The sequence below is a fragment of the Sceloporus undulatus genome, unplaced genomic scaffold (genome assembly GCF_019175285.1).
Source record: "Sceloporus undulatus isolate JIND9_A2432 ecotype Alabama unplaced genomic scaffold, SceUnd_v1.1 scaffold_12, whole genome shotgun sequence".
NCBI lineage: Eukaryota > Metazoa > Chordata > Lepidosauria > Squamata > Phrynosomatidae > Sceloporus > Sceloporus undulatus.
This window is the reverse complement of record NW_024802934.1, coordinates 4,355,308-4,427,396: the sequence shown is the minus strand read 5'-3', so window position 1 is coordinate 4,427,396 and position 72,089 is coordinate 4,355,308. Positions and strand designations below refer to the sequence as shown.

At 38.8% G+C, this 72,089-nt stretch overlaps 2 protein-coding genes across 3 annotated transcripts in view; both read right to left on the bottom strand.

The window, feature by feature from the left end:
• The window catches only part of LOC121917201 (Holliday junction recognition protein), a 33,922-nt gene extending 17,642 nt beyond the window's left edge, over positions 1-16,280 (bottom strand). The window contains exons 1-10 of one of the 2 annotated variants that reach the window (XM_042442946.1): positions 15,985-16,280; positions 14,211-14,384; positions 11,520-11,586; positions 8,915-8,970; positions 7,186-7,213; positions 5,963-6,018; positions 3,545-3,587; positions 2,601-2,662; positions 1,682-1,792; positions 218-290 (exon numbers count right to left, since the gene is read on the bottom strand). In XM_042442946.1, the coding sequence (XP_042298880.1) occupies positions 218-290; positions 1,682-1,792; positions 2,601-2,662; positions 3,545-3,587; positions 5,963-6,018; positions 7,186-7,213; positions 8,915-8,970; positions 11,520-11,562 (472 nt within the window). In that variant the 5' untranslated portion in view covers positions 11,563-11,586; positions 14,211-14,384; positions 15,985-16,280. The remainder of the gene's footprint in view (positions 1-217; positions 291-1,681; positions 1,793-2,600; positions 2,663-3,544; positions 3,588-5,962; positions 6,019-7,185; positions 7,214-8,914; positions 8,971-11,519; positions 11,587-14,210; positions 14,385-15,984) is intronic. The other variant, XM_042442945.1, reaches the window with a different exon arrangement.
• Positions 16,281-24,916: 8,636 nt separating this feature from the next.
• LOC121917200 (guanylyl cyclase-activating protein 3-like) lies at positions 24,917-54,125 on the bottom strand. The gene is made up of 4 exons (XM_042442943.1): positions 53,928-54,125; positions 29,557-29,706; positions 26,717-26,804; positions 24,917-25,695 (listed from the first exon to the last, which is right to left on the bottom strand). Exons 1-4 carry the CDS (start codon positions 54,123-54,125, stop codon positions 25,565-25,567), a joined length of 567 nt encoding a protein of 188 aa, XP_042298877.1. The 3' UTR covers positions 24,917-25,564.
• Positions 54,126-72,089: the final 17,964 nt, after the last annotated feature.

The following is a 72,089-nucleotide window of genomic DNA, read 5'->3' as shown; positions in this document are numbered from 1 at the left end:
TTGTCATTCTTTGGTTAATCCCAGCTAGAACAGACCCGCTGAATCAGTTCTGAAAGAGTGAGTCAACATGTAAGTAAATCCAGCTGATTCAATGGTTCTATTCTAGTCATGACTAACAATATGATTCAGGCCTTTTTGTGTAACCTGTAGAACTATTCACTTTCCCTTTAAGAATGTGTTTTTCACCAAAACATTTACACTTTGTTATTATGCTCACCACTTAAGGAATCATTGCCCAGCTCTTGCAAAGGAAGCCACTGGTGATCATCCCTTGCTTTTGTTCTTGCAACCTAAGTCCAAATCCCCAAAACAGGCAGTTAGTATACAGAGATTTCCAAAATGCTATTTTGTTTTATTTGTGACATGTACCTTATTAATTACCACCAGCTGTTTGTTAACATAGGACAAATCTCAAAAATCTTAGTTCTTAATATTAGGCTGCAGCTACACTACAAAATTAATGCAATTTGGCACCACTTTAATTGCCATGATTTAATGTTATGGAATTATAGGATATGTAATTCTTTGAGATATTTATCTGTATATACTCGACTATAAGTCAACCTCATGTATAAGTCGAGGGCAAGTTTTGGGGCCAAAATTATGGATTTTGCTATGACCCGTGGATAAGTTGAGGGTAAAATTTAGGGGCATATAGCAAAGGATCTAAAGGATGAAGCAAAACAAAACAATGTCAAAGAACTTCTAAAATTCCATCAGACATAACTTTTTGTGCTTATTCTTAAGAATGGATGGATGAGAGAATAGAGGGGATCGGTGCTTCCCATATTATACTCTTGCTTTACACTAGGAGACGTTTCCTTCTTTTAAATAAGAGTTAAGATACAGTTCTTATATTGACCCATAGATAAGTCGAGTCAGTTTTTTGGGTTCAATTTTTTGACCAAAATGTCTAGACTTATACATGAGTATATACAGTATCTTTCTCTGTCAGAGACCTCTGGTGCCATAACAAACTGCAAATCTCAGGATTCCATAGGACGGGGCCATGACAGCTAAAGTGATGTCCAATTGCAATTAATTTTACAATGTGGCAGCAGCTTTAGTCTCTTAAGACTAAAATACAGTAGTCCCTCGGGTTACGAAATTAATTCGTTCCGCGGCTCCGTTCGTAACCCGAGTAATTTCGCAACCCGAAAAGGCTTTTTTTAGCGCTGGAAAGCCGCTAGCCGCGCTTTGCGGTTTGAATTTCGCGCCGAAAAAAAAATTCGTAACCTGAAAAAAACATCGTATCCCGGAACAGTTTTTTCCAATGTAACTTTTTCGTATCCCGTAAATTTCGTAACGCGATCAATTCGTATCCCGGGGTACCACTGTACCATAGTTAATTTCCATTCAAATTGATGTGTCTAAACCATGCATATGATTAAGATTGAACTGAATTTCACTTCAAGTAAACTGAAGTTACTTCACTTTAGTAACTGTTTACTGCTTAGCAATTTCTCTACGTATACCTGTTATATGTAAAGCTTTTCCATCCATTTCAAAACATGATATGCGTGTGCACTTGAAATGTGCATGTGGATATCATATCTATTCAGTAGGAATAAATGGGAAACCCATACAGTATATGCTGCAGTTATGCAGACAAAGTAATACCAACTATATTGCAGCTATATGTGGAAAGAAATTGTAATATGATTGCCTGAACAGCTGTTACCGTAAGCACTTTTGGAATAGAGCTGGAACCATCCTCCAACAGCAGGTCCACTTCAACTCTGCATTTATTCTTTACAGGTGTTGCGGAAGAGTATATGGGAGGAACATTCTCCTAAATTATAAAATAAATAACATTCAGCTATTTAGAGTAAACAAAGGGTTTGATACGTACTCTGTAGTGAACTCTCATTTAGGTACAGGTTAAACCTAGATTTCTAAGAAAAGTCAGAAACTACTGTAAAGACAGAAAAAGTTCCTATTCAAATTACTTGTGTAATGGTTAGAAAGGAACTGAACAGGAACTATGACAGACACACAATGCATTCAGAAGGAGGTGAGGTTCCTAACAAATGGTTCAAATTTCAAGATTCTGGGGGGGCGAGGGGAATCTGTGCTAATGAAACACTCATAGATGTAATGCAAGACCAGAAAGAACTTACATTTCATATACTACCCGTAGGAGATTTTCACATGTGCCTTATCTCGTCTCTTCCCTGATGAGACGCACACACTTCTGTCAATCTTTCCATATTCTACAGTGGCAGGGTGCATGCAGCCCTTACGCAACCCATGCTTATCCCGTGGCTTTTCAAGGCCGGGATTTTACTGAGTAAACAAAGACTCTAGAGATTATAAAATATTAAAAAACATGTACAGAAAGCTTTTGTCATCAGTCCTTGAAGTTAAAGGAATTTCTATTGCCAAATAATTCAGAATTTCTCCAGATGGTCTTACTTCCTGTCAGTTTTCAAAGAACAGCATAAAAAGGGAGGAAAGGAGGTAAAGGAATCAAGCAGCACCAATTAATTCTCAGTCCATTTCTTTTCTTAAATCATATTTTTCCTGAAGCACAAATACCTTGAATTTTTAAATACATTTAGCAAAACATTCATTCACTTTGATATATGCTGAAATGTTACCTTTATATGTATATTATCCAAGTGTCTTTTAATGGATGCCAGCTCAGCTTTGCCTTTGTGATCTGCAATTCAAGATAACAATTCAAGATTTAGGATAACTAATACCTGTAGGTTATGGTGATTTTAAGGGTTTTTTTCCAAACTGTTTAGGAAAATTCTATATTTACAGGAGAATTAACTCCCTACAAGAACTTGAGGTAAATGCCCTTTATGTAATATTAGACAGCTCTATCCAGGTATTCAAAAAACAAAAACAAACAGTTAAAATCAATACAAGATCATTGTAGTGCTATATCTTTGTCTCTTTCATCACTGCTCCCTACATTTGAACAGTGACAACCTGAAAACAACATTATCATCTATGAATGGTGTATCTCTATTAGATTAGTAGTCCTACTTTTTTCCTGGCTTTCCAGAAAAATGGAGAGCCTCCATTTAAAACACAAGCTCTCCTTTTCAGACTGTCACTCTCCATCTAGAAAGAGCAATGACTGAGAACACAGGCCTTACATGTTTGTTTGTTTATCTCCAGGATTTATATCCCACCATTCTCCCACAATGGGATTTATAAAAACCCACTCCTTTTCAGAGGCTGATTTGAAACAGCTGTGTTGGGCCGGATAGGCATGTGGTTGCTGCCACTCCAGGGCAGCCCCAATCTGCCTTTTTAGGCAGTTTGTTTCGCCCCTTAGTTAAGTATACTTAACTACATAGGCAATGTAGAATACTAACGGTAGATATTTCACTCACAGATAAAACTTACTAAATGGTTATCTGAACAAGCAAGCACAGTTTTCAAAAGAATAATGAGAAATTATATTTTCTAATTAAGATTCTGTTTCTTAGTAGCCTACAAATAGCCTGTGAAAGCACAAGGATTATGAAAAAGTATTTATAAAGACAAATTTTTACAGCTACAAATTTTTCTTTTAAGTTTGCCATACCTGTATCAATTTGACTCTCTCCACACAGGTCTGTTTCAAATGGCTGTAAAGAATCCCCACAAAACAAATGCTATTAGATTAAATTTAGACTATAATACAGCTATGGTATGAAGGAAAAAAGGCTTTCAAATTTTTATTCTGAATATCTAAACAGTTATTTTATAGTAGCAAAGTAAATAAATTTCACTATTCATCAAAAAGCATACACGTGCTCCAACCATAATGTAGGGTTGGCATTTATTTTTCATTTCATTGACCAGCTTTTATCAATTTCCCTGATCAGCACTTAAATATATGCTTAAAAATTCAAAGGTTACATTGTATTAAATAAAAATTTTATTAAATGCTTTAAAACTTCACAAGTATGGAAATGCAATTTTTGACAAGACAGGAGTTTCTTTAGATACTGTTAACTGAACAAACTCATTGGCTTTGAAATAGCAGATATACGTATATTTCAATGCAAGTAATTTCTAAACAATGGGGACATCATCTTAAAAATATATACTAAAATACATGAAAAATTAAACAAAAAGAATTTTTTGCTGCACATTCCTTTAAAAATAGCTTGACTGAAGCCACATTAAGACATTTTCAAAAGTTTTGAACCTGCAGGGAAAAATTAAGTTAGAAACTAGAATACTCTTATTTTAAAATGTTTAAATAAAGACATACAACAATCATTCCTAGCTCTCTTTTTGTTTCAAATCCCCATGCAGCTGTAAACTTTCTAGGTTAGTGCTTCTCAAGTCTTCTAATGTGATGGACTAATATGTTAGGGAACAATACCCTGTTTGTGCCAAATTATTACTATGTTCACATAGTCTCCTGAAAACTAGCTCCAGACAGGCAGCTGATGGCTCACAGACTAGGACCTGTCCATGGGGCAGTGCACTGTGTATTGTCCTAGGAAGGATGTGAGGCCATTCACAATCTTTTATATACCACAAAAGCTGTGGAGATGACACTAGGAGAAGGGGAGGAATACACTCATGTAATATAGAAAACAAATTTAATTAATTAAAATAATTAAAAGCAACTGTTTAAGAGTTTTCTTATCTTTTTAGTTGCATTTTATTCTTTTATTGAAGTTGACTTGTTTTAATACTGCAAATTATATTTTAATACTCCCTTTATCTATGTTTAATTGTATTCCCAATTCTGTGGGAAAGCGGGATATAAATGCATATAACAACATAACCAAAATAATGGGGGCATAGGCTTGGCTCTTTGTCCATAATCATTATGTGCACATATATACATCATAAATATATCTCGTCTTCGCAAAGGGCTTTCTCCTTCTTGGCCCCGCAGACCTGGAACTCCCTTCCTGACGAGCTCCACTCCGTCGCCTCTCTTGATCTTTTTAGGAAGAAACTAAAGACCTTTCTCTTCCGACAAGCTTTCCCCCATATGTCCTGATGTTATGTGGTTCTCCCCCCTGATATACAACTGTTTATCCAGCTAGTTTTTGTGTGTGTGTTTTAAGAGGTTGTATGTTTTATAGTTTTTTAAATTGCATTGGGATGTTTTTAACATGTTGTTGGTGATACTGTACTTGTTAGTTAAATGTTATATTGTATCACTTTTGTTGTACACCGCTGTGATCGAATTTGGAACAGCGGTATATAAATAAAATTTTATTATTATATTATTATTATAAAAATCGGGGTGGGGTGGGTTATATATAAAGTTGACAGATTTATCAATTTATATTCAGGACCACGATAAGCAGCAGCAACAACAATAAAATCAGCATCAGTTCTCCAAGGAGCTTCTATGTGGTATGATGGTTGTTGTTGTTGTTGTTATTATTATTATTTCCAAGGGGAGAAGTTTTTGCCTCCCATGTCCTTTCCTTGTGTAAACTAGAAATTGGTGGAACAATTAGATTTACAAGGTAAGCAAGCAAACACTGACAACAAAAATGCCAGAAGGAAAAATCTTTCGCACATAACCGCAGTCACAATTTTAGGTTTGCTCTTGAACACAAGCAAACTCCAAGAGCAATGATATAATACACAGACTACACAAACAAGAACCATATGCTGCACTCTTAACAAGAATTTTTAATCGGGCATTGCCCTTTTGAAGAAAATGACTTCTAAGAGTGTGCTCTACTGTTTTAAAAGTACTTTAAAAAACTGTTTTTAAACATTTTAACTGTATATTTTAAATAACATTTAATATTGTTAAAAGTTTAATTCTATCTTAATGTTGATTTTTATATTTTTAATTATATTATACTTTTTCTTAAATGTGTAAGCTTCCTTGAGTTCCAGTTTTGGGAATATGTGGATGATAAACAACAATACGACCTCTTCTGGCTCAGATACCCATTTAGTCTGTTGCATGGAACTCAGGCTCTACAGAGGAAGAGTACAATTTCCTAGTGTGAAACCATTTAAAGACACATACCTCATAAGTTGCATGCTCCTCATTTTCAAAGTCAGAGGCCCGCTGCTTCTGTATTTCTTAATTAGACGAAAAAAGGAGAATTCTTGATTACAGTACATTTTGCAAGTGAAAAGAAATGTTCCTTCAAGGCCAGTTTACACATGCAAACTAGACTTTTATATTCTCCATTATGCTAAATTGGATGAACTGGACTATACATCAACCCAAACCTTTTTCGGTGGATGAATGAAAGGGGAGATTGTCTATGTAATTCTAGAAATGGTAGCTGGTGCCATCCATTACATTATTTATTAAATAAGCTTTAACTCTGGAAGAAAGAAATCAAGACTGTACATGAATGATAGAGACATTAGGCCTTTCAGATGCAGTTCAAGTTTAACTCCCATTGGCATTCATTAGTTAGTCTGGCTAGGGTTGAAGGTAACTGTCATTCAACATCTTGAGGAATAATTCAAAGGTATAACTGTGTTAGTATGTAGAATCAGTGTGTAGAGAGATTTTGTAGCACCTTTCAGACTAATGGAAATAAAGAAGTTGGCAGCATCAGCTTTCATAGACTTCAGCACCTGAGGAAGTAGACTGACGTCTACAAAAGCTTATGCTGCCAATTTCTTTCTTTCAGTTAATCTCAAAGGTGCTACAAGATCTCTCTACATCTTGAGGAACAAATATTATGCACCTCTTACAACAACACATATAGCGCAAGTGTAAATTCAATCAATTTTAATGGCAGGTTTTAAGTAAATGCGTAATTACAGCAACCTCCATGTTAAGACTACAAATCAAGCAGTTGCTTTCAGGTCCCCGTGTACTTCATGCATAAAACTCCATTCTGTCACCAATCAGGTGTCATTAATCTAATCTTAAACAGAGGCCAGCCAGTTTTTCTGATGAAATGCATCATGTCCAGATATAGCTTTTTCACAATTAATGTCTGTACTACACAAGTATATTCTGATGAGCAATTCATACAACTCATTAAAAGTAGTTACATGAGAAGTTAGGAATCAAACTCATGCTTCATTGATTTTTAGCTAGACCATAAAAATGATTGTAGAATATCCCCAAATCAATCTTTTCCTCTACTCAATAAAAATAGTTAAAAGTATAACTTTTGTTCAGTTTGGAAACAGACACTGAAGAAGAAAATGATGGTGATTAATTATACTCCTCTTTCCCCCAAACCAGGACTCAAGCTAGCTACATTCCAAAACTTTTCTTACCTATGTTTTCTTGACGTTGTACAGTGATCTGCAAATTGAAAGGGAGGTTTCAGTTAATTATTTGCGCTACAAAAAGTCCAAAAAGTATATCTCATTTTTCAAAGGCACCGATGGCATTCTTTGCTTGGAAAATCTTCATATTCATAGACAATAACATCTTGAATATTAACTAATATTACATAGGGTACATTTGCTAGTTTTAGACACACAGTGGCCTTGTCAAAGTTTTAACTTGGGACCATTAGCCGGGGATAACTTAGCCGCAGTAGACCATGCACTACCTGACTGGATGACTGCAATGCACTCTATGTAGCACTGCCCTTGAAGAAGACTGGGAAACTGCAGTTAATGCAAAATGCAGCAGCTAGAAAGATCACTGGAATTCCATTCAGATACCATATAGCACCAATTCTGGTTGCCAATACATTTCCATTCTGTATTCAAGGTGCTGGCAATAACATTTAAAGCTCTAAACAGCCTGGGACCTCAATACTTGAGGGGGTACCTCTCTCTATAGATGCTTGCCTGAGAACTGAGATCTATTGGAGAGGCTCCCTCCATGTCAGCACATTGTTAGAGGACACAGGAGAGGGCTCTTTCTGTGGTGGAACTCTAGTCGTGGAATTCCCTTCCCCGGAGGTCTGGTTGACCCCAATGTTGGAATCATTTCAACACCAAGTTAAAACTTGGCTTTTTATTAGTCTTCTGGCCAAAATGATTTTACCCAGACTGCATAATATGTTTAATGATTATATTATTCAAGACTGTTTTAACCTGTTTTAAACTATCAGTTTTTAATTGAGAAACTATTACGTATATTTTTAATCTTTTAAACTTTTGCAATGATGCAAGCTCCAGGAAAAGAGATTCCACCTCAACATTAGGAGGAACTTCCTGACAGTAAGGGCTGTTCAACCGTGGAACACACTCCCTCAGAGTGTAGTGGAGTCTCCTTCCTTAGAGGTCTTTAAACAGAGGCTAGATGACCATCTGTCGGGGATGCTTTGACTGGGATTTCCTGCATGGCAGGGGGTTGGACTGGATGGCCCTTGTGGTCTCTTCCAACTCTATGATTCTATGTTTTAAATTTATTTTAATTGTAAGTTGCCCTGAGATCTTCAGATAAAAGGTGGGAAGTAGATCACCAGGTTGGCAGTTTGAGGCCCAAGTGCCATGTAATGGAGTGAGCTCCAATCACTAGTCCCAGCTTCTGCCAACCTAGCACTTCGAAAGCATGTAAAAGTGCAAGTAGATAAATAAGTACCACTTTAGTGAGAAGGTAACAGCATTATGTGCAGTCATGCTGGCCACATGATCACAGAGTTGTCTTTGACAATGCTGGCTCTTTGGCTTAGTAATGGAAATGAGCACTGCCTCCTACAGTTGGATATAACTTGACAATTTTGTCAAAGGGGAAAATTTTACTTTTTACTTTATTACATGTTATTAACATATTTCCATTATGAATACATTGGGCAAAGTACTGAAAACAAAAACCCACAATTTTCATCTTAAAGATAACAGAAAACCCTAATTTTGCTCTGGAGGCATGCTGCAGTTTTCAGGGATCATAAAAGCTGGAAGGATACCAAGGGCCATCTGGGCCAAGATGTATCATTCCAGACACATTTCTTGATTTTTCAACCTGAGCACACCATAGAACACAATGTTACCTAGAAACTGGAAGCATGAGAATATACTTATTGCCAGTTACACATTTTTTAAATACCTGGTAAGAGCGATCTATAATTTCAGAGCTTGACTCTTCTCCCCAAATTTTTTGTCCTAGAAATGATACAAAAATCATTACAATATTGCCACATGCATAAAATTTTGTTAAACATATATGGTGTTATGATGAATATGAGTGACAAGAGAAAGTAGTGTTAAATAAGTGATACCATTCAAGTTCTGCTCACTACTGAAAATGTCTATTTTTTCTTATTTAGTTTTACCCTATGTTCTCTTTCTTTTTCACTGAAGTGTATGATACAATACTAGAAACCAACTTTTATCATCATAAATGTGGTATAAAACAGACAGGCCCAAATATCGACAGGTGGAGTGCTTGGGTGCAACATGCCTGTTTGCTTCCCCCTCAGGGACGTCAGACAACCCAATACAGGAAACCCTTACTTATAATAACTGTAAGAAATTGGAACTGATTAAAAGCTGAACCCTTGTAGAGGGAATTATGGTGACTTGCTTGGGAGTGCCTGAATGCACACATGTGCATGCTGCTTGCAAAATTTCTCAGTCAGCTTAGTGCCCCTTTCCCCCTCAGCTTGCTTTGCAAGCAGTGTCATCATTCCCAAGCAAGCCTTCATAGGCAAGAACTGATGAAAAACCAGACCTCTGGTTTGGAAAGTAATTTGCAAGTGTCAAAAGCACAAGTTGTCAGATAACAGGGAGTAGAAAGGCAGTGGCTTCCTGTACCAGGAAATTATTGAAATGTAATGTTATAATTTTTCATCTAGGAGAATATAGCAAACACTGACTTATATAAGACAAAATATACACTTAACAACATAATTCACTCATATCACTGAAAAAAAACTGATCCTATCTCTGTAAGGTCATTAAGATTTTCCTTTCTTGGGTGATTCCATACTGTGGCAGAACTTAGGCTTTCATATGGAGGCAGATGGTTGACGAGATAAAGAAAAAACAGAGATACAAAAAACAAAACAGCATTTGGAAAGTATATTTTGCAGTTTATGAGACTGTGAAATGCCTCTATTAAATACAGCATGTATTGTCCCTCCTTTTTCCTATAGAAAAAAAGAAGGAAAAATCGCAAGCTGACTCTTCTACCTGTAGACTGGGCAAAACCAAAAGCTTCCTCTTTACTAGATTACTAAATCTGGGTTTAGGTTCACTTCTTCTGCACCACAGAATCATGAATACTTTTTTAGAACAAGCTTGAGTCTTGTGCCCAGCATTCTGCCTCACCTCCTCCTCCTCCTTGATTTTCAGTTGCTCCACAATTGAAAATATATGTAATAAATTTCCTATCATATCTGAACCAGGGAAATGTGGTTTAATCTCAAACCAGAAACCAGGATCATATCAGATACTGGTTTCATCTCTATTTGGATACACAAAGACCAGGTGGTTGGGTTTTTTTTTGTTTTTGTTTTTTTGACTAATAGGTCTATTAAAAAATAACATTAATAAATTTAAACTCAGACTCCTCATAGTTGGAAAGGATTGTACAAGATCATGAGCTCGGTCTCTAATTGTCAGGATTGTGACTGCTTTATTATTTAGGATCTCCAATGATATTATAAATAATAGAGGTGAAAATGGGCATCCCTGTCTAACTCCTTTTCCCTATTTATTAACAGAAAGGCCTCTTGGTTTTGATATATTACTTTGATCCAATTTGTTAAATTTGACTCAATATCCAATCTTTGTAAAACCGAAATTATGAGATTCCAATTTAAGTTGTCAAATGCTTTCTCTGTATCTATAAAGTATAGAGCCAATTTCCTATCAATATTTTTGCCATGGAGTTCTAATAAATTTATTAATATTCTTATGTTGTCTTTTATAGACCTATTAGGCAAAAAAAAAACACTTGGTCTTTGTGTATCCAAATTTTTAGCCAATTTTTAATTCGATTTGCTAAGATAGATGCGAAGATTTTATAATCGCAATTTAATAGAGAAATAGGTCTGTAGTTTTGGGGATCTGCTTTCCATTAGTTCTTTATCACCATCGTTATCATCACCAAGGGGAGGGGAAGCCCCCAGTGAGCCCTTGGTTTCAGGACTCCCCCTGGATACCAAAATCATCCCTTAATATAAAATCAAGGTTGAAATGGTTGAAATCAGTGGTTGAATTGTTGAAAATATTATGGCAACTGTATATTACCCATTTAATTTACGTTTATTTAAAAAGCACATCATAATAAGATAATTAGCATAACTCCACAAAGAGTGGTATCCTTTCCATTCTGCTTTGCATTTGACTTCTTTTCCATTCTTTGCCTCAAGCTTGTACATGAAAACATGTTGCTATAGAAATGTTTTTTATATAAGAGAATGAAGAATTTTTGCTGTTCTTTTATTTCCAGCTGCTCAGCTGTAACATTACACAATGGGTTGGAAAACAAGGATCTTCAAGGCTACACATATTGTTATACTGGAATGAGACCTTTGCAATGCAATAATATTCAGTATATGAGTTAACAAAACTTAATGGATTTTTGCCTGGGTAAATTCCATTCACACATTGTCTGCACATATTTCAGAATATTATTGTATTGTATAAATTTAAAATCAAATTAAAATTAAAATATACTTAGTAACTTTTAGTAAAAATGTGCTTACCATCAGGTGTACTATAAGTCAAAGATTTGATAGAGACAATCATATCATCGTTGAAGGGGAAATTGTACTAGGTTTAGAAAACAAAGACATGCCATTGTTACAGGTCAGCTTGCTGCTAAAAATTCAGATATATGGAAACGTTTTCAGAGGAAGAGTAAAGTGTGCATTATACTGAGATCATAACTTCAACAAGCTGCTAGTCCAGATGGATTTAACCAGAATAAGGACATGCCCAATTTATAAGTTACAATAGTCCTGTCTGATGTGATGTTGATCTGAATTACATAGGGCCAACAATACATGGACACGGGTTCTTTGACTGCACCTGCTAAAATCTGTGTGTCTGAATCCAATCAAAGCAGCAATATTGTGGACCAGAGTTTTTAAACCTCTGTGCTGTTTTGTCAAATCTATTTCCATTTCCCAAAAGTACAGTGTGCAGTCACCTCTCAGTTAAAAATGTCTACTCAGCTTTGGATCAAGCATCTAGAAATTCTTATGTTTCTTAACACTGCAATGTGACTTTACTTCTATTATCCTTCCTCCAGGTTTTGCTTTTTAAGTTAAGAAGCATCCCATCTATAATAACCAATGTAATAATGTTTTCCATGTAGAATCACAGGCCATTGAGTCCAACCCTCTGCTCAATGCAGGAACCTCAGCTACAGCATCCCCATCAGGTAGCTGTCCAGACTCTTTTGAAGACTTCCAGAGAGATTCTGCCATTCATTAATGGGTTCCACTGCCGAACCACTCTTGCCATCGAGAAGATCCATTTAATGTTCAGTCGAAATCCATATTCCCGTAACCTAAAACAATTAGACCTGGTCCTACCTTCTGTGGCCGCATAGAACAAACCTGTATCATCCTCCCTGTGACAGCCTTTTAGATATTTAAAGAATGCAATCATGACATTTCACAGCCTTCTCTTCAGGAGGCAGGATATGCCCACTAATTCCCTCAAGCCTTTCTTCATGTTTCACTTGATTCAGCCTCTAAAGCAGTGGTTCCCAAACATTTGTCCTCCAGATGTTTTGGACTTCAGCTCCCTGAATTCCTGACTGATGGCCAAATTGGCTGGGGCTCCTGGGAATTGAAGTCCAAAACACTTGGAGGACCAGAGATTGGGAATCACTGCTAAAGATTCATATAACTAATTCATACCATAGTATTGTCAGAATCCATACGCAACGTTCTATCATGTTGGCATGATGACATTCAGGGATGAAGATATGAGGGCATGGTGATATGGTGATTTAACACTGCATAGTATGTTGGCTATTGAGAAGGGGATATCAATTATGTTAAATCCAAGCCTAGGAAACAAGGAAAGGAGTTGTTGTTGGGATGATCTTCTTCCTGAAGGGAGATCAAATGATATCATAAGAGGAAAAGGAGAGAAACATGCTCGTTGATTAGGATCAAAGAGGTGTGGTTGGGATTGGAAAAGGGGGCTAGAGGATGGGAATGTATTTGTGATAGTACAAGGGGGAACGTTTCAATTCTGACACTGAACCCAGAACGGGGAACTTTCTGTCTTGATAACCAGAATAAATCTCTTGTTTCTACTACACTACGATGCAGTCTTGGTTATTGGGAACTGGGTCCTCCAATGCTGACAATTATGATCACATCAAATTAAAAGGACATTTCTTCCTACACCTCATTTCAACCTATGTTGATTCTGAAGACCCAGACAGATTATACCTGCCAGGGTTAAACCTTGATAAAATAAACTCTGATCACCATAGAATTTCAAGTACTAAACACATATACCTGCAGTTGCAGGACTGTTTGTTGTAAAGCGCAATGTAGACAACTTACTGTATATACTCATGTATAAGTCGACCTCATGTATACGGTAGTACAGTATTAGATCTACAACAGACATTGTAGGTATCTTACAATAAAGTATCTCTTGTTGATACTGGACTATAATTCTCACAGACAACATCTTACTCTGTATCTAATCATGATAATCAGCAACTATTTTCTTTGACAGTCAATCCCCAGTTTAAACTCTGAGATTTGCCAATGCCAGATCAACTTCCAAGACCAATCCAAGTCCATGTGCCACAAGAAAAAAAGGTCCCCATATTCCTGAAGTATGTCAACTATTCATTTTTGCATGACAGTCCATAAAGTTTTTTCTTTTTAGGATTGGGAATGGGGTTGGGGTAGGGGATTAATTAGAAATATGGGTTTTAATTTTATATTGTATCTTACTGTTATGCTTGTTTGTTGTAACCCTCCTCAATCCGCAGGGAGAGGTGGGCTATAAATAAAATGTATTATGATTATTACTATTAACGTTAGTATAACTTTGTTTTATTGGGTGTTATAATAATAAGACTACTGCTGGCTAATAAGAAATCCAAAACTCATATGACAGATAAACTCTTCTATTTAGCAAGGTTCCTAGCATATTTATCAAACTATAGAAGGCTAAGCTCAGAAGGAGCAATGAAGATAGAAGGAAGGAACATCACCAATCTAGGATATGTAGGCAGCACAATATGAATAGCGGAAAGCATCAACAACTTGGAACAGTTATTAAAAAGGTCATGGAAGAAAGCGTAAAGGTAGTCCTGCAGCTAAACATAAAGAAAACAAACAATAACTACAACGGAGGACCTACAAAAATGTGAATTAGACAATCAGTAAACTGAAATCGTCAAAGCCTTCTCATACCTGGGGTCAAACATCTCCCAGAATGGAGTCTGCAGTCAAGAGATAAGAAGAATAAGGAAGGGAAGGGCAGCCACAAAAGAGCTAGAGAAGATCCCAAAGAGTAAAGCATGAAAGTTAGAATCGTCCAAGCCGTGTTATTCCCAGTCACTATGCATCTCGGGTGTGAGAGATGGGCTATGAAAAAAGCAGAAAGAAACTCATTTGCGATGAGGTGCTGAGGATACACAACATGGGTCCTTAAACAGATCAAGCCAGGACTCTCCCTGGAAGCCAAGGTGACAAAACTGAAGCTATTGTACTTTGGCCACATCATGAGAAGACATGAATCACTGGGGGGGACCCAATAATACTGGGAAAGGCCGAGGGAGAAAGAGAGGAAGACTGGACACCAGATTACTAGAGAGATGACTAGGACATGGATTAGCAGAACCTAAGCAGAGTAGTGGAGGACAGTGGGGATATACATATGGAGATATCCCATTCACAGGGTCCCCATGAGTCAAGGTAGAGTCCAGGTCAGCTAACAACAACAGAAATTGAGCCAATAAAAAGATGCTATATAATAAAGCGTTTCTTAAGGAGCTTTCCCCTCACTCGTTTGCACTCATGGCGCTATGTCAACTATGTACTTCTGTAAGGCGGTGGTCCCTAAACTGTGTGCCCTTTAAGAGATTTTGGACTTAGCCATGTTGGGCAATAGTCTGGGATTCTGGGAGCTGAAGTCCAAAATAGTTTGGAGACCACCGCTTTCCATAATAAGATTAGCATCACTTAGATGTCAGGGTGAGTGTAACTAGCCACAGAAAGGATCTTGAAAATGCAGACTCAGTTAGGTCAAGTCTTCTTGGCTAGTGTTTCGTAGTCTAAGAAATATGTTAGGGATCTTGCTAAATCCTCTGACTGTATAGGTTTTGGGTTTCTTACTAGCATTACTCTTAGTGTTGTTATCATCATCATCATCATCATCATCATCATCATCATGGCTCAGAAAAGGAGTCACCACAGCAGGGTGGTTTTATGGAGCAGGTGGGTTTTTAGACTCTTTTTAACATGAGTGTATTTTACTCAATTTTATATTATATTTTATATTGTCATGTGATTTTATATGTAAACATTTTAGCTGTTTGAATTGTATAATCATTTTATCTGTATGCCGCCTTGGGTCCCTCTGGTTCTGTGGCTCCATTCTATGAATGAAATAAATAAAGAGTCAGAAAGCTTTTGTTGTTGTTGTGTTTTCAAGTCCTTTAACTGCCCTGGCTGGATGCTATGGGATTCTGGGAACTATAGTTTGTTGTGGCACCAGAGCTCCCTGACAGAGAAGGCTAAATGCCTCATGAAACTCCAGATCCCAGAACTCCCAAAACACACACTCCACAAATAACAACCCAGTTTGAGACCGCTTTAACCGCCTTGGCTGAGTGCTATGGAATCCTGGGAACTGTAGTTTTGTGAGACAGTGAGCTTCCTCTGCCGGAGAAACCTCTGGTGCCACAATAAACTACAGTTCCCAGGATGCCGTAGCACGCAGCCAAGGCAGTTAAAGCGGTCTCAACCTGGATTGCTATTTCCGCAGTGTGTGTTTTGTCACTATATCTGCCATGGCTCAGTGCTAAGGAATTCTGGGAACTGTAGTTTGATGTGTCACAAGACTACAGTTCCCAGGATTCCCTAGCACCGAGCCAGGGCAGTGAAAGTGGGATATTGTTTCTGCAGTGGCTGTTCTGGCACTGCAGCTGCCCTGGCTCCGTGGCAGGGAATTCTGGGAACTCACCTTCTCCATAATGCCGTTCATGGCGGAGGCGAACCGCTCTCGGCTCCGCTTCATCCTCCGCTCCATGGCGCCGCCGCTTCCTCCGGGGTTCACGGCCTCATTGGGCTTCGGCTCCCCCTATTTCTTGAGCCCACTTGGTTCGCTCCGCGCGCCCCCACCGGAGTGACGTCATTGGTCTCTTCCGTCATTCAAAGCAATGGCTGAGTGCTGGAGAGGGGAAAACACACCCAGAGCAAGGAGCCGTCGTTGCCTTTGTTGTATCCTCCTCCCGCGATTCAAATCCGGCGCTCCTCCAATCGCGTCGTAGCGTGTCTCCCTTTTCACAATCTGATAGGTCGCCGCTCACGTCGTTTTTACGCAGAGCGTCCAATCAGCGGGAAGGAAAGGCAGGACCTTTCCCTTCCATTGGGTTCCCGCCTTCGTGTAAAAGCCTCCCTCGCCTGAGACGAGGCCGTGATAGTCTTTTTTGACCGTCATGGCTGAAGGCCCGCGGAATTGTGGGATTTGTAGTTTTGTGGGATATTGAGTCAGAGAGAGTTCTGTTGCACCCTCCCACCTCACCAAACTACAAATCCCAGCACTCACCCACGGAAGTTAAAAAGTGGTGTCAAACTGCAAGCAGCCTTAATATTTTATATTATGTATAAAATAATATTAATATTAGTAATAACAATATTAATATTAAAATATTAAATTAACAATATAATGAATAATAATAATAATAATAATAATAATAATAATAATAAGTAATATTAATATTACAGTGATTTTCTTGGCAGGTTTTTGTTGAGGTTTGCCTTCCGCTGAGCCAGACCAGGGTTCGAATCCTGCTTGGACGAGTCACACTCTCTCAGCCTCAGAGGACGGCAATGGCAAAAACTCCCCCTTTTTACACAACATTAGATCGGTGTCCTTCTATCTCCTAATAAACATCTTGTTTTAAAATTAGTGTCAGAATCAGAAATGACAAATTAAAAATTCAGATGAAGCTGTATGGCCATCAAACCAAGTTTTTTAAAATTTATCTACTCATTCTTGTATGCCTCCAAGTCCTTTTTGACTTATAGTGACCTTAAGGCAAACTTATCACGGGGGTTTATCACATGAAGAAGATTGGGAGTTTGTCCCGCGAATATCCCATAAGAATCGCACAATTACACCTAACGGTTTCACACAACATCTCACAAAACCCACCATTAAAGTGGTCACAAAGAAGCATTAACACATCTTTTTACCTCCGGGATTTCAGAGACAATGCGTTTCCAATATCAAATATAGCAAATATTCCGACAAACCAAATATTGCTTTCTTTGAACAATTGTGTGCAATAATCATTCGCGCAATTACTTGCCATTTCCGCTTCATTTGCAGGACGCTTTAAATGCGCTTTAATCTTTAATGTCAAAATCAGCCCCAGTGTGATAAACTCCATAGGCTTTTCATGGCAAATTTATTCAAAGAGGCTTTGCCTTTGCCCCCCTCTGAGGCTGAGAGAGTGTGACCTGCCCACCAAGGTTGCCATTTCCACTTCATTTCCAGGATGCTTTAAATTCACTTTAATGTCTCCTTAATGTCAAAATCAGCCCCAGAGTCCAATGAGTCCAATAATAATAATGGGTTTATACTCGAGCGGGGAATCGAACCCCGATCTCTATAAGTCCAATGCTCAAACCACTACTGAAGTGGTTTACATTATTCAAGTAAAATGCAAGTGGGAAACAATAAGTTATATCATGCCATGGACAGTGATGGCGTTCTATAAATAAAGGATAATAATAATAACAATAATAGTGCCAAATTAGATACAGCCCTTAAGGAAGGATTCCTCCTTCAAAATGTACCACGCAGCTTAGACACTAATAATAAGAAAATAATAACAACAACTAGCATTTATTGAGTTAGGTCCAAAACACACTGGAGAAATAATTCCAGTTTGACTCCAAAACTGGAGTTTTGTCAGACATTTAGCCTTCTCTGTCAGAGAGCTCTGGTGCCACAATAAACTACAATTCCCAGGATTCCCTAGCACTGAGCCAGGGCACTTTAAGCGGTCTCAAACTGGATGATGTCTGCAGTGTGTTTTGGACCTATAATCATAGACCATTAGCATAGGTATCGACAATAAGAACACATTTCCCTTTCCCCTTGACTTCTTACTTCTTCCTGTTTGCTTTAGTCTTTCTTGAGACCTTACATGGATAAAGCCACCAAAAAGTTGTATGTGTGTATGTGCCTTCAATTCACTTGTTAACATATGGTGACCCCCATGAATTTCATAGGGTTTTCTTAGGGAAGGAGGTGGATTTGCCAGTTCCTTCCTCTGAAATATATCTGACAAAACTTGGTATTCCCTTTTTTAAACACACAAATTTTATTAAACATATTTAAACACACACATATTTCATAAAATAATTACACTCATAATTGAATGATATCTTTCTGACAGAATTTACAGGGCTTTTTCCTAGCTTTGCATCTCTTGGGAGGGGTGGCAATCTGACCTTTCAGATTTGCTTAGCTTCCAATATCAGACTGGATCGGGTGCCTTTAGGGTATTTTTCCATGGTGACTATGGAAGAAGGGTACAGTACTATGGAAATAAAGTGTAGTAAAAAGAGGGGGATGTGGCAGGGGGAGGGTATGATGCCAGGCAGTCAGTGTAGTTCCACAGTTTCTCAATGGTCAACACAGAGGAAGAATTGAGCATGAAATTCCTTGTACCTATAATGCCAAGGTAATTTTTTAAAAACAAGGCTATCTTTATTGTTGAAAGCATACAGTACTAGAAAAATATCTGGCATCTTCCAGAGGTTTTTCAGAACCTCATTTGTTCTTAAATTCTTTCCAGTGTCTTTATGCAAGCAATTGTCATATGAAAATGTGGTTTCTGGTTCATTCTTTGCCTTACAAAAACAGGAGAATCTGTTCAACAAACAAGGCCAGACACTTAGGATTGGATTTTTGCTGATTGTCAAGAGACACGTGATCTGGGTTTCTTCCACCAAATGAGTTGCCATTTCAACCACATAATTTTGGGTGAGTGGTGTGTATAGATGGGAACATTTCCACTCTTTTTTGTTCCAACTTTTTTCATCTTTTTGTCATTCCCCCCACCCCCCACCCCCCAAAAATTACCAAGTCAAAAACAGAATAGCTCCAATATGACATTTGATTGGTAGCACTAGGAATAAGAGAATTCAAACAAAAATCCACCAAACAGTGATACCATTATTGGCCAAACAAAATGCACAATATATGAGTTGCAAGCTTTTGAAGCTTCACTGGCTTCTTCATCAGGCAAGGTGTTACAAACCAAACAGGAGAATAAAATGAAGATGTTAGTCATAGGCCTGCATTGTGCTGTTTCTCTTCTTAGTTTAGATGCTATGGGGGGCACATCTCTTGTAGGCTGGCACCTCCTCCTTCTGGCCATCTGGAAACTGGGAGATTTTCAAAGTCCAGTAAATTTAACATCCATTTGCATCACAACAAAGATTCTTCCTTTGGAATCCAATATGTGTCCATCCTTGTGAGGCCACAGGCCTCTTTATAGGCAAAGAGCAATGGATTTCTCAGTAAGTTAGCATGCTTTTGCATCAGGAATAACAGAAACAGCAGAATGTAGGCCTATGAGTAACCTCTTCAATTTTTTCCTCCTGTTTGGTTTGTAACACCTTGCCTGATGAAGAAGCCGGTGAAGCTTCAAAAGTATGCAACATGTATATTGTGCGTTTTGGTTGGCCAATAACGGTATCACTGTTTGGTGGATTTTTGTTTGAATTTGCTAAATGGCCAACACAGCTACCCTTGGATGTATTCTGGAAAAAGAAAAGACAATGACATTCCATTAATTGGAAAGGCTGGCTGAAATACAGAAATTCAACCTACGTTTTGCTAATTTGATTTTCTATGCAATGCTGAAGTTCCTCTTCTTTTCCTCTTTTGCACTAGCAATTTGTAATGATACAATATGTGACTGTCAAATTAACATGCAAGTTCTTAAGTAATAACCTCAATGATTAGACCATCCTTAGAGAATAATACATTTATTATTCACTGAGTTATGCTTATAACAACAATAAAATGATGGGACTGTTTTATACAAGGATGAAGGAGCGTTCAGCAGGGGACAAGGCCATCCTTCTTGCCTGTGCTAGTTGCCTTTCAGCTGTTTCAAAAAAAATATTGACATCAAAATATGAAAACATCAAAATGTATTTTTAGAACAATGCTGAAAAGATACAGTATCCATTTGACAAAGGTGATTAATAATACCTTGCATTTTCCAGTCTAATACTGTAGCAGCCAGACTGTAGCTATTGTAAGATGTGGAGTTTTGGCCCGGAGTGTATTCATTTTGTTGTTGCGTGTTGTTTTTACAAATAAGCATAGCAAGGTCACAATTTGGTTCAGGAACCAAGGATGGTAGGGGCAAGGATCTTCAAATTCTTGCCATCCCTGCATATAGTTTTGATCTAGCACGTGTCCTCTGCTTGCCATTTGTTTTGCCAAACAAAGCTTCCATTTAAATCCTATACTTCTCTACTCATAAGTAAACACAGTATACAAAACAACCCCCTGTGGAGGTGAGTGGGACTTACTCCTGGGATTGCAGCTTCACCCTGGTACTTACCTGGTCTAGAAATTGTGTGAGAGAGATATAAAGTGCTCCACTAATTTTTTTTCACTAACCTTTACTTTGCATCAGTACTGATCCAAAGCACATCTGCCTGCTCTGAAAATGCCAGAGAACCTCCGCAGATGTGGCATTATCATACTGAAAAGTGTACTCACTCCTCAAAGAGGGATATATTCTATAAAAATAAATATAAAAATGTCATACACTGAACATCAGTGGTCTCTTGTGGGTTTGTCCCTTGGAAATCTCCTGGCATCTTCTCTGTCATTTATTTATTTTTTTGGCACTAAGTGCAATCCTTTTTTCCACCTGAGGTTTTTAGGATGATAAGTTTTAATTGATGTATTTATCTGGCATCAAAGTCTATTGTTTTATCCTGTAGTACTGCATATGTCTTTACTGATGCTATATCATTTTCAAACACTTTGTAATCTGCTTATAAAAGCTGCATATGTGAAAAGTCGTGTATACAAACTTAAAATAAATAAATACGTTTTTATCAGTTGACCATATCTCTTTCTCCTCCCTTCCTTTAGTTTTAAGGTCTTCTTCCTCTGTCTGATTTATGAAAGTTCAAAAATAATATAATTTCATTTCACTCAAATTACGTATCTAGATCACTAACAGAACTGTTGCTAGTCTGCATATTTTCTTTTAAGTGTACACTAACCATAAAAACTGAACCATAAAAACTTTGAAAATCCCAAAACCTTTCTCACAAGGGATACAATTTAGCAGCTTCTTCTGCTATAAAATCACCATTCATTTGAATGGAATAGGCATTGTGGCTAGAGAAAACTCCCATTTATTTAATCCCTTTGGTAACCTTCTTTTTCTACAATGGGTATACAGTATTCCGTTGTAAAAATCCAGACCCTAATAATGTATATGTATTGAATAAGCAGAACAATGTAAAAGTCCCTATCCAGTATTCCATTTTGGTGAGCTAACTTGGAAAAGATTAGTAAGCTACAACAAGGCAAAAAGGGTTGAGGAGTGGAAAGATGTAATGTTGGACCTACTTTTTTACTATCAAGTGATACACCATATACAATGACTGCCTGCTAACTGGATCCAAATGCAAGTTATTACAGATGATATGGTATACTTCATGTGCAGCTAAACACAGAGACCAAGTGAATCTGAAGGAACAGCAACAGAGGTTAATAATGTGGTCTTTTCCCTTTTATTTCTCAGTTTTAATAATCTATCAGAAGACTGGTTTGCATAAACTCCAGCTAATTGCAATAGAATTTCAGCACTTTTAAACAAGGACATAAAATGTGGTGTCAGTTGGAGATTCTACATCCAGACCTTTGAGCCTCTGCAAAATTTATCCAATTAATAAGTTTTTATCTGGGCTTGCCAAAACATAAAACAAGGTCTCTTTTTTATTTTATTATGCTGTTCTCATTGTCCTATTCTTCAGTGTGACTTTTAATCAATGTTTAGTCTTGAGGTATGTCTCTGTTTATTTCCCCACATATTATTATCAAATCTATCATCACCTGATCATCAAATCTGTGAAAGTTAAGAGGTGACTTGGGAATCCCTAACGTCAAAGAGTATTATAAGGTTTGTTGTTGGTTTTTTTGTTTTGTTTTTGTATGGTTAAAGGAATAGATATTGCTTAGAGATATGAGACTCTTGGAACCTGAAATCCATGATTTAAGATTTGAACATGGCTATTTTTCATATGATAAAATCAATGTTTATGCTGAATTCAAAAACCATTGAATTAGAAAGATTATTCTAGAGGTTTGCTATAAGTATAAATGGAGACTTTTTCCTAAGATAGGAAGCCTTTTTAAAAGAAAGAATGATTAAAGAAAGATTAAAATTGGAGATGGTTGCTTTATGATGATCTTTTATAACCTGAACAAAACAGCTGGAAGTTTAAATCGAGAGATGATTCTTAAGACAAAGATCTTAATTAATTTGCCTAAATGCAACTTGAGGATAGATTTAACCAAGACAAGAGAAATGCAGCCATAGAATTTAGAGAAAATGAGTTTTATTTAGAGTTGTATAAAGACAATTACCTTGTAATTAAAAAAGTGTATAAACAGCTTTTGAAATTCGAGACAGAGGGGGAGCCTATAAAAGAGTACATGATAAGGTGGGTTCAAAGTTTTGGGTATAATGTCCATATGGTTGTATGGGGAAAATGTGGTCCAAATATTAAAATTTATTCTGTGTAGTGATTTAAAAGAAAATCTATGTACAGTACTGTAAGATAATGTGCAGATGGTATCTAACCTAAAAAAAAAAACCCTGTTGAAAATATATCAGAATTGTTCAAACTGATGTTGGGAATGTCAAGATAACAAGGGCTCCTTTTTTCATATGTGGTAGACACGTAACAAGGCAAATAGCTCGCTGGTCTAATATTTATATCTTAATCCTGAACATGTTAAATGTAGATTTTGTAATGTCACCAGAAATATTTTTGTTAGGTGTTATGGAGAAGTAACTGAAAGTAAATATAGGTGCTTTCCAGACCGGCGCTTTGTGCCGGTCTGGATATGTGCTAGGGTTGCCACCGCACGCCCCACAACCCTAGCACATCGCAGTGCCATGATAATGGCGGCACCCTGTATACACAGGTGTCGCCATTATGATGTCACGGCCGTGCTGCAGCCAGAAAGCGCAGCATGGGCATGACATCCCTATGACACTGCAGGGCACTTAGGGTGCCTTTTCAGCAGTGCCGGGAGGAGTTCTGAAACGGAGCTCCTTCTTGGGGAGCGCCTCATTCCCACAGCCACCAAACGGCTGCGGGAACAAAGCTGAGGGAAAGGGGGCGAGCGGCCCCTTTCTGTCCTGGCAGCGGCTCCCCAGAGTGTCCTGGGGCATGAAGCCCCAAGGACACCCCTTTTCGGGACCAGGGAGAAGCAGCAATTTGCTGCTTCTCCTGGTCCCGAAAAGCGCTGGACTGCCGCTGTGGCTGCCCTGTGGCTGCCTCTGGGCTGCTGCTGTGGCTGCCCTGGCCTCAATACGTGGTGCAAAGGGGCGGCTGCAGGCCTCCCCAAATGGGTGGTCTGTATCCTGCCATAGATTACTTCTTCAATATGACAACAGCAGCAAGAATATTGTTTGCTCAATCATAGAAATGGACTGAAACACTGATGATGGAAAAATGGATTGTTAAAGTGGCTGGGTTAGCCCAAATGTTCAAATTAATGTGGGTTTGAAAGGATACGTCAATTGGGCCCCATAAAGACAGGCCAAAATAAAGCTGCTTCAGGTTACTTTGAAGTTATGTTGTTTAAATGATGCATGCATACTAAAAGTCTGGAAGCTGCACCAAAGCTGCACTCCAGTCTTTAGGAGTGGATTGTGGCATACCTCCAAAGTGACCTGAAGCAGCTTTATTTTGGCCTGTCTGTATGGGGCCTGTAAGACTTTGAAATATTAGAAACAGTTTCTGGACTTTTTGAGCAATAAGAAATCTAAAGATGTAATAATTTGTGGTTTTAGTAATTGCAGTGGGATTGTTCAGTTAGATCTGTAATGGTGGATTTCCCCCCCCCCCCCTCCTTTTCATTACAGGGGCAGAGCTCTATTGTGTATTAGTTTTATGTCTCTCTCCAACTTTTTCTTCCCCCTTTTCCGTCTTGTTATTTTCTGAATGTACATTTACTTTGCTTGTAAATTAGAAAGTTTGTGTTAAAATTAATTTTTAAAAAAACGGTAAAGGGAGGCTGATTTCCTATAGATATTTAAGGGGAAAGATGTTTGCTTATGCATTGTGCATTAGCTCCATCCAATGGCATCTAGCCCAATCTAGCAAACACCTTCAGTTTTCATAGCAAATGTTTACCACTTCCAGAGGTATTATTTAAGACTGATGCAATCCAGCAAGACAAAAATGTTTATGGAAAAATTACCTGCCTTCCAGAACTGTCAAATCTTGGATCCTGGGATGTTGTAATCAAAGCAAACTTTATGTATTCAGTCCCACTGCAAAGTATGATCAAGTGATTAGGAATTTATAAGCAATATATATATATATATATATATATATATATATATATATATATATATGTTATAAACACTAGGGGAATGGAGGCTGTGCAAACTAGGCTCCTTTTGAATCAAATAAGCATAATTTTCTTTTAAAGTACAGTAACAGAATTAATCTTTGATCACTAAAGTCCTGATGTTTTTACATGCTTCCTCTGCAGTTTTAATTATTTTCTCCACCTATGATGTCACAGCATGACAAATGTAAAGCTTTTTCTAAAAAGGTTAAACCTTTCTTTAAAAAACAAACAAAAAACCCTGTATCATAAACGTTTAAAAGAAAAAAGAAAAAAATGTAAATGAGTTGAAACATCAAAGCCTTAAGTCACATTAATTTACAGATGTAATAATAATTATACCAAAGTGATAAACAGCTTTCCCAACTGGATTTTTATCTTTGGACCCATAAGCTGATTGAGGTGTTTCCCAGATAATCCATTCCTTTTTTAAAGCGCTGATTAGTTCAAATGTTAAGTTAATGCAAACCATCCCTCATCCTTAATTGATCTAGAAGGAAGCCAATCTTATCTACTGGTTTATCAGCACATTGTAAATTGCAAGTTAAACAAGCAGCACTTAAAAGAAACAATTTGTCAGTTCTATCTTCCGGAGAAGTCCACTTTTTCCAAACCAGAAGGTTTCCCCCCATTACAGGTGCTGATAGACAGTGCTTTATTTGTATTAAACTAAATAGTTTTTGTGTTGTAAGTAGACAAAGTTTTGTGTTCTTGCAGTGGCTGCCACATCCACTTGGAGGTAGGGGAAAACAGATGATGGACATGTCTGAATTGATAATTCCACCTGGAACTTCTTACGTGTTGAACAGTAGATAGGAAATGTAACATTTTGTGTTAATACTGAATAGGTTTCTTGCATTGTTCTTTTACTGCAAGTCCTCTTTGCAGTACGAAAGTATCAGATGCTGTGTCTTCTCCCACTTTGTATAACTTTCAGTACATTGGAAAGGTCAAAGCTCTTTGAAATCATTTCCAGGAGTTGTTCATCACTTTCAACTCCATTAATGAACTCATCTAAAGACAGTTCCCCTAAAATGAAAGCATAAAGATTTAGGAATTAATACAAGTGATTACAAGTCCTGTGCTTCTCAACCTTTGGTTCTCTATATGTTTTGGACTTCAGCTCCCAGAATTCCTAAGCATTGGTCATATTGGCTGGGACCTCTGGGAGCTGAGGTCCCAAACATCTAGAGGATGAAAGACTGACATCATGGTTAGAGACAGCAATGTTCCAAAATATCATGCCTTTGAGAAATTCAGAACTGGATGGGAGATACAACATTATATTATTGTAACAATTATAAAGCATCCATTGTGCTTGGGAAAATCACTGCCTTACTACATTTGACTGTTTCAAGGTAAAATGTTTCATGGAATTCCATCCTTTAAATTTTGCATGGCCTATAAGATGAAATCACTTTCCACATGAAAAGGAGCATGTCATGAGGCACCATGGGTCATATCCTGTGTCCTGTGCATGGCCAGAATCCTGGTGGTGACATACATTAGTATAAATTGTGGTTACATATAGAGTGGCTTTTGGACAATGCAGAATGGACATACTGTACTTAGCTAGTGGTGGGTCTGCAGTTCTATAAACTGGAACTGTCATAGATGTGGAATAATGCACCAGTGCATCAATATGCATTCTATACTCTTTCAGTGCATTTCACTTTGCACTGTCAGATGACAGCTATGCACATTCAGCATTTCTCATATGGTGTGCTATGGTGGTACTCAGTATAATAAGTGGGTAACACTAATAGAGTGTAACTCTGCCAGTGGCTATTTACACCACACTGAGATGATGTTGGACGTTGATCCCTTGCATTCAATTGGTTAACGAAAGACTTCTATATGGATTCATAGAGCTCCTTCATGTGAAAGGGAGTCCATGACTGTTACCAAATCTAAAACTCCTTTCACTTAGGGAAGATCTATATAGAACTGGTGATATGGAGATATATTTGAAGTATTTCTGAATCTTGTGCTGTGTGCACAGAGATTTTGGACCCAAAGGGGGAAGCCTCACCCCTGCATACAATCTTACCATCATTGTTTACATCTATCTTCTGGAATACCATGTTTGAGAATTCTTCAGGTGTCAATTCTTGGTTGCCATTGAGGGCTTGAATAGCCTGAAGACATAACAGAGCAAACATGTCAACATGTCTTCATATTACAAATATAAATGACAGTGGTTCTGCCACTCAGCATTTGCAGCATATGAGTGGGGTAACAGATATGATTTCCAGTAAAATCTCCAGCAATGAAATCTGGAAATTAAATACATACAACAGAGCCTAAGGGATTAGGATCTAATTTGCATATCATTGAAGGCCCTATCAGCCCATGCAATTTATTCTGAAACACAACTACATTTTTATCATACCCTAGAGAATTAGGTCTTTCAGGATTTGCACTATGATCAGTGCTATTTAATTTCAGGATTAACCTGTACCGCTGTACGTACACGGTGACAAAGCTTACACAACTTTTCTCATCACAAATAAAATTATATTTGAGTTAATCCTTCTAATGAAGTGAGCATCATAATAAATTAAGCACCAGCACCCTAAAAGTACCTTTGAGCAACTTGCTCTGCTTATGTGGGAGAGAAGTAGAAGGGAGCAATTTAAATAAAGAATATACATTCTCACTAATACAGGTTTTACAGATGTACTACAGATGATGTTATGCATCATGTAAAACATAATCAAATGAGCCATTCAAAAAATAAATGAGCACATCAGAAAGAAGACTACATTTAAGAAATCACACCATCCCATACACTATTATATGCTTTTTCAGAAAGTTTGTAAAGGCTATTGTAAAGGGAATGTTAGATGTTATAATAAGACCTGGAGTGTAGCGTTTATTTAATTATATAAAACATCATATTCCCATTTTCTAATATTTACATGCCATACGGTGTGGCTAACAGAAATGAAATACAATAAAACTATAAAACATACAGTAGTAAAGACAGAGGTGGTGGTTGTAGTGTGTTTTCAAGTCATCTCTGACTTACAGAGACCTTAAGGCAACCATTTCAAAGGGTTTACTTAGCAAGATTTGTTTAGAGGAGTTTTGCTAGCGCCTTCCTCTGAAGCCAGCAGTCAAACCTTTGCACCACTCAGGCTCTCTAGACAAACAGCTAGATAACATAGGCCTACAAACTGAGGATCATAAAATCTTTTTAAAAAATGCATGCTAGTTTTATAAAAATTTGGCAGTCCAGATCCAAAAATAACCTCAGATTTGTTCCATCACATACAGCTTTTTCACAGTTTGTTCTGACGTTTCTGTCTTGTAATATGTGACTGAATGAAATGGTCTTGCAAATGGTAAGAAAGGGGTTAAAGTCTTCGATAAGAGACTTTTAAATCACTTCAATTTGCTGATATAAAGTGCAAAAATCTGCTCCAAAGTAGTAAAAGGAATTGCACTGGGAACATTAGTGTCCACACTTAATCAAAGCTGAGTTGACGACCTAATATTGAATTTATGAAAGAACTGTGTATGTTACAATTTTTTGTTTTTTTAAAAAAATTCAGCACTGAAAAATACATTAAAAACAACTATATTACTGAAAAAAAATTTTTTTTTCATAGCAGGCCTGTGTAATGTAATACAACATCACATAAAATCCAAGAACCAAATGCTTTCCCTAAACAGGAAACTCTTTGCCCTATGGTGAAAGGTGATGTAAGAGTATAAGGTGTAAATGAAACATAAAAGAATTTTGTGTTTAGATTTGGGTCCCAACTCTGATATAGCTCATTATGTATGTATATGCAAATACAGCTATTCAAAAGTCAAAAAGAATCTGAAATCCCAAACACTTCTGGTCCCTAGCATTTCAGATAAGGGAGACTTAACCTGTACTATAGGCCCAATATAGACAGTGCAGAAGTTCCGTCCTAGCAGGGCCAAAACTAGGACTGGGGAGCATGCAGCAACTGCATGCTCCCCAGCCCTAGTTCATATGGACGGTGCCATTTTGGAGGTGCACATCCATACGCGCGGCACACTCATGTTAACAAGCATGCACTGTGTCCAAATGGACTGGCATACGCCTGACATCACCGAGACGTTGCAGGGCGCTTGGGGCGCCCTTTCAACGTCATGGAAAGGAAACTCCCAAACAGAGCTACTTTTGCACGTGCGCATTGCTGGCGCAGCCTCTACATGGCTGCGCCAGCCATGTAAAAGAGAAAAGGGCCGGGCGTCCCCTTTCTCCTCTTTCTCCATGAAGCCCCATGGACACCTCTTTAAAGGCCTGGCCTGGAAAAGTGTCAGATTGGGCCATCTGGGCTGCTGGTGAGGCTGCCCTGGCCCCAATCCACCATGGAAAGAGGGGCTGCGGACCGCCCCTTTTCTGTGGTCTGTACTGGGCCATAGTCACCCTTCACCATTTGTGGGAGTTAGGAATGCAGGGCCCTGTGAAAGTGAAAAATCCACAAATATCTTCCCAGGTGGGGAGGTGGGGTGGCTGGGCCTGGCTGTGTGCAAATTCCCTTGCTCACTCAATCACTCACTTGTGTGGGAAGGGTATGGGACAGGGTGGGCAGTGGAGAAAAGGGAGATTCAACATATCCCTTTTCCTTTGCCTACCTATACAAGTGAGTGAAGGAATGCACACATGCTTCATCATTGTGCATCCCATCTCCACCCATCTACATGAGTGAGCAAGCAAGGGAACATGTACACGGCCAGGCTCAGCCACCCCACCAATTTGATTTTCTTCCAGTGACACCAGTGTTATCAAAGCCCATGTTAAATGTGGCATAGGGCAGTAGCAGAGGCAGTGGCAAATACAGTAATCTGAATAATCAAATCCATAAATGCTTAACCTGCTAATGTGGTGGGCCCACTATTTTTGCTTACCGAAAATATGCTTACGAGTTCTTTTTTGTCAATAGTTCCATTTCCATCAGCATCATATAGCTTAAAATACCATTTCAATTTCTGGTCAATTTTGCCTCGTAAGACCAGATTTATTGCAGCTATAAATTCCAAGAAGTCAATAAATCCATCCTGAAAAAGAAAGGAAAGGTATTTTGTAACCTGTATAGTCTTTTATTTATTCAGGCAATAACATTAATAAGTGCACCATTATCTGTAAAAAAGAGTACAGTTATTTAGAAAGCATGATTCAAAAGTCTGTATTTTGGTGGCCCTTTGTAAGGACAACCAAAACGGAACAACATTTACTGTTCAAGTTTTTGAAATACAGTGGGTCCTTGTTATCCTCTGGTGTTTGGTTCCAGGATCCCCCTGGATAATAAAATCTTTGGATGACCAAGTCCCATTAAATATAATGGCATAGCAAAATGATGCACCTTATATAAAATGGGAAATCAAGGTTTGCTATTTGGAATTTATACTTTTTTGAATATTCCCAAGCCGTGAATGCTTGAATCTGTGGATAAAAAATCTGTGGATAAGGAAGGCTTAGAAAACATGACATTTCATGTGGAGAAATACTGGATCAATAGCAACTTGTGCTGCTGTCAAAGAAAAAAAATCTACATGTGTATGTGAAAGAGAGAGAGAAAGAGAGAGGGAGAGGGGGGAGGGAGAAGAAGAAAATGTATGCCATGACTATGGATGTGTAAGAAATTTCTTTAACATACTTCCAATAGTTTACCTAGATGACATGGTACTGAATTTTATTAGTTCCAGCTAGATAGACTCATTGAATCAATGGCTGAATGGTGAATCAACACATACTGTAGTTGTCTAAACTCAAGGTGCTTGTGGCATTTAAAATCCTAAATGTCTTGGGATCTTAATACTATGGGAGGACACAGGAGAAAGTTTTATATGCTGTGGCGCACTGGTTGTAGAATACTGTTCACTTAGAAGCCCAATTGGTAACAGTGATGGCTTCATTCTGGCACCACGTTGAAACTTTTTTTTTTTTTTTAGTAAAAAAACCTTTGGGATCTAATTATTTTATTCATTTTATTCACTTACTCTTTCAGTGTGTACATTTTATATTGCCATCTTGTTTAATATGTTTTTAAAGGGGTTATCTATTACTGCATTAATTACTTGTAAATTACTTTAAATTGCTTGAATGGATTTCATTGTAGGTCAAACTGAGACATTCAGGTACAGGGCAGTTATAACTTTGGTAATAAATAAAATAAATAAAAATAGGTAAATCCAATTGATTCAATGGGCTTACTCCAGTTCAGACTACCCAAAGGTTTCAGGCCATGGTTTACCAGTTCTATTGACATGTTATATTTTGACAAAAAGAAAAGAAGTGGTGAATGGAGTGGGGAAGAAACACGTTAGTCTTTAAACATTAGTGCAATTTAAATTGAGAAGTTTAAAGTATGAAGAAAAATGATATGACAATTTTAAGACAGGAATGCTCAGCAATCACTGAAAAGAAAACTTCTAGAGTACATGAAAACAAAAATGTAAATATCTGAATAATATGGGCACAGCCATATGTATAGACAGCTTAGTCACAGAAGAGCTTCTTTGTAAGATTGTTCATGCTTTTTAAAAAATTCCAGCTATGTGTGTAACATTAATCAGTTTCAATACCTGTTGGAAAAACAGACATAAATAATTCACACCAATCTCAATAATTTCATAGTCTGAGTCTAGATATTTTTAATTACACCAAGTTTCTTATTAAGATATTTAACCACAATAATTCCGAAACAGTATGTGCCGACCAAGTTATGGACACTTTTGATATACAGTGGCCCCTTCCCTTATGTGGGGGATCCATTCTGGACCCTCACACATAAGGCAAAAAACGTGTATGCTCAAGCCTCACGGGCGCACGTTCCATTCTTTTTATTACAGCGCAGCTTCAGCATAAGATGAAAGCTGCATATGGGGCGAGCACACTGTAATTTGGCAATCTATGTTTTGGTGCTTTTAATCCAAGCATTGCTGCTTTTATTATTCTAATTAGTTAAATCCAGGCAAAGACACTGAAGCAATCTGCTATTGTAGAAACTCACAATTACATATTCAAGATTTTAAAAAAAAATCTGTAAAAACTGATTAATACCATGCAGATGAGGATTTGGTGCACACATAAAAGTAAACTTTTTGTGAAGGAGGAAAAAAAATAAGCGGTTCATATCTTTCTTTTAATAGGCTGTTCACATTAAGAAGTCACATTAACTCTTGCACCTTGAGATTGGTTTTCTTCATAAATATTTTTCTTTGCAATCTTACATTGTTTACTCAGAGGAACATATCACTGTATTAAATTGAGGCTTATTCCCAGGTGACGGTGCACAAGCTTGCAGCCTAGCTGAGCAATCCAAGCTTCATTATAATTAGTTAGGTGATGGTCTGAATTGGGGTGGGAATCATTTCCCCCTAGGTGTTGTGGAGTTGCAACTCCCAACTTTCATCACCATTGACTGTGCTGGGTAGGACTGCTGGGAGTTGCACTTAATATCTGGAAGGGTTTACAACACAATCCAATCTAAATCCCTTTACTAAGCCCAACTAAAGCAGATCTACTGAATCAATAGAATTAAGTAAGTGTTGATTTAACATTCACAAATCAATATAGTGGATCTACTGTAGTGTGGACTGCCAATTCAGTTTAGGCCTATATAATCTAATCTGTTGAGTAATGAGTGTCATATCATAAATTCCAGCTTAATGCCGCATTGAACAAATGTGCAGAAAATTATTACTTAGTTAAAAAAAAGAAAAAATTGTATTTGAGAGACAGTGATGGTCACAATATGCTCTGCTCTACTGCATATCATGGAGGAATAAAATGTCCTCCACTAAGATATTCTGTTATAGAAACTTTGTATGTTTATACCACTAACTGTAGTGCTATCTAGTGATTAGACAACATCACTAGATGAACTAACTGGCCCTTGTGGTCCCTCCCAACTCTAATATTCTAAGATACTGTGAATATATATATACAATATAAACCACAATCTTACATTAGAGTTTTGTAGTATAAATCTCTGCTTCTGGAGTTATGCATTGAATATCACATGGGAGACTTTCATGAGTAAATCTCCATGAAATCATCCAAAATCGTGAAAAAAGTGGGATGGAGATTCACACCCAAGTGCACTTCTCCTGTCAGTAGATTGTCATGGAGGTGTTGGCACTTGCTTGTCCTTGGAGCCGCCATTTGGCAATAACAGGACCTTCATGAGAAGTGTGCGGGGGTGTGAACCCCAATCGCGCTTTTTTCACGATTTTGGACCATTTCATAGTGATTTACTCATGATAAACCTCCCTTGTGATGTTAAGCAACTGTTGTCTTAAATGGCAACTGGATGTGCAAGTAAAACACAACCAAATGTGCCTCTACATCTGCAGTGGCATCATAGATGCAACTCAGCTTCTGTAACCTTGAACTAAATGCAGATGTTGTACATTGGGCAAAAGATTTCCATAGGGGAACATATGCACGTGTAAAACATGAACAGGAATCCTGCATGTGATGTGTGTCCAAATGTAATATTTTAAAATACAGTTATGCCTATTTAGGAATTTAACCATATAATGAGGAATCAAACATACCAAGTTTATAGTGTACAAAATGCTTCCCAACTCTTTTGAGTTGAAACCAATAGAACACTCTTATTGCTAGCAAATTCTCCAATAAATATTCCAAATTCAGTAGTGAAGGGACACAGATCCACTAGACCCATTTGAAATTCAGTGACCAGTACTTATTTTGCAAATATGATAAAGTACAAACATAGCTCAAGTACTGTATATACTCATGTATAAATCTAGGAATTTAGGGCAAAGGGCTACGAAAGGTATCGAAGAACCTTTTCCCTTATAATGTGTGGAAACTCTGCTTGTGAAATCAGTGACTGAATGATTTCTTGGCATACGGTTGATGGCTAAATTTACCTGGTGGTTTTCATGTCATGGGCCCGATACAGACGGGCCCTGAATGACGGCCTTGTCACGTGCTAGGGTTGCCTTGGGGCGGAGCGCCCACATGCCCCGCAACCCTAGCGCGTAACTAGGGTGTTATCGCTGCACAGTGCTGTATAGATGGCATGCGCAGTGATGACGTCACTGCAGCACTGCGTCCGAATGGAGCAATGGAGCAGTGTTATGCTCGCGCTGCCGCAAGAACTCAAAAAAAACAGTGCAGGGCATGCAGGGATGCTTAACAGATTTTAGCAATTGTAAGTATATGACAAACCAGTGACTGAAGCAGACTTGTTAAAATATAAGATCACAGTGTGTAATTTCATGTATACTCACTCTACTTTTAAATGGATACCTCTAGGAACATTGTTTTTTTGTGGGTGGAGGTTCCAGCTGGATGTTTTTCCTGTTAATTTATTTAATAAAAACACCTTGCAAAACCTGAAAATAATTTTACTTGAAAGAAAATATAATAGTTTGAAAAGTATCAGATGCTGTTTTGTACATGTTCTCATAACTGTTGAACAGGATGCCTGCCCATATTTTTCTGTGTTTTTTGTTTTGTTTTTTGCATAAATCTGTTTTTAAAAAGTCCTGTAGCATGAATAATAATCAAAAAGTATGGAGAAACCTCCATATTCTTGCATAATGGGCAGAAATATACTGAACGTACTTATTCTTACATGTGATAACAAAATCAGTGAAGATTTACATTTTTGCTCAAAAACCAAGTCCTTGCACACAGCCACCAGAGTGTGTTGCATCCACTAAATGTCGAATGGGACATGGAAAGCATGAGGACATTATGCAAGGATAACGTAATAAGCTAACAAGCTTAACAAGACCATTATCCCTTTATATTTAGAACAGTGTTGATAATCCCCAGAATTCTTTAAGGGGTCGCAATAGAAATCATTCCAGAAATACTTTTTTTAGGGAGGGAAATCTCAACATGTTCATACTGGAATGGTAAAACCCTAATGCCAGTGCTTTGCCTTTACAAATGAAGCTAATTCCTGGACATTTGTAGCCTCTTCATATAGTGACTGTTTCCAAGGGCCTAGTCCTGAGATGTGCAACTGGTGTTTTCTCAGGATTGTTTTGAATAGCAGTTTCCCACGTATTGCGTGGGCAGTTGCTCCTGTGAGTCCAACTAGACACAAGAGGGAGCTTTGCTATGCTCTTTCTTGTTTTTCCTTTTGAGAACCTCATAGGGGTGTCTTGAAGAACTGCGATATAGCCGATATATGTAATTCATTATATCAATGACAGTTATGTTTAATGAATTACTTTTGGAAAGCTGAAGGAGTTATTTAATTTAATTAATTAAGCTGAAGGAGTTAATTAATTAATTAAATTAATATCCTTTCTCCTTGTACAGGATCCAGTTGAGGAGAATGAATTTAAATTTGCATCCATGTCAGAGATGTAGCTGCTGGGGGTGGGATGGGGTTATTGATCCCAAATAAGAATTCTTTCACCCAAATGAAAATTTCCTTTAGTCAGGGGTAGGCAACCTTTTTGAGCCGGGGGCCGGGTTGCTGTCCCTCAGACAACTGGGGGGGAGGGGGCCAAGCCAAAAAATAAATAATGTAATAATTTTTTTGAAAAAAAATTAAATAAATAAATAAACCGAGACAAATGTAGGACAACATTTTCAAATGGTGGACATTTTTTTTAAAAAAGTGGAGGACACGCAAAAAAATTTGCTGATTTTTTAAAAAATGTTAATATAAATGCATGTTTCTGAGGCTTCTATAGACAATTGCCCTCCAAAGGCCCCGGCGGCAATCGGCGGCAGGACTGGGCTGGGGCCGGTCCCAAGGCCTCGCCGAGCCGCATCTGGCCCGCGGGCTGCAGGTTGCCTACCCCTGCCTTTAGTCCTCAAATTTCTAGCTTTCCAGAGAGTGTAACCCTGAAAATCTTTTACACTTCAGACTCTTATAACTTTTGTGTTCACATTTCCTTGCCCCTTTCCTTTGGACACCAAGGCTCTGTTTCTAAATGTTCAACCTATGTTTAATGCAATGCTAGAAAAAATTCATAGAGTAGGCCGAATTCTTATTAGAAAGCCAACACCTAGCTCTCCCTCCCATAGCTAGATCTTTACAACCAACTGAATAATTGTTTATATGTGGAACTTACAACAAGAAGCATGAGAATGTCGATGCTTTACTAGCTTTAAACACAAGGTGACCGAAAAATGATTTATCTCCCATTTTTAAACATTTAAATAAGGGCAGCACAAAATGTTGTTGCCTTTTCCTGTGGGACACCAACAGAGCCCATAACTTTCTGTCCTGGCTCATGTCAACAAATAAACAGAGTTATTTAATGTGTCTCAGTTCTCTGAAGTTACACAATTGAGCAGGGATTAGAAGGTACACAGATGCCTTGTTTAGATTTGTATTAGATCTCTAGTTCTGAGAAGCTTCCTAAATCTCTAATATTAGCCCTAGAGGGCTGGGAAGGATCTTTTGCATGCGTACTATTTTAAAAATAAAAGACAGAGAGAGAGAGAGAGAGAGAGATAATGAGAATCTCTCCTCTTACTCTCAAATTAAAGTGATGACACAAAATAGCAAAATTACATACTAAAATGGATAATTTAACATGTCATGAGGACCAAAATCCCTCTACTAAAGTGCTGTTGGAGGCTAGAGTGGCATTGTGCGTTGAGTGTTGGACTACGACTCTGGAAACCAGGGTTTGATTCCCAGCTCAGCCATGAAACCCACTGAGTCACCTTGGGCAAGTCATATGCTCTCAGACTTAGGAGACAGAAATGGCAAACCTCCTCTGAACAAATCTTGCCAAGAAAATCCCACGATAGGTTTGCTTTAGGGTCCCCATAATTCAGAAATAACATGAAGGCACACAACACACACAAGGTGCTGTTAGCAAATAGCACACTGGAAATGTGATGGAAAGAAGCAGGAAAGCAGGAACAGCAGTCCCTTACTCCCTTGCCTTTGGGTTTTGAACAATTCTTTACCTCTTTCTTTGCTTGGCATTCTACTTATGTTGTTTATACAGACTTGATATCAATGGTGGATCCGTTCTGGACACCCCCATGGATACCAAAATCTGTGAATGCTTGAGTCCTGTTGTCCCCAATGGTTGCACATGCACAAGGCCATGCTGTCATTAGGGACAGCCCCCATTGTGCCAGTGGTGGCGCATGTGCATGATCACACTGCCATTAGAGATAATGGGACTTGTTGTCCCTAATGGGGGCATGGCCGCATGCATGCAATGCAACTGGGAATAATGGAGGCTGTCCCTAATCGTGGCGCAGCCACATGGCTGCGCCGCCAGTGGGAAGAACTTGGGCTTGCTGTCTGTGGATGGTTGAATGTGCGGATGGCAAGCCCGTGGATACCGAGGCTCCTTTCATTTTTGTCCCCTCACCTCCATGGCAAGGCAGAGAATTAACACTATAGCAAACCCTGCATTATTTCCCTAATGTGTTAGGTGAGACATAAGCTGGAATGCCAAATAAGAGCTATTACCTGGCGTGTAATAAAATAGTGAGTCATCATTGACAATCTACGTTTCCCTTGAATTCTGTCTCTCTGTGACATCCAAATATCATCAGCGTAAATTAACTGCAGCTCTAGAATAAGCATTGCATTAAAATACTGACTATAATTTTAGAATTACATAGCTACCTATTATCTAAACACAACATCATTAAAATCCAACTAGTCATAAAATGCTGGGATCTGGGCAAAACTGAGTTTCACAAAATATGTAACAAGAAACAGAAAAACAATTACATATTGTACATTTTCAAGAGCCTCTGACTTTAGGATTAACCTGATTGTAAGTCCAGCTGTTAGTTACCATTCTCAACAAGGTTGTGGACTGGCTATTGAGTCTATGGCATTAAACAACAACAGGAATAGAGTTTCTTTCAGTAATAACTGAACTGAAATATTCAGGATAAATAGGAGGTATGCAGACAGTCCAATATAAAAATAATGGTATAAATGAGTTGTTTGTGCACAGGTAATATTTTCCCGTTGTTGTTGTTGTTGTTTTAAAAAGATTCTCTCCCCACCTCCCAGGGTGGCAGTGGAGCAGTTTCACATTTCTTCTCAGATTTTCTTTTTCTAGGGTAGTACAGATAGGGCCTGTTCTATTTTATTTTATTTATACATACCTTGCCTTTCTCCTGACAAAGGACTCAAAGTGGCATATAAAAATTTGAAAACTAAGTCCAGCTAAAATCTTATTTTACAAAAGTTAACCTCCCCAGCTAATTCTATTTAAAAACACATAGTTTAAGACACATTTTGAAAACATAACTAAAAGGGGGGGGGGAGCACAACACACCATATTCAAAATTAACTTCTGCCAAATAATGTAGGCACCAAAGATCTACTTAAATAAAAAGGGCTTTGCATGCAGGTAGAAAGAGAGCAAGGGCCAACACCTCTTATGGAAGGGAGCTTCGTAGCCTGGGAGCAGCCACTGAAAAGGCTCTCTCACAAAGGAACAAAGGAACTTGAGCATCCACAGATTTTGTTATCTGGGGGGGGGGGCTGGAATGGATCCCCCGCAGATACCGAAGTCATATCTGACTTATGGTAATCCTCGGGTAAAGGTATGATGGGGTGTCCTTGCTGAAAGGGAGTTTGTCTTTGCCTTCCTTTGAGGTGGAGAGAGTGTGATCACCCATTGGAATTCCATAGCTTAGTAGGGATTTGAACCCTGGTCTCCAGAGGCATAGTCCAATACTCAGACAGCACTGGCTTTCCTTCTGCTCCTGTGGCATGGCTTTCTTGGAATAAATGCTGGAGTGCAGTTGGTCTCACTTAACACAGCTTTACATTGCAGTCCTATGATTAACATACATGAATTTATGCAAATCTGTCCTTTTGGGGGTGTGCAGAGGGAAAGATGTGTTTCCTTTCTGGTGGGTGATAATTAAGGGGCCACTCCATTTGTGTTTATGAACAAGGAGGAACTCATAAGCAGAATTACAGTAGCTTCCAATCTAGGCATCCAAGTTACCCTTGTTTTTTAAATATAAAAAAGAATAAATTTGATAAATGATCTCTATATTTCAACATGAAATATCATTTATCTATAGCCAACAACTAATTCACACTTGCACAAAGATTATAAATCTGTCAGCCTAGACAGTGTTTTAGGCTCAAAGCTTAAGACGACTAAACCATCCCCTTTGCCTTTTAAAACACTTCTTAAGTAGCCTTAGTATGATAGGAAGAATAGGCTAATATTGGGTCTGGCCAAGTGGTGGATTCCAACAGCTTAAATAAAGTAATCCAAATATTCCTTACTAAATTTATCCAAAGACGAACAAGGCAATAGCTGAGATGAATGTAAACATTCTATACAATGACAATTTTAAAATTAGCTAGAGTCTTGCCATCTAGTTTTTGCCTTTTTGTGGAACTATATTATAAATAAAAAGAGTATGGACAGTGATAGAAAAATGTAAGCAATCTATTCTTGTTTACCTAGATGCAAGTCTTACAGAAATTAATATAGGATTGACAGATGTTCAAAATGCCAATAAGCACAGCAGAAATTTATGCTATGCAGGGTGGATATTTAGGAAATAGCTGTTACCAAGTTTGTGTTCTATCAAATACCAAAACATCAAAGGAAAATATTCATTTCAGTAAAACTAGACATATATTTCTCTGCAAATTAACATATTGTCAACATTCATAAATTAGATGATAACAGACATTTTTGTGTTTATGAAAGGCCCTCATTCCAAAATACAATATTTTTTGGCACCCTAGGAGACTTTTTAAAAAAAAAGAAAAGAGAGAGAGACACTTGCAATTCCTTTAAGAGACAAGGTTTCTGGTCTTCAAATAAAGGTCATACCTTATAATCAGTGACATCTGGCAATGCAAAATTAACAAGATTTATTTTTGAGTAGAAATTTAGCCAGTGGTGTAATGCTTTGAGCACTGGAATATGACTCTGGAGATCAATTCCCCTCTCGGACATGGACCCCCCCCCCCCCTAACTGTGTGTGAGTCACACACTCTCAGCCTCAGAAAACCCTGTGATAGATTCACCATAAATCAGAAATGACATGAAGGCATTCTAAGTGCACTATTTTTATCAGTCTTGTTTATTTACAGCTAATGTTTCACAAAGCATTTAAACTTACTAAAGTTATATACTTAATTGTGATCTGTTCAAACCAAAGGAGCAATGCAAGTGTATTCCGTTTAACTCAAGGAGCTAAGCTCTTTTCCAGGGCTGGACAATATGTGTGTGTGTGTGTGTGTGTGTGTGACATATCTGTGTGATTTCCTTATCATGCTGGGAAATGTGGCACAGGAAAAACATGAAGGCACCCTGAGCAATCTTGTCACAGCTGGCTTTCAAGATCTTTATTTTGCTTGGAATGCTCTTTTGATAGGCTTCAGAGAGAAGTGAGGTGAGTTTCTCCTTGATGTACATGATGTTAGAGTGCAGCTTTCATTGGACAGATAGAAAAAGATGTTCTGGTTAACCATAATAGCTTAAAACAAGCTGGAGAGACAATACTTTGAACTATTAACAGAGACTATAATGATGGGCTGCAAATTGGAAGCAAGGAAGGTCAGGTATCAATATGAAACTACCAATTTAGGAGAAAAGTGGATAAAAACCATAATGTCTGCTGACAGGGTCTTAGCTTGGACATTGATGTAAGGCGATGGGAATAGATTACATTAGAAGTTCTCAATAAATTGTTGGATTCTCAATAATATATTGAAGCTTGTCAACGTTGTATAAGTCATTTGTGAAGTACAACATAAAAACAAGCCACAGTACATATAAATGTAACAAAAATGCAACCATGCTTTTTCCTGATATGTGCAGTTTAAAACAGGAAGAGTTCTGTACCCCCTTTACCTGAATTTTTTAGGTCTACACAAAAAAGCAAAGCTTAGAAAAAAAAACTTTACTGGACTGTAAATCCTAGATTGCAGTCCCACAGCCTGTCTGGCCAGTGCGGGTTTCTAGAAATTGTAGTCTAAAAGAGTAACTCTTTCAAGCTTTGCTAAAAGGCAGATGGGTATCCTTGGAGAAATGAACATGCATAGATGGGAGATGAGGAGATAGATGCCACCATGCTGTTTCTTTCAACACCCCCCCTCTCTCTCACACACATACACACACGAGCACAGCTTTTGATGGGGGCTGGTGTGGGATTCAAGGCGCAGTAGTCCAAAAAAGGTAACTTTTCTGAAGTTCTACCATTGATACACTCTTCCAAGATGACCAAGATACCCCCAACAAATCTATGATAGTGTCCCATCTTAGAATCATAGAATCATGGAGATGGAAGGGACTGCAAGGTCCAACTAGTCCAGTCCCCTGCCGTGTGGGAATTTACAACTAAAGCACTCCTAAAGATCACCATTCGGTCTCTGTTTATAGAACTCAGTGAGAGTTCTCCACCCCTCAAGTCAAGAACTTGCCAGAAGTCCATCTTTGTTAACTTGCAGACCATGGTACAAGAAGCCAAATTTTTCCCAATGGCATCATCTTCAGAGTCAGTTGTTCACATCTAATATTATCTCTCTTGTGTTCCAAGGCCCTTTAGCTTTCTTCTCTATCTTGTCTTCTACCCTTTGAAAATGGAGAGTAGTTTCCATACCTTTTGCTCTCTACCTGGAAACACAATTGACACATTTATGTTCCCTTCTTGCCCTACACTTAACATGTAACTGAGAAGGCTGAAATGCCAGATAACATCTGGCAAGTCTAGCATTTGATAGTCTTTGTTTGATCCATCTGTGTCACTAGTGCAAGTCGTTCTTATAACAGGAAGCACCCATTTAGTTAAATTGTCCATTTTATTACTAAACATTTTTTCTCTCTCACTGCTCATAAATGAGCAAGCTGAAGGGTAAGAGGGCTCCCAGTGTCACGGTGATATTTGTATGGCACATTATGTGTCACACAGAGGGGATATTGGCATTCAAAGTTAATGCACTCTAGTACCCAGAAAATGTTGTATAAACATGTGGTGGGAACGAAAAGAGGCAACCAATTATCAAATGCCTGATGTTGGAGATTTTGTATTTGGAAAAGGCACACATACTGTGCTATTTTATACAAATTTGCTCTGAAGTCCCATTTAGTTCATTGGAGCTTACTCCTGGGACAGTAAGCAGAGGACTGTGGACTTCATGTACATGGCTGTTTGGTAGGCACTATTCATATCCATTCATTCATTCATTCATTCATTCATACATTTATTTTACACTGGATAAAATACCTTTTGTAAGTGATTTACACAATCAAGTATAAAAGAAAATTAGAACAAAATACAGCAATTAACAATAATATCCAGATCCAACAGAAAAAGATGAAACTTAACAGCAAAACCAGAGAAGAGTCTACGCTGAAAGTAAAAATTTGGAAAAGGTACTTTATTTTGCCCACATGTCATACAAATCTGACAAGTAATTCACTACTGATTAATACAAACTGCATAGTAATTGGGTTGAAAAGAAAATAGAGAGGTTTGGGGGTTGTGGTTATTATGCTTTCTGCTCTAGCATACCGTTTCTTACTGTGTTGAGACTGCAATCACTTAGGACATTATCACACGGGAGGACTGTCTCTCAATTTTGAAAGAAAAGAAAGTGGGGCCAATTCAAAAATGAACACAAGTATGTGGATGGTTATCACACCACAGAAGAACACAGCGCCCATCCCAAAGCCAAAGTAGTGTGAATGCAAAATAAATTATCATATGAGTACGTACCCTTTGTAGTCTAGAATTCGAATTAGCATCCCTGCACATGCGCAGTGAGGGACCTTTTTACACTTCTGGTGGGCTGGCTTTCAATTCCTGTGGTTTTGCCTTGTTTCATGTTATTTGTTCATTCATTATTTAGGCAATTCACATTATTTGTTCATTTCTTACCCTTTATTTCCCTGTTATTTAGGCAATTTACTAATTCAAAATCAGCCCAAAGCAACCACTTGGTTTGAGCATTGGACTATGATTCTAGAAGGCAGGGATTGAATCCCACTGGGTGACCTGGTGCAAGTCACACTCTCTCAGCCTCCTCAGAAAATAGCAATGTCAAACCTCATCTGAACAAACCTGCCAAGAACACCCTGTGACAGGGCACAAGAGAGAAAGAGAGAGCCCTGGCCAACCAATTATAGAGGATGAGTTTGCAAAGGGAAGAGCTGGAAAGGATTGAGAGGAGGAGAGAGGGAGACAGTGTGTGTGTGTGTGTGTGTGTGTGTGTGTGTGTGTGTCTGTGGGGAGGGCTGCTTCATCCCCAAAACAGCTCCAGAAGTACTCTAAGAGGAACTTTGCGAGGCTGAGAGAAAAGCCCCCCACACCTGGAGGGAGGCAGAAAGGAAAGGTGGACTTTGATGCCTGGTCTTTTAACTTTTGGGGGAGGCCAGAGCATTCCCCCCCCCTCCCTGGGCAGCACAATCACCTTCACTTTTCTGGCCCCTTTGCTCCCAGAGGTAGCAGCCAGGGAGCACAGGAGAGAAAATGCTGCCAGCAATGGAGCTTGGGAAGTGTAGTCTGATTCGAAGGGTGACCGAGACATGCGTTCCATACCTGGCAAATTTGAATTAAATGCAACTTTGAAGTGGAACAGGATTTCTAAATTCTATATTTCCCTGAATTTACACATCTCTCGTTTCACCCTGGATTGGGTCCGAATTGACTTAGCATTGCCTTCGATTACTTGTGATAACCTCTTGTGCAAAAACGTGAAACCCTATGATTGCACCTGGGATCACACTGCATTGACCTAACACTTTCCTCTGTGTGATGACATCCTTAGAGAAAATAATTTCTTCACATGGTTAATATTTCTGCCTCTTCCCCTACCTGTCTAAGAATAGATTACTATGTTCCCTTTTTCTCTGTCTATGAGAACAAGATGAAATGAGAGAAAAATGGCAAATAGGATTGGTTAGGACCTTCCCCTCCTCTCTTTAGTGGAAAATAAGAATCTTTCATTCTTTCTTCCCTAGCACCATCAGTGTACTGAGCAAAATGAACAGAAGACCACTATCTTTGCAGAACTTACACTCTGAATTGCAATCTGAAATTGCTGAATTTTCTGCTCCCTCCTCCCCAAGCTCTTAATGGCACACAAACCTTGCCAGGATGATGAATGGTAGCCCCAGAGTATGTAGAGGGAGAAAGCGAGCAAACAGCTTATTTTATTTTTAAATGTTGTGTGACACTAACCACATTGTTCAATGCATTTAATTAACAATAACAGGATACAGCGGATAAGAAATAACAAGGAACATGATAAAATTGCATGTTGGGCCTCTGGCAGACAAGCCAGTTCCACTAAATTAGTGTCCTAACCGTGTTCTAAGAGGACCAAGAGACCAGAGGACAAAAGTGCCCCAGCCTTGTTAAGGCTGAAAGTCATCCAGGCTCCAGCCAAGAAAGCAGTCCTATTGTAGTGACCATTTAGACTGAGTTCTGACAACTCAAGTTGCTGTATACTTAATGCAATGATGCACTAAATGTTTGGACTGGTGAAATCCTATAAGGTGAGCACACATTAGTCTTCCTGGCATAAGATAAAACAACTTGGATTTGTTCTCTGCCAGAAATAAATTTCAGCATTCTACATAGAACAAACAGGAAAATCTGGATACATAAATGGGCACAAATCCAACATAAGAAATGTCAATACACAAAAACAAGATGCAGAACATTTCCATATCCCAGAGTATTCTACCTAAGTGGGTCTTGTGGACAGAGGAACTTAGGTGAAGATTAGAGCAAGAAATGGATGAACTGCAACACATTCATTGAGTTCAGACCATCACTAAAGGTTTTAATCTTTTTACTATAATAGCCTTCATCTATTAATTAGTTCACATACTGCCAGGCTGTGTTGCATTATCAATAATAATTTTGGGTAGTGCCAGTATTTATATGTTTTCAAGGGGCAACAGAACTCTTGTGATTATAGCCCAACAGAACAACACAACCACCCCATTGAATACATGACTTTTTAATGCTTTACAGTATGAAGAAACTTCCAAAAACAGATGTTGATCCCTTATTGATAGGATGTTTGACAATTGACCATAGTTTTATTGTGACTGTTGTTAATAATCTAATTGCTACTATTAATTGACAATGAATTAATTGTCAGTGACAATTAACACCTCATGTCTACATGTGCATTGTAAATTAATGGGGATTTATAAGATTACAGGGAAGGGATGAGGAAACTGGCTGTTAAACACAACAGTTCAAAAGTACTATAATAAATTGGCTAGTCTTTGAGGCGCCACAGGACTCTTGCTTTCCCCAACCCAGTTCCCTGAGGATATGTTAGACTGTAATCTCTATCATCCCCAGACAACATAGCCAGTTACTCTGCTGGCAATGATGGGAGATATAGTCAATTACTTTTTGAAAGCATTACAAGTTTGGTAGATCATAGGAATTCTGAAGATGCACTATATCTTGATCTTAGCAAGGCGTAGCTTCCGGGCATAATACAAAGTGTCGGTTATTACCTATAAAGCCCTACATGTCCTGGGCCCGAGTTACTTAAGGGGACGCCTCTCCCTCCATAATCTTCCCCACACTCTCGGGACATCTGGCAAAAAAAAAATTAGAACACCCCTAAACCAGGTTGAAAACCACCTCTTATAAAACATTTTCTGCGATGGCCCCTAGACTTTGGAACAATCTACCAGAAGAGATCCGTCTTATACCTTATTTGGAAGCCTTCAAGAGGGCATTGAAGACGGATCTCTTCCAGCGGACCTATCTAATGGATCTCCTCTAATCTGATTTTGAACATCTGAATACGATGACTCAATTTTTACAACTGTGAGCAATACTGTAACAACTCTTCCCTTTTTATTTCTGATTGATGTATTTTGTATTATCTATGTATTTTATGATGTTTTTACTGCTCTAAGCCTGCTTTGATCTGAAGGGAGAGGTGGGAGATATAAATAAATTATTATTATTATTATTATTATTATTATTACAAGTTTCCCCATGATATTTTTGCAAACAAGCAGGTAAAATGGGGGCTACACAATGCTACTGTTAGGTGTATTTGTAACTGGCTGACTGAGCAGAACTAAAGTGTGCTCACCAATTACTTTTCTTCATCCTGACTGTTGGCCAAGCTGACTGAGGCGTCAGGAAGTCGAAGTTGAAAAGCTGAAAGACTACAGTTTGGTAACCACTGACTTTGATAATGGAATAGAGGGCATGCTTCTTGAATGATACAACATGGATTTCAACGGGGTTGGTCATACCTGGCTTGACAACAGTACACATGAAACAGATCTAGCGGTATTATTGGACTGCAAGCTAAACATGAGGCAAAAATGTGATGCAGCAACCAACAAACCCAATGCAATTCTAGACTGCTTCAGCAGGAATACAGTCACAGTCTCTTCTGCTTTGGTATAATCTGGAATACTGTGTCCAGTTCTGGGCACCTCAGTTCAAGAAGGATATTGACAAGTTGGAATGAGTCCAGAGGAGAATAACCAAGATGGTAAAAGGTCTGGAAATCAAGTCCTATGATGACTGATTTAGGAACCTGGGTATACTTAGTTTGGACAAGAGAAGACTGTGAAGTGATAGGATATCTGACTTTAAACATTTGAAAGGCTATTATGTAGAAAATGGAGCAAGTTTGTTTCCTGCTACTCCAAGACCAATGGATTCAAATTGCAAGAACAGCTTTCATTAGCAAGGCCTTCCTGATACTAAGTGGACAGTGGAACAGAGGGTTGGTGAAATCTCCTTGTTTGGAGGTTTTTAAACAGAGATTGGTTGGATGGTCATCTTTCAGAAGTGCTTCAGTTGCATATTCCTAATGGCAGGGGTTTGGGATGGACTAGAAGAACCTTATAACCCCTTCCAATTCCATGATTCTATGATGCTAAGATGGGACAGTGCATTGTTACTCTGTTTTCTGGTAAGCTTGTTTCCAGATAAGAGTGTATGAATGACAGAACTTCAGAAAAGTTACTTTTTTAGATAGCACCTTGAATCCACTACCAGTTTTGGTCAATGGAATGTGAAATGTGTGTGTGTGTGTGAGAGAGAGAGAGAGAGAGAGAGAGAGAGAGAGAGATTTCATCTATTCAAGACAGTAGAAGTTTGGAGACAATGGCACTAGAAGAAGCAGCAATGTCAGTAATATGTTTAATTAACATACATGCCTGTGTAAAAATGATCCTACCATAAACTTCTTCAAAATATTACAAACACAAAAGATTCCTATTTGAGTTTCTTCTGTCAACACATGCTTTCTCTAATAACAATATCGTATATCAAATAAATAAGATTTCAAGAAGAACAAATAAATGGGTTCTAGAGCAAATCAAGCCTGAACTCTCACTAGAATCCTAAAGAATCTCTACTGAGCCATTTACCACCAACAGCCAGAGTTGCTATAGAGCTAATGAAGCCCTCCCCATGGCCATTCAGTGCTTGATGTAAAGGAGTGGAGAGGACTCTCAGAAGCATCTGGCTCTATCCCTGTTGTTGATATGAAATAATTACATCATGTGCTGAGGACTGCCTGAGTTTCAGTGGCTGATGAGATCATTTCATATCTGGCTGTGGGGACATAGCCAGATGCTTCCATGCTTCCCCCGGAGGGAGCAGCTCTATACAGTAAATCAAGGGAGTGTTTGTTTACACCAGAGGGAAGAATGTAGTACCATCCTGTGTGTGCCATGAAGAGGATGCTAGTCAATGTGAGCCAACATGACTCAGTGGAAAAGACAGTAATGCTTGGTAAAGTGGAAGGCAGTAAAACAAGGGTACATAAAATCACAATACAGATGTTTTAATGCAATAAAGGAAGCCAGGGTCTGGGAGAGGCACTGAATGAATAGTTCTCAGAGGTTTCACACTCACAGGTTTGCCATAACCTGAAGCTGACTTGATGGCAAATAATGACAAAATTAATTAAATAGTTAAGACAGCAAAACACTATCCAAATTAGATCAGCAGTAGAGAGACATTTAAATAATTTTATTCAGTGCAAATTTATTACATTGTCCTGCTTATTATTGTCTGAAACTTTTGATATGGGTGAAGATAGTGATATGGGGGAAAATAAGCATAGAAAGCTGTGGAGTGCTGGTTACGGTAGACAGTACAGCTCATGGACCATATGTAGCATTTCTTATTGTACTAAGCACCTCTAATTGCAAGCAGCAGGTAATTCAAGCAAAAATTGTCCCAGAGTGGTTTCACATAATTACAGCAAAGCAACAGAAAGCTAATTGAAATAAATAGGGAAGGCATTGTTACACAGAAGTGTCCTATTAAGATAGCTTTCGGGTTTCTCTGAATTCAACATGACAGCATTATGTGGGAAGGTTTTCCCCTCCCATTCATGCAATTACCTGACAGTTTCTTTTTCTACAATTAGTTCCTTCCAGGGATGTATTAAACATCAACAAATAATTATGTATCTTAACTGCGGGTGAGAAAATGTGTCAGGGATAAAATAGAAAGTCTCTGTCAATTCTCACTGTGCCCATGAACTTTATAGCTGATTTTGGACAAACTACTGTTCTTTCATCCTTGGTTCCCACCCCATCTCATGATATAAGAAAAACAATCCTGGTCTGCTTGGCAGGGATGTTGTAAAGACAAATGATATGAAACAGTCTGAACACATTGATTGGCAGAGCAATACTACCAGCAATAATGGGAAGATGGCATGCTTAAAGATGCTTATAGCTTCAGGGGGAAAGGAGCTGCTGCTTGGGGCATCCCCCCCCCATGCTTTTTGTGGGTTTCCCTCCCCTTTTGACAGTTCCTCTCTCACTGGAACTACATCACAGACTCCCTTCCTTTGGAACCACTGGTGCACATTTCTCCCACCCTACACTCAGTGTCCAAGATTTATGTAGGGAATGTGGTAGACAGGGGTGTAGCTACAGTGGGGGAAGATGAAGGCATTCCCCCAAATATGAATCCCCCCAAATGTCAGGACATCAGTCCTCAGATGTCTAATATTGTTGTGTGCCTTCAGGTCAGTTCTGATTAATACCAACACTGAAGCTGGGTTTTCTTGGCAAGATAATTCAAAGGTTTGCCATTACCTTTCCCTGAGGCTGAGAGAGTATGACTTGCCCAAGGGCATCTAGTCGGTTTGCATGGCTGAGCAGGGATTTGAACCCTGGTCTGCCAGAGTCTTAGGGGCAAAACAGACTGGTATAATATGCCAGCATGGGGGTGAGGCGTTTAGATGACACATCCACCAACGCCGCCACCAAGCTGGTTTCATGTTGCCCTTCCAACCAAATGGTGGGTAGTGTGGCGGCCCTCTGGCAGTGTGGCATTTATACATGGCATGCTGCAGGAGTGCTGAAAAAGTGCAGTGGCAGTGGAAAAGGTGGCTTTTTTCCACCCAAAAAGGGGGGGCGCATTTTGCTGCTTTTTTGAGGGGCGGAAAAACGTCAGATCGGGGCTGCGGTGTGCAGTTGCTGCAGCCCTAATCCGGCACTCAAAGGGGCAACATCAAGCCGCCCCTTTAGGGCTATCTGTTCCAGCCCTAAGTCCAACACTCAAACCTCTACACCAGAAGATGTCAACCTGTGAGTCACGACCCCTTTGGGGGTCAAATGACCCTTTCTCAGGTGTCACCTAAGATGATCGGAAAATACTTATTTCTGATGGTCTCAGAAACCGAGATACCGCTCCTCCATGGTTGCGGGTCACCACAACATGAGGAACTGTATTAAAGGGTCGTGGCATTAGGAAGGTTGAGAACCACTGCTCTACACCATGCTGATTCACTGAAATTTTCCTTCAGTCCCAAATGACTAAGTAACTTAAAACATAGGTCCAAAACACACTCCAGAAATAATTTGGTTCAAATCTGCTTTAACTGCACTGGCTGGGCGCTAAGGAAGTCTGGGAACTGTAGTTTTGTGGGAGAGTTCTCTGGTGCTACAATAAACTACAATTCCCAGGATTCCATAGCACTGAACCAGGGCAGTTAAAGCGGCCTCAAACTGGATTATTTCTTCAGTGTGTTTTGGACCTTAGTTGAGCATTTAGAAACACAGTTTAATTAATCCACAGAACAGCTTCAGACACTTTACCTGGGAAATGTGACAACAGCAAATGTAACTGTTCAAGCTGGAAACAATTTTCATTGTCTCCTTCTCTGTAGTGTTAGAAATTTGGGAACTGAGAAAAATTTCACTGGGAATGCAGCATTATGTGAGAACAATGTCTTCACGTAGCCACCCACAGTTACACCTATGATTGAATCTTTCCCCAGTTCATCCCCTATTTGTTTCTATGGACACTAGACTGGGAAAAACAGGCTGCCAGCTAGTCAGGGCCACTGAACGTCACCTGTCCTCCCCAGTTCCAGCCATGGAAATTAGAACTGAGGAAAACAAGGAACAGGATGACAGCAATGGCTCTAGTATCCCTTACATTCTGAAAGGCTAAGGACACTTTCATAGTAAAAGCACTATGGCTGCACCTACCCTGCAGAATTAAAAATAGAATCATAGAGTTGTAAAATACCACAAGGGCCATTTACTCCAACCTCCCTTGCCATGGAGGAACTCAAAACATCCCCATGTTTGCAAATGGGAAAACAATACAATATAATAAAAATGGGGGAAAATAGCAAAACTATGGTCTTAAGTGTTAAAGTGTTAGAGGTTAACTATTTAAAACAAAAGGAAGGAAAAATGGAAGGAAAAATAGATTTAAAAGAAACATCAAATTGAAAGATGTAGAAAGAAACATCTTTAAATATGTGTGTATATAAATATATGTTGAGTTATAGGTACCTTTATATTTTTGTGCATATACTTTTGAAAAGAAAATAAAGTCTAGCAATTAAAAAAAGGAAAAAAGAGATGTTAGGGACTCAACTGAGAACCTTCAAAGGACAATGTTTCTTCTCTACCATTAATCTGATTTACAATACATTTCATTTTCTCCAAATGCCCATATACTTTATTGATCTGTGCATTCCAACTTGATAGTATGCTAAACTGATCAGTGATTTGGGTCTTTCGCACCACACCTTTCCTTTCCTCCTTTCTACCTGCTCTCTATTCCTTTTTTCCAAAATACCCAAACTATTCTCTATATAATACAATAATCCTCCAAAGTAAACCAGCACTATTAGTCCCATATTACAGTTTGTAGATTAAGGACTGAGAGTTAGTGGCTCGTCTACACCCACCATGACCTAGTGAGTATGTGGTTGACATAACATTTGAATTAAGGACTACCCAGATTCCAAATATATATCTTTCTTAGCCATTAACTTTCTGTATTTAATGTTCTAGCCACACGGCTCCAGTGAATTTCTGGTTGGAAGAAACATGACAAAGCCCCTAGCTTCTAAACAAGGAAAACAAACATACAATAGTTTATAGCCCCATTCAAAGCTCTCAATTGAATTGGAGCACTTCTGTGTTGAATGGTGACTGAAATGATAACTCCACTGTAATCTAGCTTGGATTTCTTCATATATATCTTGGACTGTGATCTCTAATTACCCTGGCCTTTCTGTCCACAATTTATTTGGAGAAAGAAATCACCGGGCCTTCTTTGAATCATGATTGAGTTAAAGCACTTCTTTCAATATCAGCAAAATATTTGTACATGTTAATACCTGGATTACCCCCCCCCAAAAAAAAACAACTGAAGCAGCTGCAGTGATGACTCACTCTTGAAATCTTCTAAACCATTTTAAAAGGTGAAAGTATGCCATGAGCCTGAATGCCATGTTTAATTCAGGAAGCATTAAGAAGTCAGGGGCACCACAGGGTTCCATATTAAGTAAAACTCTTACATTGGTAATTTCCTTTTATAACCTCCAACTACTACTACTACTACTACTACTTCTTCTTTAATAAGCGCAGGATCTTAAATTACTGCATATACTCATGTATAAGTCTAGAGATTGAAGTCAAAAGATTGACCCAAAAAAACCAGGGTCGACTTATCCAATGGTCAATGTAAGTACTGTATTTTGACTTGTATATACATAAAAAGGAGCCATCCCCTTTCTGTGAATAGAATGGTAAAAGGCAAGAATTTAGTCCATCCTGGGAGCACACACACACAAAAAAAGCAGCAAGGAGTCCCTCTACTCTCTCATTCATCCAGCCTTTAGGATGAGCACAAATAGTTAAGCCTGCCAGGATGTTCTAAGTTCTTTGGCATCATTTTCCTTTGCATCATCCTTTACATCCTTTGTTAAATGCTCTTAAGTTGTACCCTTGACGTATCCACAGCTCATATCAAAATCCATAATTTTGGCCCCAAAAACCTACCCTCGACTTAAACTTATAGTCGAGTATATACGGTACCACCATTGCCTATTTAATTATTTTATTTCCATTTTTTTCCTGTGGATTATATTTCCTCCCCACCCACTCACCCTCCAAGTTTCAGAGCTTGCTCTACCTTTAGACAGCAACTACATCAGGCACAGATCCTGTGGGTTAGCAATGGTGGCCCCTAGATGTTTCTCCTGTGTCCCTTGCTCATTTCCCTGTCTTGGAGGGAAAAGGCCATATGCCTATCTGTAACCCCTAAGCTATCATGCAGCCCTCGGGTGTGGTGGGGGAATGTTATTCAATTGCCAATATTCAAACAAAATTTAATGGACAGCCTAATAGCAGCAAGAGGGGTACAATTTGTCTTCTAGCTTAGGTAACAAAACATGTTCAGACAACAGATAGAAACTGTGAGCGCTATTGCTAATGCAACCAAAATAGCAAGGGCTTAGGACTCCAGGCTTAGGAGGACTCCAATGGTTGCAGAAGCAAAAATATTTTCAGGGTATAAATAGTTAAATAGCACAAAGAACCTCTCAAATGAGGCCAGTCAACTCTTTGAGGATGAAATTGTAGTGGCCTCCAAAATTTTGGGGGGAAGGAAGTAGCAGGAATCATGAACAAAGAGCACTCCACACTGCAAATTTTGCTACAGATGCACCATCTTTTTATATAGATCAGAAGAAGCATACTTGCTCTTGCTCCTGTATTGATACATTTTGTTCTCAAGTGATGTCCTATTATGAGTTGCTTAGGAATTTTACTCATCTGTCTGTAGACAACAAACAGACAGACAGATTATATATAATCATCTATCTGTCAATTGAAGGCCACTGGAGTCAATAGACTGATGTCTAAGAAACCCAAACACATGTGATTTTATTTGTATGTGTGGTGCCCATTATGCAAATCATTCTGAAGAAGAAATCTACAGTTTTATTATTACTCTGTTTTGCTTTGTTTAATTCAAACCACTAGTATTTAGCAAACATCTTATTTTCATTTTGATATTTTTGCACAGGGAGTAAACAGGCATAACTACTGGCAAAAAAGAAAGCTTACAGTCAAGCAAAAAAAAAAAATTAAAATTAATTAATTAAAAACATAAATATAAAGTGTGAAAAGCTCATTGAGAATGCCATATTTTTGTAGTTTAACAACCTATTAAGAATTTGATTATCTCACATAAGATGATAATGTCCTGAAATTAGGAAGGAATTAGAATATCAAAAAAGAATTTTTTTTTTCAAGTAGAATTTCATTGTTACTGTTAAGATCTCAGGCAATAGTGAATTTGCCATTAACCACCAGGATACAAAATTATTTTATTCAGAGCAGGCCTGGTATAAGTGAATGTTTTTGGAGTACAAGCAACAATCACAACCATAACAATTCTCTCTTTATCTCCATGGATTAAAATTGTAATACTATAATATGTTCTTTTAAAATTTTAAGTGCCTTAAAACTATGGATTGGATTGAGTCTTAAACCAGAGTAAACCTACTGAATACCCAATCTGATTACTCTGACAAACCAGAGTAAACCCAGTGAAGACCCAGAGAAATCTGATTTTCTGTGAGAACTGTCCACCTGTAAGCCAGCCAGTGCCATAAACTAAGGTGGGGATTGATTAATTAACTAATTTATTTATTAATTAGTTACTTTAATGTTTTAAATTAACTGGTGAGAAAACTGTTAACATAATTTTCAGGCTTTCTGGAGCATTATTATTTCTGACTTTACAGACACACACATTTCAGTGTAGTGCATATAAACCCCTCAGCCTAACTAATATTTAAGAAGTCTTGAGAAATACAATTTTTATATTAAAAAGTCAAATGACCCTAACAAAGGGGGAATTACCCTAAGCAGTAATGGTTTTAGATGCAGCCAGTTTAAACACAGCAAAATATTATTTTCACAGAATAAGTATATGAACTATTCAAAACAAAGCACTCCTTTTAAAATACATTTGAAAGTGAGCTAGTGTAGCTAAGTACAAAAGCAATGAATAAAACTGAGCTTACCTTGTTCAAGTCAAAGGTATTGAATACTTGATTTACATACTGATCTGCCTCTGAATTCAGATCACGGAGACCCAGAAGGGTCTTGAATTCATGCAAGCTCAGTTGACCTGATGGACATTCCTTCATAAATTTGGTATACAACTGGTGAGTATCTTGGTCAGTGATTTTATCCCCAAATACTGATTGATTATTACCCATTGTACAGCACAGAAAGTATCCTCAGTTCCAGCGTTTTATTGATGCACCTCAGTTCTCATCTCCACTGGTTCCTGTCCACTGACAGACTAACAACAGCTCTAAACCTCTTAAAAGATGGGGCCAAAGACAGGCTAAGTAAGAACAGGCTCCTAACGGAGAGATTATCTCCAGCCACCAGTTTTAAAATAGAAGGGTTTTATAACATGTTGAAAGCAAATAGGAATTCCTCTTGGGGAAAAATTATCTTATATATGGAAAGAAATGTTCATCCTTTCTGGAGGTTCCTCAAATTATTGTGCCCTATATTTTGGTGAATACATCTCTGCCCCTCCAGTCACCAACTTCAACTGATATTGTTTTGAAGCAAGTGGTCAGTTCTCAGATGGTCTCTGAAACTATTCCTGGCCAAAATCTGACCTCTAAGAGGTTGCAGCTAATAGGTACTTTGTATGAGGTAATTAAGAAGAAAGATCAAGAGAATAAGGAGGATGATAAGGTAGTGATAAGGGAAGACATGATAAAGTGAGATGCTGAAGCACAGCAAAACTGTGGGTGGACGTTTAAAATCTATGAATGTGTCTACTCTGTACAGAGTTATAACAGTCTGATACCCTTTTAAGTTTCATGGCTCTTATAGAAACCTGGGATTTGTAGTTTGGTGAAGTAGTCAGAATTCTCTCAGAGAGTTGTAGACTACTCCCTTGAACTGCAGTGTTAGGCTTCTTTTTTAGAGAGTTTTAAGTCCTTCACCAAACTACAAATTCCAATATTCTGTAGCATGCACCCATGACAACTTAACTGAAAAGAAACTGATATAACCGTGTTGTGTCTATACACTTGTTGAGTACTTTCATATGGACTGCTCTCCATGCCTTTCATCAAATAGAATTGTCCATTGCAAAAGACAATCTGTTCATCAAGAGAAACTAAGTTTTGACTTCTTTAATGAATTTTCTGTAGAAAGGAAAAAAATGGGGGAAATCAAGGGAAAATATGAGAGGATCAGTGTGATGTAGTCGGGGGGGCCTTGTGGGATCATGGTCTACACCTCATTGGGCCATGAAACTGACTCAATGACCTCAAGAACATCAATATTTCTTAACCTGAACTATCTCATAATAGAGCTCTAAGGATAAAAGAAAGAGACATATATGCCCATTTAAACTCACTGGAGGAGAGTGGAATATAAATGTAACAGCAAGAAGCTATTGAAGAAGGATATTGACAAGGAGGAATGTTTCCAGAGGAGTATGGCTATGATGATAAAAGGCCTGAGCTATGCTTAACCTGGAGAATAGATGGTTGAGAGGTGACATGATAGTCCTATCTTTAAACATGATAGTCCTATCTTTAAACATCAGAAGGGTTGTCATGTCAAGAGGGAGTATGTATTACTGTTACAGAGATTAGAAAACAAATCACTGGATTAAATTAGAAGAAGAGAAATTCACCTATACATCAAGAAGAACTTCCTGATGGTAAGAGCTGTTTGATAGTAGAATAGTGTTAGGAAACTGGAGAGATAGTACTGGATTTCTGAAGAAGAGTAATATTGACAAAGCAAAAGCTGAACCCCACACCAGCAGAGAAAATAAAAAAGTTGACTCTTTTTTGCAAAACATATGAAGTAGCTGTACTTAACAGTAGTTGTGCACACATACATAGTTAATAGAGGCGACAGAGGGAAGAAGAGAAGAATAGCTGCAGGTAAGAGTCAGGCAGGAAGAGAGAGGATGTGGAACAAAGTTAGCAAACAGGAAGTTGCATGAAATATATGCTGTGCTTAAACGTCTAGAGAATTACATTCAAACTAGCAATCAGTAAGTATAGATATGTAAACATTACAAGAGTGGAGATCTGTACATGCGATTATCAGGTTACCTCCCTTTTATCATCATTCAGCAGTCAGGTTGATCGATGCTAGATCTGGACCCATGCCTCAGGCCAACCCCTGTCAGATGTAATTAATAAAGTTGTGGTCTTTTTCCTTCCACATAAGCCTCTGTGTGGTTCTTGCTTTGTGGCATGCCCCCCCCCAACTGCAATAACATTCAAACTAGCAATCAGCAAGCATAGACATGCAAACAGTATGGCTGCATCCACACTACAGAAATAATCCAGGCTGCCATGACTTTAACTGCCATGGCTTCATGCTGTGGAATTCTGGGAACTGTAGTTTCATGTGGCATCAGAGCTCTTTGATAAAGAAGGCTAAATGTCACAAAACAAAAGTTCCCAGGATTCCATAGCATTGAGCCATGACAGTTAAAGTGGTGTCAACCTGGATTATTTCTGCAGTGTGGTTGCAGCCAATGTCTACCTAAGGAGGTAGTGGCCCATCTTTCGAAGATTTTAAACAGAGGCTGGACAGCTATCTTGCAGAAATACTTTAACTGTAGGTTCTTGCATGACGGACCACATAACTCTTGTGGTCCCTTCCATTTCCGGTTCTATGATTGTAACAAGAAGGTGACCAATGGAAAATGGTATTTTATGGTCTCCCTGTAAAATTCTATGGATGCAGCAGGACAATCAAAGCCTCACCTAGAAGCATGCTTTACAGTTAGTTGGTTTGTTGGGCTTTGATTATTGGATGCATTTGTTATATTCAGTGAAAGCTGAAGAGACAGCTGTTCCTCAAACTGGGTACCATATAGGCATGGAAGAAGCATTTCCAGTGGGTTCTGTGGTGAAGGATGGCTAAGCATGCTAAATAAGTAGACAAACTGAGTTCCTTGATAATGGTGGCCTTTGAAAACCAGCCCTTGTGCAGGTCAGTGCTGAACAGGTGATGCTAATATCCCCCTTTTTTGTCAAAATTTGGTATCATCAAATGCACTGATATCTTTCTAGACCATCTTAACTAACAATAAAAATAATAGCTCAGATAAAAGGTAGGCCTGTAACTCTAACATCATTGCTTTTCTTCCCCTGTATGATTTTTAATATCTTTTTCTGATGAAGAAGCCTTTCCACAGAAAACTTTGAAAGTGATGTAGTGGTTTAAAAGTTGGACTACGACTCTGCAGACCAGAGTTTGATTCCCAGTTCAGCCATGGAAACCAGCTGGGTGACATGGAGTGAGTCACACTTTCTCAGCCTCAAAGAAAGGCAATTAATAATAATAATAATAATAATAATAATAATAATAATAATATATTTATAGCCTGCCTCTCCCTGAAGGATCGAGGCGGGTAACAACCATATCACAATACAAAAATTAACATAATCCCTAACTCCTCAAAGAAAGGCATTGCCAGACCTCTTCTGAATAAATCTTGCCAAGAAAATCCCATTATAAGTTCCCTTTAGGGTCACCATAAATTGGAAACAATTTGAAGACATACAACACATGTGCGTGCACACATGATGTATTTTGTGCCTTTTGCTTGGCCAATAAAGATATCACTTTTTGTGTATTTTGGATTTTGTTGTAAAAAGTGAGGCAGTCACTTCAAGCAGCCGGGAGGTGGCAGTGAAGTGTTGGAGGAGAGAGCTGTGCACTTTCATGACCTACCCTGTGCCTCCTAACCTGCTGTTTTATTCTCATAGGCAGTGGGGGAGGCTGCCTCACTATCAGTGTGTTGAAGATAGATTGAGGAGCCAGTCTGGAGGCTTTTGCATATGGAATGGGACAGGGCACTGTGTAGTTCTTTGCCTTAGGCAAAAAAATCCCTTGGTCCGGAACATGTTCCCAGGAGGTTTAATGGATTTCCTTTTCATTTTACAAGATTATTTTTAACTAAATTGTACACTTCTCTGCATTTCTGGACTCCACTAAGTGCAATGTCTGCTTTATTTTTATACAGCCCTGTTTTCTTCCAAGTATAGATTTGCTTCAGTCTATAACTATGATAGCTACACTCAAATCTTTGCCTACTCAAAGATAGGCAGGCCCCACATAAAGCTAACAATCAAAGATCGTCCCACTAGTTCACACTCTAAAACTGTATACGATAAATAGAGGCGAGGAGAAAGATACCTGGGATTCAGAGTGTATCTGCCTGGAGAAATTCTTTTATTTTCATTTTCAATAATGGTCTAAATAAGAACCTAGAATGTTTTTAAAGTGTATTTTCCAGTAGTCAGTTTCACAATCAAAAGGAGAAATAAAGGAGTCTTGTGCATCTTGAAGACTGACGGTTTTAGATTAGCATGGCTGTCATCGATTATGATAGTATCTTCTTTCTCAGATGCTTGGAATACACTGTTTGAGCCTTAGTAAATTAGTGTTTGTATAGTAGAAGCATTTGAAATATCATGTATATACAAGGTCTGGGGGATGTAGAGTGCAGTTATGAAAATACATGCTAAAATAAATCTGATGGTCTTAAAGGGCCCACAAGATTCCTTTTCTTTTATAATGAAGTGTCCAAAAAGTGAATTCTAGTGGTAGGAGAAGAATGAAGAAAACTTGAGCTAGCAATCCTATATATTTATTAGAAGCCTATTATACTGGATGAAATGAAATTCAGTGGGTGACCTTGGGCAGTTCATATGCTCTCGGCCTCAGAGGAAGACAATGGCAAACCTCCTCTGAACAAATCTTGCTACGAAAATCCCATGATATTCACCTTAGGGCCAACATAAGTTTGAAATGACTTGAAGGCACACAACAACAACCCCTGAGAGCCTGCATGGCCTGGTGGTTTAAACGTTGGACTTTGGCTCTAGAGACTAGGGTTCAAATACCCTCTCAGCCATAGAAACCCACTGGGTGACCTTGGTAAAGTCACATTCTCTCAGTCTCAAAGGAAGGTGAAAACAGCCCCCTTCTGAACAAATCTGCCAGGAAAACCCCATGATAGGGTTGCCTTAAGGTCACCATAATTCAGAAATGCCTTGAAAGCACACCACCATGACCACCAAGCAAGCCCAGATAAGCAACCGGTTTTATACTATGTTATCTGGTACCCTGGAGATCTAGCCAACTGTGGAGCTGAATATTATTTTTCAATAAATATCCTTTCACACTTCATTTATTTATAATTCAGTTTCTATACCACTTATCATCATATGTAATGATATCTTAAAGCAAAACAGATAAAAGCCTGCAAGAACTCGTGAAAATGCAAGCATCAAAATACAGAACACTGAATCAGTTCAAACAATAATTACTGAAATGTTTAAAATCTTCAGCTCAAACCACAATTCTTAAATGTTTCAGAAATGCCCGGAAACACAGCTGAGTTTTTACCAGCACTTAATGTATGCCACAGTTGTCACCTCTAAATACCAGGACGAGAGCAGTCCCAATGGTAGGACCATCATGGAGAAGACCCATTCCCATGTTGCCAGTAGAGGGCACTTTATATGTTGAAGACCACCCAGCGGTTGTTGTGTACTGCTGACAACTTCAACTCATAGCGATCCATTAATGAGAGATCTCCAGTTCACCCTTTTATCAACAGCCCTGCTCAGTTCTTACACACTCAGGGCTTCCTTTATTGAGTTGATTCATATGCAATATGATCTTCCTATTTTTCTACTGCCTTCTACCATCATTGTCTTTTCTAGTGAGTCATGTCTTCTCATGATATGATCAAAGTATAACAGTCCCAGTTTAGTCACCTTGGCTTCTAGGGAAAGTTCAGGCATGATTTGCTCTAGGACTCATTTATTTGGCTTTTTAGCAGTCCACAGTATCCATACCTCTTCTCCAGCATTACATTTCAAGTGAGCTGATTTTCCCCCAAAAAAGAATTAAATATTTTAACAGCATCCCTGCTTCATTGATCATATTAGTAGCACTCCACATGGCTGCCTCAATGCTTAAAGGTCCACCAGCACATGAGCCTGGCCAAGTCAAGGGTCCTTCTACCTTGATTACTATTCTTGATCTTGGTCAGAGAAGGAGATCTACCAATGTCATGCTAGGCATTTAAGCATTAACAGAATAAGCCCCATACCAATGCATAAAGGGCTACTTATGCCTAAAGATGCCTCCTAAGGGCTGCTGCTGGATTTGGTTGTACGCACAAGGCAGTAGCAAAAAAGCATACAATTTACTAAAAAACAAACAAACAAACAAACAAAACCAAACCAAGACACACAAGAGGCATGTCTCTTGCTTTCCAGATGAACTGCACTCTCAAGAAGAAGATGCCTTCCAAAAGAATGCTGTCATCTTTAGAAAAGATGATACATTGGCTGTGATATGTAGAGAATATGTATTTTTATGGAATCTATTCTTGTTCTGGAATCTTCTTAATAAACACCAAGATCACAAAGTCAAAAAGGGAGGATGGGAAGTTCACAAAAGATCTGAGCCACTTTTTTTGCTTTTGCTCAGTGTGATATGATTTGTATCTACTTGTTATACAATTATAGAACAACAGTGAACACCTTTAAAAGTGTTAGTAAGTGCTGCAGGATTATTTCTGGTTCTAGAATAAGTGGAATTTGTATTTTATAGACCAGGAAATTTGGATTTTAATAGTAACACACCATCCACTAAAAGTACTACTTGAAATATACCACACAAGAGTGCAGCTTACATATCCAGGAGGTTGCCATGTTAGCCATGTAGTAAAGTAAAATAATAACCCCAAATCCATGCTTGTGTGGATGTTTCATCGCTGGATCCAGCTTTGAGACGCCATCAGTAACAAAGGTTATGATCCTCCACAAGTGTGGCAGATTGCTCTGCAAACATTACGCCCCCCCCCCAACCCATGTTTGCAAACACCCCCATGGCCATTTAGTGGCAGGGTGCCCAGGCAATATCCACAGTGATTCTGCAGCCAGGAACACAGATATGATAACATTCTTTTGTTTTTGGGGAGCCAGAAGGATTATCTCTTCTCTGTATTCCCAACTGTGGAACTGCAGCCAGGTGCACCCAACCCCTTTCCAGCTATTAATTGGCCCCGAGGACATGTGTTAATAACAAATGATTTTACCATTTTTCTCTTCATTGTAAGAAGACTGAGGGAAAAATTCCAGCTCAAGACTTGTTCTGTGCAAATAAATAAATAAAGCATGCCAGGGGGGTGGTTTTGCACACAAACCAGCATTTTCTGCACAAAAACAACTTTCCTGTACAGAAAGCTTTTGTGTGCATGTGTGTGTGTGTGTGTGTGAAGAAATGTTATTAAAATTTTTGTTTTCTATGTAGGAAACAGCTATGTGCATTTCCCCCATATTTTAAGCAAGGAAGATTCTCACCCATTTAGGATTTTCCTAATCAGAGTTTTCCAACACTTTAGAAACTGGATTTTTTTACTCTTAAAAAATATTTTCTAATATACTTTATATCCCTACTATTTGTGACATCCTGCAGGTCTGGAAAAGATCCTCTGAGAAAATAATGTACTCTTTGTGCATCTGGAAGGAGAAAAAGCAGCCTGGCTGTGCCACCCATCCCAAGCTACTAAACGGTTGTGTATGGCACTGCTAGGTAGCAGAAAAGTTGATTGTCCACTTGTTCGGTCATTGCATGAAGGAGATGATGGATGTTTCCTTCTCCAATGACCTTAAGAATGCATCCACAGTCATCAGTACGCTGATGACACCCAGATCTATCTCTCCATGTCTCCGACTGATACAGTGACTAAGGATGGCACCTCTCCTCTGGATGCCTGCCTGGGGTCAGTAATGGGCTGGATGAGGGAAAACAAACTCAAGCTGAATCCAGAGAAAACAGAGGTACTCATGATAGGTTCCCCAAGTCCTGACAGGGAAATTTGTCATCCAGTCCTGGACGGGGTCATGCTTCCCCTAAAGGACAAAGTTCACAGTTTGGGAGTACTCTTGGACTCATCTCTACAGTTATCATCTCAAAGTAGATGCGATGGCCAAGAGTGCTTGGTACCGGCTTCGGCTGATATGCCAACTGCGACCCTGCCTCGACCAAAAGGACCTTGAAACAATAGTACACGCACTGGCGACCTCTCGATTAGATTTTGGTAATGCGCGCTACATGGGGCTACCTTTGTACCAGGTTCAGAAGCTTCAGTTAGTTCAAAATGCTGCAGCCAGATTGGTTGCCGGAACTTCTATATCAGATCATATAACTCCGGTATTAAGATCTCTCCACTGGCTGCCCATTAGCTTCTGAGCTCAATACAAAGTGTTGGTCATCACCTATAAAGCTCTACATGGCTTGGGCCTGTGTTACTTGAGGGAACGCCTCTCCCCATACAATCTGCCCCACACTCTCAGAACTACTGGGAAATGCTTACTTGAATATCCTAAGACGAGATTGGCATCAACTCGCCAAAAAGCGTTTTCATCTGTAGCTCCCATATACTGGAACAACCTCCCGGAGGAGATAAGGCTTAGTTCCTCTTTAGATGCCTTTAAGAAAGCCTTAAAGACCCATCTTTTCCGGTCAGCATATCCTTCTGATTCCCATTAGAAATTATTGCTTGCTGATAGATGCTCTTTATGACTGGCAGATGTTATTAATGTTCTTACTTGTGATTTTAAGGATGTTTCTTTAATTATATGTACTTACGGTTTTACGTATTTTGTATTTGATGTATTGGATCATTGTATTTGATGGTATTGTGAACCGCTTTGATCACTGCGGAAAGGCGGTATATAAATAAAGTTATTATTATTATTATTATTATTATTATTATTATTATTATTATTAATTGTCTGCATAATTAGAGAACAGGATCCCAGATATTATGTATAGGAAGCTCTTGTAAGAGCATGATATCTCTTTTACAGCTTTTATAGCTCTCCTACGCTTCATTGTTCTCTTCTTTTTAAAGTGTGACAGCTAGGGGAAAATATGAGTACTGCAAAATGTGTGCTAAATTAACTACATTCGGTTTTTGGCATGTTGCAATGAGAAGAACTTTTAGATTATTTGTATCAACACCTGTGAAAACACACACACACACACACACACACACACACACCATCTTGTTATTCAAAGTTTCTATAATACAGTGCAGAGATTTAGAATATGCTTGATTTTCCTCCTAAATTCTCCCTGTGAAGAAAGAGCTTTGCATTCAAAACATATCGGGATTCTTGGACATGATGAACCTTGTTTGGCATTTTAGGACTGATTCAGACTTCAGGCAAAAGACTAAATCATAGTGTGATGTTATGTACATGAGCCTGCATCCCATTCTCCCTCTCCTTCTCTGGTGTGGCTGCAAGAAAGAGATGGAAACCATTTGCTTCCATTTTCAGGTAACTACAGTTATTTCCTCAAACTGAGAACTGTGATTAGTTTGAATTATATTTTATTTGGACAGGATAGGTACAGACAGCACAGCCTGATGTTGACTTGAAGAAATATTAATTAAAACTAGCCAGTTTATTTCAGTTTGAAAGAAGCAACATCAGAAGCTAACTTATAATGAGTCAGACCATTAGGTCATCTACTGTGCTATCAACTCTGACTAAGATACATAAGGTGTTAGTCCCTTGTTCACATAGACATTTTGATGCAGGATAGGAATGTAGTTTTCCACTAAGTTTCTTCTCTAAGGAAACAATGGGTAATTTTAGCCATTTTCTTTCCCACTGCAAAAAAGTCTTCAAAAACCACACATTTTTGCAGGCTATTTGCAAATTGAGGCTTATTCTGTTTTGCACAAGAAGCAGCATTTTGTGTGCAGAAAATAATAGCAGTTTTCTGCCAAAACAACCATGTGCGAAATTTGTGCAGAATAAGTTCACAGTAATGGTATTTTCTGTGCAAGAAATTCTGTGTTTCCTGCACAGACAATGCTATTTGCTTTGCAAAACATCCAAGTGTAAATTTTGCACAAAATAATTTCTGAACTGTAACGATTCAGGAATCTCCTTTTCAGGATTTTTCAACACTAAAAAAACCCTACATTTTAAAATCATTTCTTGAATACTCTTTCCATTCCTAATGAAGGACAACACAGTTAAACTAACTCAGGCTGAATGAAGCCTGGGTCTGTAACGCTGTATATTAGAGACTGAAAGAGAGCAAGGGCAAAAGAGGTCTACATGCTGACACCTAATAACTGATACTACTGTATTTTGATTCTCTTTTCCCTTTCATTTTCATTGAAGCATCATTTAATTCTCACAACAGAGATTGTCAGTACATTTAACACATTATGCTTCACTAGTAATTAATTACTTAATTAATTAAATCTATGTAAATAGATTTAAAAGGGATTGGGTTTAGTTTATGATCACAATAGTAATTCTGTGGGAGTAGGAGTTCAGCCCTTTACTTTATGTAAATTTTATTTTTTAATTTGTAATAGTACCTAATTTCTCTCCCCCTCTAAAAAAAATCCACAAAACAAAACAAAATAAAAACAACCAACCCTCAAAAAGTCCTTACAGATACTTCCATAGCAAAGTAAACAAATAATCAGGATTAGTGCAGAACCTGAAAGCAACACATTAAAAACAAATAATTGTGTCCTGAAATTAGATATACTGTATTTCAGGTAAAGTAGGCAGAGCAAAACTGCACTCCCCAAGGAACATAATGCACAAGAGTGAAGGTGACAAGTAGCCATTTATCGTTACTTTGAAAATTACTTTTCAAATTACCGTGGCAGCCGGTGGCACCCTTGGCAGAGGGGTGATGAACCTATTCCAGGTTTTAACTGCAATTTTGAAAGACCCATCCAAAGTACTGAAAACAATCCCTCCAAATAGGTACAGCACACTGGGTAATTTCTTTAAAGGTCAAACTAAAACCAAGAGTAAATTCGCCACCCTACCAACACAAGCCTGATTTTAAGAGGTATTCTTCAAGATTTATGTCATTCTTTTTACCAATCCTAAATTTTGCTTCCTTGCAAAAAAAGAAAAAAAAGTAGCAGAGATTATTACAAAAATGTAAGAAGAATTACAACTTTCCTAGTGTCACAGTCAGTAATTAGAACAGATTACTTTTCAAGCACAGTTATGGGAATGAATTGCTTTAAAACAAGATCTTTCCCAGCTTTGGGTAGGTATTAAACACACCTTCGCCCAGCGCTGCTTGTCCACTAATAACCTAAGTGTTCCTCCCCAGCTGCTGCTGCTGCTTTAAATCTAAAATCCAATCATGGATCTCACGTGTCACATTATCTTGACACGTCCATGGATTACTCCTACCAGTCCTTCTGCTGATGTCATTGTGTTTCTCTTTAAGCTTTGACCTGTTATACAACATTATCTACTGAGATCAATTGTAGTATCTATTTCAATTATCACACTTTCCACAATCTGGTCACATGGAGGGAAGACCTATCAAAAGCAACGGCTCTTTTGTATGTTCAGTCAGTGGGGTTTTGTGTAGCCTTTTGAGTAGCCTATTAGCTTGGGAATATTTTCAGTTGTAAAACATATATGCCTTTAAAATCCTAAAACAGGAATAGATGCAATTTGCAAGCATGGAATATGCCAACACAGCCATATAGCAGTTCCAGAAAGTCTTGATTGAGTCTTACAAGTTTGGTGCATCTGTTTTCCCAAGCTGAGAATGTTATTTTTATGATTTTAAAGTGTCTCAAACACAGGCCTCCATCCAGTGACCCTTTAGCATAGTATAATAATAATAATAATAATAATAATAATAATAATAATAATAACAACAATAATAACAACAACACAATCGGTGTGGCATACAACATTAAAATATACACCCCCAATCCCACCTCCCCTTAAAATACAATTAAATGATTTACAGTATAAAACATAACTTAAACGAATAACAACAAACAACAGTAACTGCAGCAAAAAAGGGGAAAAAAATCAGGGTCCGACAGTTAGGTTTTCTTTTTGGTGGCCGGGTATCTATTCAGGAAAGGCCTGCCAGAAGAGATCCGTCTTAAATACAGTATCTGCATGTGGACCTGTGTATGCTGTGCCATATACATTCCTCCTAAAAACAAACAAATAAACAAAAAGCCCAAATTTGCTCTGTACAGCCCTCCTGTGTGTCACAGTGAGCATACAAAATTGCAGAAGCATCTGGCTACATCCTTGCAGCCAGATGCAAAATTATTACAGCAGTGCTGAGACCCCCTGGAGATGACAACTGATCTGGGTACTGATGTCACCATTTTCTGTCTGGCTATGGGGATTTTTCTACCTGCCTATGAGGATGTAGCCAGATGCTTCTCCAAGCTTGTCTGCTTGTCAGTTCAGGGGCTTTACAGTAAGTTGGGGGAAGGGGCTTTGGGCACTGTGGAAAAGAATACCAACCCATGCAATACTCAAAAAAGGACATTCACATATGTAAGGGACACATGTTAGGTCCCTAACAAAATGCCAGCCATTTGTGTGGAAAGAAAATTGGGTAGGAAATAGTAATCTATAAATAATGAACACACACACACACACACACGTGTGTGTGTGTGTGTGTGTGTGTGTATGGAGAGAGGGGGGGCTTGGTAGTTAAGAGAAGCAACTGAAAAAAAGAGACAAATTCCATGCTAGGGGTCATTAGGAACAGGACAGAAACTGGAACTGTTATTGCAATACCTTTATACAAATCTATGCAACCAAATTGGGAATACTCTCTATTCTAGTTCTAAAAAGATTGTAGCGCTTGAAAAGGGGCAGAAAGAGGTAATGAAGATGAATAGGGGGCTGGAGCAATTACCCTGTGAGAAACGGTTAAAACAATTGAGGATTGTTTGGTTAGGGGGAAAAATGAGGATGGAAGGCATATGTGTGGTGTGGACAAACTATTAGGGAAATGTTTTCTGCCATTGCTCATAGGTTCCCCCCCCCCCCAATAAAACTGAACAACCAGAAATCAAGGCTAGAGAAAAGAAAGTTGTTGTACATACAGTGGAAAGTTAAAACTTGTTCTCCCAAGGCATGGATGGGTGATAGCCATGGAATGCAGGGATTAAAAAGATGCCGGGGGGACGGGGGGACGGGAGGAGGATAAGGTTTTCAGGGGCTACTAATCACGGTGACTATATGTTACATCCAGGATCAGAAGCAAAATGCTATGTGTATCAGTTGTTGGGAAATGACAATGAAAAGGGTTATTGCTTGCGGATCCCAACTAGATCAGACCCCATTGTGTTAATCCCAACTAGATCAGACCCCATTGTGTTAATCCCAACTAGAGCAGACCCCATTGAAATGAATAAGGCTTTTAATGGTCTTTAGTTGGGACAGACTTGCTTACCTCCCAGAGAGCTTTATGTTCGAGGATCACTTAAAAATTACATCCAAAATTAAATATGTCATTAGCCTTGCCAAATGCCTACAGGAAATGCTCATCATTTCTTTGTTCATTCATTTGCAGGCATTTCCTATAGGCATTTGGCAATGAACTGATGGGGTGTTGGTCATAGCCATCAGGTTCCTATCTACTAGGTACAGTGTCAGAAAGCACAATTGAAAATTAGTGTTTTAGTAAATATTTCCTCGAGATCTTTGCTGACACACGTTTTTGCTTGAGATATTTTGTAGCATTGTGTTGCTACAAAATGTTACTCTAAGCATATCAATACAAAGGTTAATGCTCAGCAAGTCATTTTTCAACACACAAAGACACACAAAGTATCCACAAAAATATCTCATGGCTATAAAGTATTTCTTTTTAAACAACAGCATGTTTAAAATGTTTTGAAAGAGCACACATTCTTCAGTGCCTGCATTTATTGTCTGTGAAACGCCGTTATTTCCAAAATGAAATTGTAAAATGAAATACAGTTGAAAATTGAACTGTTGAGATATTGTCTGTGCAAATAATTGGAAGATGAGATGTACATGATGCACAATTTAACAACAAAAAATGCACTCTAGAATGAGCCCTTACCTTATTTGTGTCAAAGATATTAAACACCTGCTCAACACAGCTAATTGCTTCTGCAGTTGCATTGTCGAGACCAAGGAACATCTTGCATTCATACATGCTGAGTTGTCCAGATGGGCATGTCTTCATGAATTTTGCATACCAGTGGTGGTTTTCCATAGCAGCAATCTCTTCCATTGATTCATTGGCACCCATCTTGTTGAAATTACTTTGCCTTTTCCTTTGCTCAAGTGTGCTTCACAAAAGGCATCCACCCTCACTACCAATGGCTCACATCCAACACAAACTACAGACCATATCACAATTGTAAACCTCTTACAGATCATTATGGATGTGGGCTAGGCTAAGTAAAAATAGAAAACAAGAGAGATTATCTCCAGTACTCCATTTTAACATGGATGGATTTTGTTAATAGCTTGAACCCTGCTGGGTTACAGTACTATCTATTGTTTTTCCATATGCAGGTTAAACATTTTCTTCTTAATAGTGGCATAGTTCTGACTGAAAGGAAAAGATGCCCTATCTTTGATGGCCATTAAAGGTATTATTGCATTATGTTTTGTAAGCTCAGAGAACATGATCTGACTGATCCAGAAAAAATTCAATGAAATCTTAACTATACTGTATTGTTTTTTTATTTGCTTGAGACTTCATAAGGAAAACAGAGAGTAATGGGAATCGACCACCATCCTATTCTACTGCTTTTACAATCCCTCAGTTTTCAGAAGGAGAAATCAAGCCTTTAATTCAAAGCTTTACTGCAGTAAATCTTTCATCTGGCTTCCTAATTGTTTATAATGGAGTAATGGAATGAGCTGCTGTTGGCACCACTAGGATTACTTGCTGGTTACATAAAACTGAATCATTCCTTTAATGTCCTGTCCCCTTCCATTAAACTATAGTTCATGCCCCACTTCTAAAATCCACATTGAAACTTCTTTCTCCCCCACTTTCCCTAATATGCCACAACATAGAAGAGTTGTCTGGTTGTCAGATTACATTTTGATCTCCCTCCCATTCTTGCTCACATTTTTATTCTTGTTGGCTGAGATTTTTGGTATTAAAAGCCTCTGGGGAACTTAATCATTTTTACAATACATGCACATCAGCTGGAGTAGTTAAACAGGATACAAGTTAGTTCTTCTTAAATTTTATCCCTGGGTACTTCTTACTCCCAAACATTTCTCCCCATAATGTTCTGTGAATGACAGCAGAAAGCAAAGCAAATGGAGGCTGGTGGCTGAGATGTCAGTGAGCACTAAACCCACTCTGGAGTAGTGGAGCTTGCCAAGGCATTAAATCCGATCCTCCCAAGAGGTTAAGGCTGTTGGACAGCCAGTGTGGCATAGTGGTTTGAGTGCTGGACTCTGAAGATCATCATATGGGGAAGGCAAGTGTCTTCTTCCCATCATTAAATTGACATTAAATCCTGTTAATAGCACGACTGGGGGGAGAGGGAGATTATCACACTCCCATGTGTGCTTCTCCCATTCTCGTCCCATCTATAAACAGTAATGGAGGCATCATTTGGTGTTTATGGGAGTTTCAGTTAATACCAAATGACGCTTCCATTACTGTTTGCAGATGGGACAAGAATGGGATAATTGCAGGGGTGTGTGATAATCTTCACCCCGATTGCATGATTAACAGGATTTAATGGTGATTTAATGACAGGAGGAGGATGCTTGCCTCCTCTCTGTGATGAAGTCCTATGATGCTAGAAACCAGATTCCCTGCTTGGCCATGAAACTCACTGGGGCTGCATCCGCATTGTAGAAATAATGCAGTTTGACACCGATTTAACTTCCACAGCCCAGCGCTATGGAATTCTGGGAATTGTAGTTTGTTGTGGCACCAGAACTCTCTGACAGAGAAAGCTAAATATCTCACAAAATTACAAATCCTACAGTGCCATAGCACTGAGCCATGGCAGTTAAAGTGGTGTCAAACCAGATTTCTGCAGTGCAGAATTCAGCCTGGGTGAACCTGGGCAAATCACATGCTCTCAGCCTCCGGGGGAGGTAATGGCAAACCTCCTTTGACCAAATCTTGCCAAGAACACCCCAATTTTAGGTTTGCCTTAGGGTGGCTGTACATCAGAAATGATTTGAAAGGCACACAATAACACAACATAGCTTCTTTAAAGTTCTGATGTAAACCTGAAGCGGATTCAGCTTTTGCCCTACCAGCTGTCACTGGTCAAAATTCCCCTTAAAAGTAAGTTTTAAAAGTAACAAGTAACTTGTAACCAGATGACCCAATAGTCTAACACAGGACCCATCAACCTTTTCTATGGGCCTGTACAGACAGGCCAAAATAAATCTGCTTCAGGTCACTTTGGAGGTATGATGTTTAAATACTGGAAGCCGCACCAAAGCCAAGCTCCAGTGCTAAGGACAGAAGTGCAACTTTGGAGCAGCTTCTGGCCTCTTAAGATGTGTGTGTCATTTAAACAGTATATCTCCAAAGTGACCCAAAGCAGCTTTATTTTGGCCTGTCTGTTTGAGCCTGAAGTCCACTTGAAAGCTCCCTTGTATCCTGTCAATCAATCAATCAATCAATCAATCAATATTTATTGATTAGCCTGTAGGCCATCTCAAAGGCCTTGTATCCTGTCATAAACAAGCTAGCATTCTTTTATTACTGTTTTGTTGGTTTTTTAAAAAATAGTGTGCACCTTACAGGAAACAGGATCATTGCACGTGCTACACCTGTCTCAGGCCTGAGACAGACAGACGGGCAGGAAGGGGTGTGTCCGCACCAATTCTAGGGTTCAGGAGTGCACAGCAATCACAAACTCCTGACTCATAGTCCATATGGATGCTGCCATCATAGCGGCCTCTCGTCCATATGGGGTCCACCATGATGACGCAAGCGTGGTGCTGCATCCGCACATTGGGTTGCTACACTTGCATCATTGATGTGACACAGTCTTCAATGGTACAATGATGGCGGGGCCCGCATGCACCAAAAAGAACCTGCTTTTAGCAGGTTCTTTTTGGTGTAGAGGGAGTCCGCATGGTTTGATTGCTGCAGGCTCCCTCCGGAGGAAAAACGGGCAGCTCCAGACCACCCCTTTGGGGTGGTTTGTCGAGCCCCTTGGTTACCTTATAATCTCTTCCTCTGGATGTTAATTGAATAGTGGGTAGTTGGAGAGGCTGCAGATGGTCAGAAATTGTACAAGAAAATACACCCTCTCCCTTTTCCCACTCTCCTACCTACAATGCAGTAGTTAAGGTAAGTGCAAGAACCTTGCATCCCATCTACAACAATTTTACTAAATTCTTTGGAAAAGGAAGGCATTAAATGTAATGTCATCCTGAAATCTGGAGGTGGGGACAAAAATGCTTGGTAGAGCTCTTCTTTGCTGTTCCAATGTATTGAAATGTATGTAAAGCACAGATGAACAGGGTTGGAGGGGGGCAGTTTTCACCCTTGCACTTCCTCCAAGGGCCACAGTGGTGCTCTCAGTACATGATGTCATGTCACATACAGTTTCAGCTGATTTTAAGGGGAGCTGGGAAGAGCAAAAGCACTGAACTTTGCAAAGGTTTTGGTGCAGTTTTGGTCAACTGTGCTCAACAAGTCATCAATCAATCAAACAATCAATCAATCAGTCAGTCAAGCACTCAAGTGTTTGGGAGGTCTTGGGAGTGAGTTTGAGGTAGTTTGGGCCATTTCTGGTTCCTAGCTCAATAATTTGGCCCTTATTTAACTCAACTCTCTGTCTGGTCTCATTATTTTATGGTAGATCATCAATGGAGTTCTGGACCCACACAGCAGACATCACTGCGGGAGATAGGCCACCTTTCTTGGGGTTGGTGGAGGGAGAACTCTGCATTGGGCACCATGCACCTGGAAACTCTTCATGAGGAGCAGAATTAGAGGCAATAAAAGGCCAGCCTACCATGTGCCTCTTTCCAGTGGGGAGAGATTGCAAGAGTTTCAGTGTATTCTGTGGCACCCTTTTGGTGTAAGGTGGGGCTGTGGAATTGCCTCTCTAGGGTCCTGTGGCCTGAGGGGTTAAACTGGGGTTTTTGCTCTCATAAAGTCCTGTGGCTTGGGTGGGAGTGTCCTTGGTTTATCTTCCAGTACAAGGCTGGCCCGGGGGCAACTGAGTTATTGGATTGCCCAGGGTCAAGTGTGTCATCCAAGGGAAGACTGAAGAGGTAGTCAAGAGGTGGCACCTGGCCTCAGGATGCTCCCCCTCCTTGTTTCTTCCAGAATCATCACTATGGAAA

Bases quoted from the DNA above. Each gene is read 5' to 3' on its own strand.
- LOC121917200 (XM_042442943.1), bottom strand. From the start codon at position 54,125: ATGGGTAATAATCAATCAGTATTTGGGGATAAAATCACTGACCAAGAT. The intron at 29,707-53,927 runs GTAAGCTCAGTT...TTTCTTTTTCAG, and splicing joins ATACCTTTGACTTGAACAAG to GATGGATTTATTGACTTCTT. The intron at 26,805-29,556 runs GTAAGCAAAAAT...TTATGTCTTCAG, and splicing joins AACTCGTAAGCATATTTTCG to GCTATTCAAGCCCTCAATGG.